The 72,089-nt window shown below is 38.4% G+C and overlaps 2 protein-coding genes across 2 annotated transcripts; one reads left to right on the forward strand and one right to left on the reverse strand.

Moving 5' to 3' along the window:
- Positions 1-555: 555 nt before the first annotated feature.
- Positions 556-7,453, reverse strand: LOC307140160 (uncharacterized protein). Its single transcript, XM_079839420.1, has 6 exons — positions 7,121-7,453; positions 6,104-6,302; positions 5,708-5,872; positions 5,464-5,563; positions 1,939-2,069; positions 556-1,789 (listed from the first exon to the last, which is right to left on the reverse strand). The coding sequence occupies exons 2-6, from the start codon at positions 6,155-6,157 to the stop codon at positions 1,496-1,498; spliced, it is 744 nt and encodes a 247-aa protein (XP_079695546.1). The 5' UTR covers positions 6,158-6,302; positions 7,121-7,453; the 3' UTR covers positions 556-1,495.
- Positions 6,102-11,764, forward strand: smim19 (small integral membrane protein 19). Its single transcript, XM_079839421.1, has 3 exons — positions 6,102-7,167; positions 7,331-7,455; positions 10,038-11,764. Exons 1-3 carry the CDS (start codon positions 7,037-7,039, stop codon positions 10,112-10,114), a joined length of 333 nt encoding a protein of 110 aa, XP_079695547.1. The 5' UTR covers positions 6,102-7,036; the 3' UTR covers positions 10,115-11,764.
- Positions 11,765-72,089: the final 60,325 nt, after the last annotated feature.

The raw sequence follows: 72,089 nt of genomic DNA on the forward strand, positions 1-72,089 counted from the left end.
GGTCCAACAACTCGCCTCCAGTGGAGATCTGTTACACGTATGTGCCTCCACGACGCATGCGCGAGAATATGATGTAGCGCCGGGGTTCGGGAATCCATGAAATGCGCACTTTAACCCCATTTTGAGAACTACACCGAGACCTAAAGCACGATCAATGTAGAATTCAACAGCTTGGACACACGCGTCTTCCTCTGCTTGTAAACAAATCGCTTCTGGGTCATGTGTCCGAACGCCGGATCTGCGTAATATTGTCGTGGAGGCACACACGGAAGACAAGAACAAGTTGGATAAAGGTGTCATTTTGATTTTTTTTTGCGCACAAAAACTATTGTCGTCGCATCGTAAAATTATTGTAGAGTCACTGTGGTGAGATGGACTTTGTAACGACGTTTTAAGTGCCTTTTATGGGTCTTGTAAGTGTAAATGTACTGAATGCCAATGGAGGCCTATCTGAAGCCTTTCTCAGCCATCAGCTTTCAACAAAAATATCTTCATTTGTGTTCCGAATATGAACGGAGGTCTAACGGGTGTCAAACGACATGAGGGTGAGTAATTAATGACAGAATTTTTTTTTTTGGGTGAACTAACCCTTTAAAAACAGAGCGCTTCTTGAGAGAGCCTCAAAACCAGGGCAGAAAATAGCCGTTTACTTATTTATTATGTTTTTGAATATAATAACCACCCAAACATCATAAGTTGACCTCAGACAACAGTAGAAAAAAATAAAAACAGCCAGTTCATGACCCCTTTAACATTTAAAAGCCTATCAAACAGTGTTCAGTGTGTACTCTAGAGAAAAGACTAATGTTCAAGTCTGTAACACTCAAACAAATGGTTTGAGCAATCAAGGCATAAATAATTTTTTTTATTAGAAATGCACCTCTAGATTTCAGATTAACAGGATTCACATTATATAAAAATTTGACTGTCCTGCCACAAAAAAGTGATGTTTCCAGCACAAACATTTCAGAAGACCTATTGCCACCTATTGAAGAAACGTGTAATATTCACATTACACGTTATTTCAATATTCCACTTTAGACTACTAACTATAAGTAACTTTGCAACGACATGTCAACTAAGTCTGTTAACTCTGTCCACTAATATTCTAATTAGTGTTAGCTGACATGTAGTTACAAAGTTATTTATGGTTAGGAGAATGTCTAAAATGGACCATCGTAATAAAGTGTAACCCAGATAATAAAGGCAGTAAAAAAATTTCACAGAAGTTTATTATGAATTAGATGATTATCTGACTTTTTTTTTTTTATATTAACGTGGCGGAAACAAGTTTCCATATCATTGTGAGGACTAACACAGAAACGAATGTAACATCTAAAAATCTACATGTGCATTCATCAGTGAAAGTGTCAGAGAGGCAACTTAGGGTGAGATTTTGCAAAACATATGTTTTCTTTCCTGATTTTAACAATCCGGCTTAATGATTATTTGACAGTTTTGGTGTTATAACTCTGATGTAAAGTCTGATACGAGTCTATTCGTCCTTGACCTGCCCATCGGAGGCTTTTGCTTTGTCTCTCGGCACTCGACCCATGTTGTAAAACTCTGTGTTAGGTCTCATGTCAGTCAGATGGGCCATGCGGTTGGACAGGGCAAAGAAGGCAGCAATGGCAGAAATGTCCCAAATATCCTCTCGGTCAAAACCGTGAGCCTCCAGGGTGCTGAAATGTTCTTCGGTTATTGTTTCACTCCTGCAGACCGTCAGAGCAAAGTCCAGCATGGCTTTCTCGCGGGCGGTCAGATCGGCAACCCTGTAATTAACTGCAACCTGTGGGTCAAGAGAGACAGTAGCAGGAAAATCAACCATCATCAATTATCATTGTAGGACTTTTCAACATTTCCTATTATTTATAGGATTCTTGGGAAAAGGGCACAGAGACAGTTGGACTGCTGAAGTTTTGTTAAAATTTTCAGTACCTGATCAGCCAGCATGGGTTTTTTGGAATAGATGCGGTGCAATGCACTGTGGGATACCACACAATACAAGCAGTGATTGTGAGCACTGGTCGAAACAACGATCAGTTCCCGGTCCGCTTTCGACAGACCACCTGTTGCAAAAGTACAATTAAAACACATCACATCCTGATTTCATCAGGGATGCAAACTCGTCACGTTTTCAATCAAAAATAGCTCATTATTGTGATTCGTCTAGATCTGATGATCTTTTGAAAGTGTTACAGTATAATGGACCCAGGGCCACAGAGAAACCCGGGCAGCACTTAAAGCGACGGCTGTTTAATCTTCCTGCTCTCTGTCATTCATATTAACCACCGGAATGACATCGCAAGTATATACTTAAAATGTGAAATGTCTGTGGATGAGCTCTGACCTCATATATTAGTACCATTTGAAAGCTTAGAACGTCTACTTTCTGGAGATATGCATCACATATGTTTTACACACAGTAACTTTTTACACTAAATTACTCTGGGACCATTTCCACCTGGATTTGGCCTACCCAAATTGAAAAGTTTCCCATACCCACATACAGTGGTCTACACATTTGGTGTAATTTTACAGGAAACCCTTTGAAGTTACATAAAACACAGTTAAAAGTGATAAACATGTAAGTATATGTTGTCTGAACTGTATTAAACCCCCCAAAAAGAGGCGCTTTTTGATTTTTTTTGGTTATAAATTCATTTTTGAAAGTGTATATCTCAGGCCCTGTTTCCAGCATATGTCAGCAAACACTGGGAAAAATTATTTTGTGACACTGGGAAATTGCATTTATACCACATATTGGGGGACTTGTGTATTGGAGAGATATGGGTAGGCAGAAATTACATTTAAAAAAGGTAATATTCCTCCCTTCAGATCCGTTTGAATAAATCTTGCATACAACATGATGCAGACAAAATATTTTTTTCCAGTATTTGCTGCCATCTAGTGGAAACTGTCTGCGTTATACACTTTCAAAAATGAATTTTTGTGTGTGTGTGTGTGTGTGTGTGTGTGTGTTTAGACCATGGGTTTTCAAACTTTATGATGCCAAGCTTAATGAGGGACCCCTAAAATCCATCGATATATTTTTATGTATGAAAAAACAAACAAACATTTAAACTGTTTAAAGTGTGGCATTATAAATACAACATATTGTTTCCAAACTTAAATTGGCTATACTTAATGTTGGATGTATAAACCTGAAGAAGAACATTTTTAATTAGAAATTATATACGTACTGCGTTAAGAATTCTGCCTTACAACCCCAGTGAGCAAGATGAATGGGACTATAGTGAGAAAAACTCACTATAAAAGATACTAAACAAACATATACAATTCTGGAAAGTATGTATTCGGCAAGAAAGGAGAGAAACATTTAGAAATGAAACCGTTAGAGTGTTCGGTAAACTTTGAAACCCCCTGATTTAGACCACTGTGTGTGGGTATGGGAAGCTTTTCAATTAGCGTAGGCCAAATCCAGGAAATCCCCAAAAATTTTCCCAGAGCTAAGGAGGTTAATCAAACAACAAAAAAGAGAGAAAATCTCTCACTGCTCTTGACTTATCCACTTTTTTAACTGTAATCAGAGTATATATATATTCAATTTACACAATAAAGACTATGCAGTGTTATATACATTTGATTAATTTAAACAATGCATATAGCATTTATTATTGTTTTGTTCTCCTGTAGTTTTTTTTGTCCTATTGCTTGTAATTATTATTCTTATTTCATCACTAACTGTTCACTTATCTTCAGTGAGCTTGAGTTTTATTTATTTAGGCTAGTAGTTTTTTGTGATATTTATATGCCATCAAAAATGTTGATATCATAAAATAATGTAAAGTAAAAATAACTATATATCATGACAATATTCTATCATTATCGTTTATTGTGATATAAGATTTTGGTCATATCGCCCACACCTATTAAGGTAAGCATCTGTTAAAGAAATGTTATGATAAACTTTCCATACTTCAGTCATTTGTCAAGCTTAGCCTGACGTGGCCGATTTTTGTTTCGATTTAAAGTTGTTGGTGTTATTTTCACTACTAACCTTGCTATTTTCCAATGAATGTAGCTTTCCTATCATAACCACAACATAACAAAAAGCTTTTTTATGTACTTTTTCAAACACAAGTTATTCTGGTTTGAAATGAACATTCACCAACCTGTCAAATGCGGGTTAGGGGTCTCGTGTTTTTGTCACCTTTTTCACCCCTGATGAGTTCGCATCCCTGTTTTATACTAGTAAATTTCCTATTTTTTGGCCTTTTTAAATAGTCTTGGGATGTGACAAATGTTTTTTTAACATACAATTATTCCATGTGGTTTCCAGTGATGAAAGAACTATCAAAATCTCACCATGATACAGCATGTTAAACTTCAGCACATGATAACTTTCCTGACTTATTTCCCTATATCTAACCCTAATTCCTGAAGCAAATCCTGATCTTGCGCCGGTGTTCTGAGGAATAATGCTACCTATTAGATTGTGCTACCAACACTATTTGTATTGTTTTAAGAGTAAGTTTAGGCAGGGTATGCGTTAATAAAGCCCCAAACCAAATATGATGCTGCTGGTAGCACAATCTGGTAAGGTTTTTAACATTTTTCACAAGCGGCATCCTCACAAGGTCTCTCTTGATTCCAACACGGAAGTGACTTCAAAATCTGTATCTCCCCCATATTAAAATGCCCAACTTTACAGCAGAAAAAAATATGTTTACAGCCTGGTATAAATTTTGGTTTTGGTCTATACAGCTGATTTTGCCCTTCATGACAACTGTGAGGGACAGGGTTGCCAGGTCCCAGAAATATTACCAGCCCAATGACAGCTCAAAACCCACCCAAATGGAATGAAAACTAGCCCAATCAGATTAGACAACGACTGGATACCCACAAAGGGCCTACAAATAAACGTTTTATATATATATATAAAATATTATAAATATATACTGTATATATACTACAGGTCAAAAGTTTGGAAACTGTACTATTTTGATTGTTTTTGAAAGAAGTTTATTCTGCTCACACCAAGGCTTCATTTATTTGATCCTAAATACAGTAAAAGCAGTATTATTGTGAAATATTTTTACAATTTAAAATAACCTTTTTCTTTTTGAATATATAGTAAATTGTAATTTATTCCTGTGATCAAAGCTGCATTTATCACCATTACTCCAGTCTTCAGTGTCACATGATCCTTCATAAATCATTCTCATATGCCGATTTGCTGCTCAAGAAACATTTATGATTATTATCAGTGTTGAAAACAGTTGTGTTAATTTTTTTCTGGATTATTTAATGAATAGAAAGTTAAAAAGAACAGCATTTATCTGAAATATAAAGCTTTTGCAACACTATAGCTACATGTCTATACTGTCACTTGATCAATTAAATGCATCCTTGCTGAATAAATGTATTAATTTCTTTTAAATAAATAAATAAAGGTAGCCCAAAAAAATTCAACTATGAAGCATGAATAAAAGGTCGTACCACTTTCCTTGTTCATGATGGCATTATAATAAGAGAAGAAAGCCCGAAATTCATCAGGACGATGGGCAAGAACCTTGAAGACATTGGGCAAAAACCCTCCCTGTAGGTGAACACAAGAAGCACACATTTCATCATATTTTGTGTTTCATGGAATGCCATATGGGTTTGAAATTACATTAGGACGAGTCAATTATGACAGACTTTTAATTTTGGGATGAGCTTTAGGGTGAATGTGATGCCAAACCTTCTGTTCAACCTCCTCCATCAGTTCCACAATATCAAACGGCAGGTTCTTCTTGGTTGGCACAGGATAGCGACTGATGACCTCTGACCTGCTGCTGCTGCTGCTGTGCCGGGTGTGAGGAGCTGCTGCTTTCACACAGACTCTGCTTCCTGGGGAAACTGAGTACTGCAGAGGACAGGGCTTGGTTAATATTGTTGCTTCTATCACATAATTCATACCAATAAACAACTTGAAGACAACTTTTCAAGTACAGAGTGATAAATGTGTTTTTGATTACAACGCAGTGATTACAAGCAGATACAGGTATGTTTTGCGTGCAGTTACTAACGCTTTAAAATAATAACGTTATAATGTTACGTCACAATTCAGAAAACCAATTCATTTAAAAGACCTTACCGTTATCCCAAAATTAGAGCGGTGAATAAGCTTAAAAGCGACTCGTAACGACATTGTTCGACTTTATCCTGTAGTGGTGCCCTCTGTGTTTATTTTGTGGACGGAATCATATGTTCTAAAGAGCAGCCAATCAGCGAGTCTTGTTCTGACACGCCTCGTGGCCGTTCGACCAATGAAACCATCACTTCCTGTTTACGTGCTGAAAGAAATGAAGCAAAGCATAATAAGAGAAATGAATGAATCTCAGTAAAACAGTGTCAAAGTAAAAGTGTATTTGCGTGCGGCCAAAATAGTTATTATTGTTATTATTACATTATTAATATCACTAGTATAATATTGTGATCCAGGCTCTATCGTAATATGGAGGACGAAACCTGCAAAAACAATACATAAACAAACACATAAATCAAATCACAAAATTCTACACACACATATACAGAAGTGAATATGCCAATAAATACATAAATCCACATATTCCTGTATAAATAAATATATAGATAATTAAATGTGCGAGGAGATAAATAATTAAATAAATAAAACAAATGTTGGGGGGAATAAATAAAAATGCTAAACTGAAAGTTACCCCTTAACCGTTTATTAATTTCAGTTACTTTCAGTTTAGCATTTCCTTTAACATTTTTTTAATTTTATTTAGCATTTACTTTGACATTTTTATTTATAATTTTTAATTGTATTTATAATTTTTTATTTTACTGAAGTCCCAATGACATGTTCTGTGATTTTTTATTAAATATGATCAGTACCAGTGTTTGATTAGCTAGTAATAAAAGTCGAATTCCTGTTGCAAAGGGACTTTTATTTTGAGCTTTGCTCTGTGCTTATCCGGAAATAAATGTTTATTGTTGTATCCGCTGTTTTCTGATAAGATATTTTACATCAGATATATTTTCGCTTTTAAATAAACGCGTGACTATGGCTGGGTACGGGGTGATGGCAGATGACGAATCTCTGGATTATTCGGTTCATGAAGCCTGGAATGAGGCAACTAATGTTTACCTGCTGGTGATCTTGGTCAGTTTCGCCCTGCTTATGTACGCCAGAAAGTAAGTCTCCATTTCATTTGTATATTCATTAACCACACGACGACCAGGCAATTATATTGACCTGCAAACATGACAATGACATAAGCTGTCTCGAGTAAATCTGTTGAATATGATTAAACGTCTCAAAAAGAGAATATCTGCTTTTCCCTCTCCTTTTTTTAAGAAATAAGAGGAAGATTATGCGTATATTCACGCTGCCACCAACAGTTGACAGCGCACCAGAACCCAACTTCTACGACAGTCTGCAGAAAGTCCGGCTGAGACAACAACTGGAAATGTATTCCCTAGGTGGGTTGGGCTCATTTTCTCTGTATAATCATGTCTCATTTTGTCCTTTTGAAAAATTGCCATGGTAACTATAGTTTCTGGCTAAATGCAGTTACCATGCAGTTAGTTACTGTTATACATGTGTGCCTACATATGTGGATATTATGCATTATCCACCACTTTAATAGGCATGAGAAAAAAAGTATATCGCTCTCACTGTTCAGCTAATGCTGCGTTCATTTTCTTGCCCTACCCAACTGTATTGCCACTACATTTATTTGTTTATCATGCACATGTTTTTTTCCCCCTTTATCATTATTTGTATTACATTTTAAAGGCGTAGTATGTAAGTTTCGCTGCTAGAGTTCGCTCTTTTCAAAACAATAACAAAGGCGTAGTTTGATGATGCCATGAATGAGCGTGGAATCATGGGAGTTGTCGTCTTCACTTCCACAGCCAATGGAAAGCAATCTGAAGGGACTAAGGCAGAAATCGTGTTAATTGGTGAGCTAATGTATTAAAGTATTATTAACGTTACTTTGGTAAGAAGAGGCAGGGCGGGGGCGAGAGCCCGGGACATTTTATGTTCCTGTTTTTATTATGCTTATATGCCGCAGTCGGTCGCTCTTTTCGCTTGATTCTTTATGCATATTTTATGATTAAAGTTACAATTAAAGTCGTCTGCCTCCTTCATCCCTGAACTTTTTTACAGTTATGTTTGATGACTTAAACTTATTATATTTCTTTCTAATGAAACAGCCGCAAACGTTGAATTGCCACTCATACAGGTCACTTTATCTGACGAATTAAAATTGTGGGGTAACGCAGCTCTGTTTTACTCAGTCAGAACAATTCAGGTCACATTTATTTGTATAGTGCATTTCACAAAAGATGTCGTTTCAAAGCAGCTTTACAAAACAATCAAAACGTTTCTTGTCACATCACATTCAGTTATGATTTATATAAATAATGACAATTTTTTTCATGAAATTTCACCATTTTGAATTGAAAATAATATGTCAAGTAGTTTGCATCACTTGATATTACTGTTGGTCGCCTTGTTCGTATGTATCGTAAAGCAGTTGTCAAATATTAAATGTTTAGCTACTTACATCTTATGACGCACTCTTTCACTGCTATAACTAAAGTGTCGCGTTGGAATGCGCACTTACAGTAAGCCCCGCCCTCTTTGATTTGATTGGCCATCTCGCTCATTCTGACAGTGATGAGCGCTGTTAGACGGCTGAGGCAGACCAACCTAAAAAATATAACATTGTACTTTTGTTATCCTAGCAACAAACAGCGCAGTGTGTAATGGAGTACAGCAGAGCAGCATCAAGTATATCTAATTTTGGCCATTTCTAATATTCGGGGGGACTTGTCCCCCTCAATGCCAATGGTGGTTACGGCCCTGTTACTGTTGCTACAAAATCAGCTCTTTCTGATTATACTATGTTAGCCACTTGACAAAATAGCATTGTCTCTGAGGCGGTACCAACATGTCAATCGCGGTAAATCAAGAAGACGAGATTCAAACCATAAGTCCTATATAATAATTATACGTTTTCTGTCAATACGTTTGGACACCCCTGGGTTAAAGGGTTACACTGCAAAAAATGCTTTTCTTACTTAGTATTTTTGTCTTTTTTCATTCCAAATGTCTAAAAAATCTTACATTAAGAAGCATTTACTAGACAAGGAAAAGTTTTTGTCTTGTTTTGGGGGAAAATAACTCAAAATTAAGGGAGTTTTTGCTTAAAATAATCTGCCTATGGGGTAAGCAAAATAATCTTGTTTTCTGGTTGAATTAAGATTATTTTGCTTACCCCATTGGGTAAAACTTTAAAAAATTTTTTTTGGTGAACTAACCCTTTAAAATAACTGATTTCTCTGGATTTAAACATCGTTGGAAACATTTGGGATAATGTAAGTACACAAGTCAAAAAAATGTATAACATTGTTTGGTAACACTTTGAACATTCATGTTACATGTACTTACCATAGTAATACCAGTAAATTATACATAATTACATGCAACTAACCCTCAACCTAACCCTAATCCTACCCTAACCCTATAGTAAGTACATGCTCAGTACTTAAATATATAATTACATTGTAACAAAGACACTATAACCCATTGTTTTAGTGGTTTTTGGATATTTTAATCCAAAAATCTTACATATTGTGCATTTAACTGCACACATCTACTTTTAAACGTCCTTGTAGCAACAAAAACACTTCTCATTACATTAATATTCTCTTAGTCTTCTGTTAGCACATCTCAAACTCCACCATGCTTTAAGAACAATTTAAAATGCCCTCATCTCTCCATCTCCATACAAAATCTTATTTAATCCTAAAAAATTATCGTTACTATTGACATATGTTATATTTTAAGCCAATCTACATGTGTTTTAATGGAAAGCATTTCAACACAATTCTGTTCTGATGTAAAAATGTAATTGTGCTAAAATGATCTACATGCTGCATAACAGATTATTGTTGTCGTAATTGTGAAATGTATGAGAATTATGCTAGAAGAAGTAAATTTGCAAAACATTTCCTGAACTGTAGCTAAGTCTTCGCTGTTGTTGTTTTCCCAGCTCGTAAATATGACCAGCAGCAGCAGCAGCAGCAGCAGCAGGTGCAGTCGGACAGTGTGCAGCTGTCAATGGAGTGATGTCTCCAGAGGAGGCGCTCTTCACCCGCCAATCCTGCAGATGTGAAGAAAGGCAGAACGGGCCACCGAGAGAAGTGGATTGCTGAGAGATAAACGTGCTTGGTCATTTGGGGGGGTAATGTTGAATGTTATTTTTTTATTTTGAAGAGCCTTTCTTTTTCTTCACATCCTTCATACCTCTCAAACATTCAGAAGAAGTGACCGCTAGTTTAAGAACTTGCGATTCCTTACAGGGGCATTGGTGGACAATGACACAGACTGCCCTCTGCTGTTGGATGTGAAAATGCTTGTATAATATCTCAACATTTCACATGTTTGACAGACATCATCTCTGTGCCGTAATGTTGATCGCTGTTTGTAATATGCACCCAAACATTAAGATCAACATTTGAACTCACCTCAAAGTCATTGTTACAAAATGCTATTTAATGTTGACCAAGGATGAAGATACTGTACACTGATTTTGTTGTGCATGCTAGGTACCTTTTCTCCAGTGCTGTATTATATTGCCCTCTAGTGCTAGCTTGCATGCATGTCAGTTGTTTTGGGCTGACCTGGCAGGCTGTTTAAAGAATAATCTGCTAAAAAATAAAGATTTTAACAATAAACAAATGCGTCTTCTTTAAAGTGACCGCAATTAATTCCTGGTAAGACAAGCATCACTATTACTATATTACTATTGTGCTTTCTTAAAAAAAGAAAGGTTCTTTACTGGCATCTGTGGTTCCATGATGAACCGTTAACATCCCGGGAATATTGAATAAGTAATTACTTCACGACCGCTAAAAAGTATGATCTATATACAGTGTTTGGGAGTAACTAGTTACATGTTACGGAATTACGTCATTTAATTAACTGTAATCCGTTACAGTTGCTGAAAAAAAATTACAATTACTTTTGAAAATGTTAACGATTACAAAGGGGTTACATCTGAATATTTTCTGTAAAAAGCTAGGATGTGTTGAATAACATTAATTTGTTGCTTTGCCTGTTTTTGATGTGCACATTGCCTCTGAAAGCTTTAGGCTACAACCTGTGCGAGTGATAAAAATGTGTTCCAGTGCTGGGAATTTAGAAATCATTGGTAACACTTTACAATACGGGTGCACTAATATGCATTAATTTATGCTTAAATAATGCACAGATAATCAAGAGTTAATGTGTGACTCATGAAGAACTAAACCATTTATTAATGATTACTGCATCAGTCAAGGCAAGTCAACTTTATTTATATAGCGCTTTTTACAATGCAGATTGTTTCAAAGCAGCTTCACAGTGTTAAACAGGAAAATAATGCAACAGAATTTGATTCGGCTGTACAGCCGCTCTGGAGAAAACGGTAATGTCATCAGCTCATTTCAATTATTATATAGTGACAATGTGGGCAGATCAGTAATTTAGTTGATGTATTTAATTTAGTTTAGTAATTACATTTATTTGGATATTTAGTTGAAAATGTAGTGTCCCCAAATGAGCAAGCCAAGCCAAAGGCATCAGCAACTAATGAACATTCCATAATGTTAATACATTAAGTAATATATGAATTGCAATTAATGAAATGTGTCACAATGCATTAATTCCCTAATAACATATAGTATTAACTAATAGTGTAAATTCATGTGTTAATTACCACAATAGACAATTTTTGGGACGCCTGAATTGCCTCTACTTTTCTTTGTTTTTCTCACTCATTCTAGCAGTTAGCATCAAGTGTCATATATCATTTTAAACATGAAGTTTCCATCTAGCTAATTTGAAGTCCCCATTTTACATTTATTTAGTCTGAGAATGGAGTAAATTAATAGAATTTTAAGAAAAACGGCAGCAAAAATGTTGTGTTTTTACTGTGAACTCAAACAGAACTTCATGAAGTTTGGATTTTTTCCTTTATAAAGTTAGACTTGGTTGTTTTAGACTTCCAGATTAAATTTTGTCTACATGTAACAATCCCTCAGCAAGTTATAGCCATTTATTATAATATTATTCACGTTTTTGAGTGAAAACAGGTGTATTTTATTTACTGACAATGTGGATGTAGTAAAGTAAATAGAAAGATTGTTATATAATAAGAGAACACTGAAATGGTGTAAAACACAAACTACATACAAATAGAGAAATATACTGACTTGTGTGCTGTGCTATGTGAGAGAGTGCTCTGCATGCGTTTATTTCGGTTTATTTTCATACACCCACTTTCACGTTGTGTCAGAGAAACATGTGATTGGTGATTCAAAAGACCAAACACTATGTTTACATGGTGCATACAGATTGGATTAGCGGTTTAAAAGTTATTAAACATTTTAGAACGATAGTTATTTTAGGCGTGGGCGACTGGTCTTTCAGGGTTAATTAATCATTAGCTAATGATAGCAATTGTTGAGGCACATGACTATTAACTATTAGTTATTACTATATGTTATTAGGGAATTAGTACATTGTGGCACATTTTTGGGTGAACTATCCCTTTAAAATCATATAGAATCTTCGTTAGTTGCTGATGCAGTAATTATTAATAAATGGCTTAGTTCTTCATGAGTCATACATTAACTCATGATTATCTGTGCGTTAGTTAAACATGAATCATATCATATCAAGCATATCATTGCACCCATATTGTAAAGTGTTACCAAATAATTTTATCCAGAAATATGTATTTAACCTTAGAACGATCTCAAGGTAAAAAGAGGTGCCAAAGTCTGATTTTGTGGTGGCTGTGCTTTAAAATTACATTATTATAATCTTAATTCAATGAACCCTGCCTGGTTTAAATGTTTGAAAATGATTAACAGTGAAAAACATTCGTTAGAAATTTAGAAAAGTAATCAAAAAGTAATCAGTTACATTACTTTAATAAAGTAACTGAAATAGTTATACTACTTAAATAGGGTAACTTGTAATCTGTAACCTATTACATTTCCAAAGTAACCTTTCCAACACTGTCTATATAGTCTGTGTATATGAATGTGTGTAGAATGAATGCACACTTCAGAATCTCGCCGGAAGTAGTAGGTCATCCAGCCTACTCTTGGCATACTTCTTTTGCCACTGTTTTTCGAATACTATATATTAGTGAAGAATGTGATTTCGCATGTTTATAGACCTTATGTAGCCCCGCCCCTTTTCAACGCTGGTTTGTATTTCCACAGCATGAAGGTAAGATCTTACGGATTTATGAATGAATGCTCTTTTTGAAAATCTTCCCGGTTTAGTGACATTTAGTTAACTTTCATTAACTCTACAACAAGTAAATCCACTTCACCAAGTTATTACTCTTCGATAGCGCTGCCAGGGCTGGACTGGTAATCTGGCATACCGGGCATTTTCCCGGTGGGCCGACACACTTTGGGGCCGATACAAGGTTATTTATTTATTTAATTTTTTGCCACGTACTGGCGCATCATGCAGGGACAGCGGCCCATTGGTTTTTCTTCTTAATTGACAGGCCAAAGCGAGAGAGACCTTCCCTCCTCCATAGACTGTGTCCATATTAGGCGCTGTTTAAAAATTTGGGCGCATGAAACTGCAAAAGGCGAATATCCGCGCAACAGCGCTGCCGAACGTGCGCTGCGTTTCTTCTGCTCTATGAAGTGATGAACCGGCACTTTGACTCCGAATGTTGTTTTATACAATCGTTCGATATGGGAACATTAAAGGTTCTGTGGTGAATCAGCTGAAAACAGCCGCAACGACCATGTAAATACATCACGAGGTAAATTGGAAAACAGCAATACACACAACTACAAACTTGTCACTCTAGCACAACCAAATTCAATAGTTTATTATTATTTATTTATTTATTTTCGAAACCATAAACCTATGGTAATAAGGAGCATGATTTTACCTGTGACTACCATGTCCATACAGTTAAATGAAACTGACCTACAGTTAAACTCAGTTAAAATGTCATTACACTCTAAAAAAAAAAAAGGTTCTATATGGCACCAAAAATGGTTCTTGGCTTGTAATCATAGGGGAACTTTTTTAGTGCTTCAGTGGTTCTTCAGCGGTTCTTCAGAAGTTCTTCACCGGTTCTTTGACTAAGGTGCTATATAGCACCTCTGAAGAACCTCTGAAGAACCACTGAAGCACCAAAATTGGTGCTATATAGCACTAAAAAAGGTTCCCCTATCATTACGAGCCAAGAACCATTTTTGGTGCCATATAGAACCTTTTTTTTTTTTTAGAGTGTAGGGTAATTAAATTATAATTCAACAAAACAGCTTTAAAGCCTGGATCCCATGCATTAAAGGGCTAGTTCACCCAAAAATGAAAATTCTGTCATCATTTACTCACCCTCAAGTTGTTCCAAACCTGTATGAGTTTCTTTGTTCTGCTGAACACAAAAGAAGATATTTTGAAGAATGTTTGTAACCAAGCAGATAGAGCAACTATTGACTACCATAGTAGGAAAAAAATACTATGGTAGTCAATAGTTGCTCTATCTGCTTTGTTACAAACATTCTTCAAAATATCTTCTTTAATGTTTCACGGAAGAGAGAAAGTCATACAGGTTTGGAACGACATGAGAGTGAGTAAATAATGACAGATTTTAAAAGCAGTAAATTCACTTTAATGTATCCTAGCTCAAAATCAGTGGTTTACTGTCAAGTGCATTTCTGTGTGACAAAAGTGCAATATTACGTTTGTTATCTGCATTTGCAGTAAATTCGATAATATCCATCATTAGTTGTCCATGTCCTAGATTTATTTATTTACTCCAATTTAAGGCCCTAACCCCAGTTAAAACATTCAAGAGGAATGGGCTGGATTTGCCAGGGCCGAATTTTAGCCCCAGTCCAGCCCTGAGCGCTGCCATAGAGATATACAGTGCTACTGCGGAAGCTCAAATACACAATTTTAAAGACGGATGTTTGCTTGTTACTCTGGCACATATAAGGGGCCCTATCATACGCCCGGTGCAATGCGACGGCAAGCACAATGCAAGTGTGAAAAAACGCAAATGTGCACAGGACATGAAAATGATAACTAGCAAATAAAATAGCAAAAGTGGATTCGGACACGCCCTAAAATGTACCTGCGCTTCAGACAATGTGCTCAGATCGTTAAAATAGGGCCCAAGGTCTATAGCGGAGAAAGGTTCTTTAGACTTTACACACTAAACTGTTTTTCCGAGCAGAATAGACCGAGAATCACCCAGAACACCTTAGCAATCATATATAAAATGCTGTGACACACACCCACCCAACCATCATGTTGGCAACTCTTGTATGTACCGCTCACATTTTCTTCACAAAGTGTATCGTTTTTCTTGTTTCAAAAAACACTGAGTGAACAAAGTGCAATAAATGAGTCCAAGTGATACAGAAGTGAGAAATGAAAAACATGGAGTGAGAAACAAAAGTTAAAAGGTGTGAGAGAGAATCACAATCTTGGACAGTCTCGCTTTTGTTTTTGCTGCTTTTGTTCTAATCGTTTTTTGTTTTTTTTTCTTTCATGCCGCTCTTCCATCATTCTCTAGCTTCTGATCCGCTGTGGTATCATTTCCCCAGATGAATCACAGAAAGCTAAAGAAATGATGCCTCGCCTTGCCTTAGTCATCTGCCTCCCCCTCCCTCCGCTTCCTCTTGCGCTTTCCCTCAGGTCTCTATGGAAATAAGAAGAACAAACTCTTTTCTTTATCATTTTCCAACCTCCAATAATTCTAATTTTATTCTATATCTGCCTTTGCCTTTTATCCTAAACCCTGAGCGTCTCACAGCAAACAATATGCTGAGAATTTTTGAAGAATCCTCATGCAGCTTTTTCCCCATATCTGTCAAGCTCCAAAAAGCATCGTAACAGCAGTCTATATGAGTCTTCTGAAATCCTGCAACAGCTTTGTGCGAGAAACAGAATGAAAATCTGAAAGTCTTTCCACAAAAGCTCTCAAATCAAATGCTATGTAAGAACCAGTGGTGTTTATTGGTGTTCATTGACGTCAAACGGCACCATATTTGATTTGAATAATTGTCATATGGACTATTTTATGGTGCTTTTTTGAAACTTGACAGACATATAAAAGAGCTGTGGGAAGATTCCTCAAATTCCTCTTTTTATGGAACAACATGAGGCTGAGGAAATAATGGCAGATTGTTCATTTTTGGGTGAACTGTTGCTTTAACACTCAAATAGCACATTATCCTTCCTTCTGTCTCTCTCTTCCCCCCACCCAGTCCCACCCCTTCCATTGTTTAACGAACACACAGAGAACTGAATTCCAGGCATTAACACATGACATGCATCAACACAAATCGTACACATTCGTTCTGCATCCGTTTGCGAGCTCAAACCATAAAAAATAATCAATAAGCCAGAGGAAAAATAAACCAAAGGGTTGAGGAGCAACGTCCATGGCCACTGGATTTCAACACGTTCATCAGCGTATAGTTGATGTTTACAGTCTGGGTGTCGTCCCCTGCCCTGTCTCGATCCACTGTGCTGTTCTGAGACCTGTGGCTGCTTGAAGCCCAGACAGATGTAAACATGGTCTGACCGCACACACTGGCCTCAGGCCAGCAGCTGGCAAAAACAGACAGGAATGTCAGTGCCACGGCCCAACTCCCTCTCTCTGGGTTTTTACACCCAGTTAAACTGGCCCGCTGCCACAAGGCCCACAAACTGGTCAGTGTTAAACAGAATCACTTTATTTAAAGGCATGACACAAGGAGGTTGTGATCTGCTTATACAACATGCTTATGAGTAGTACAAACATTTATAAATGCTGTGAGTCAGCAACATTTGAGTTGAAATAACAGTTTATGAAACCGCAGTGAATGCATTATGCAGCTTTCTCTTTAGGGTTGCTTCCAAACCCGTTACTTGGTACAGTCAGACTTGAGATTATTATTTAATGCAGCTGTCAAGGCTGCTTTTTATAAAGTTCAAAAAGCTACAGACAGCCTTCTGACTGGGAGGTCATGCATTATGTCATATCTAAATTTATATTGCACAAATTATTCGGATACCAAATTGTAAACATAATTGCGAGATTACTTATTGTTCAATAAACAAAAAGTTCACACTGAGAACTTATGTTTAAGACACAATATTTCCAGTTAGTTTCTATAGTTTTGCTCAGCCAATGACAGCAAAATCCACAGCATAATTGCTATACACGGTAGTGGCCATGGAATCCACATGTACCAGATGTGGCCCGGATCTGGGCCGACACTGTAGGTGAGTTCCATTCGACAGGGTTCCTGCGCAGTGTTCACTGCTCCCTACTCCCTGACCACGGTATGTCCGCTGAAGTGGACTTCGCTGACTATAATCACTCATTTGGAATGCCCTGCAACGTCATCAAAGAAAGGCAATAACGGGGTCACGTAGATTATGACATAACACCAACAAATATCTTTCCTGTAGCTCAAACAATAGAACTGACAAAATGTAAAATGTGTACCTTGAATGCAATATAAGTAGCTTAAAAGCGTTGGATAAAAGCGTCTGCCAATTGCATAAATTTCAATGTAAATTTTACGTTCACATTTAAAACCATATAATAGTTTATTACACTACTGTATATTTAATTGACTATTAACAGATTTGACAACAAATTTGCCTCTGTACTGTAACTGTCATTCAATATGAAAATACATTTTGATTTGGTTAACTGTATAAATGTGTTCTTAATAATTGTCTTGATAATTGTAGCAGTCTCATAGCATGCGCAGCTGCATAGTAAACATTCCAGTAAATTCCGGTAAATAAAGTAAAAAAATAAAATAATGGCAGCGCCTTAGCTGCTTCTCAACACTTTTATGAATACTCAAATGCATACGTAAACTCCATCGCAAAGCCGTATAAAAATAAAAACTCGACTAGCGGCTCTGCTCCATCGTTAGTTCAGAGTGGTGGCGCGATGCGCAATGACAGTTGGGTGATTTTCGCTCTCCACTTCCTGTGAATTGATGTATCAATGTACCCTCATTCCCTACGCCGTTCGCAGTGCCATTTGAACTGAACATGTTCGCTCCCTTTGGATTGGAATCTCACTTAAGATGGCGGAATACACTGTGAAGTCCCCTTCACAGTCCACTTTCGGTCGAATGGAACGCACCTTATGTTGCTGTCGGGGAGAATTCTTGAATCAAGCAATGGTTCTGAACAAATCGATTAGGTGAATGATTCAATGATTCGCTCATAAATACTCTAAAAAAAAAAAGGTTCTATATGGCACGAAAAAATGGTTCTTGACTCGTAATCATAGGGGAACCTTTTTAAGTACTATATAGCACCAATTTTGGTGCTTCAGTGGTTCTTCAGTGGTTCTTCAGAGGTTCTTCACCGGTTCTTTGACTAAGGTGCTATATAGCACCTCTGAAGAACCGCTGAAGAACCACTGAAGCACCAAAATTGGTGCTATATAGTACTTAAAAAGGTTCCCCTATGATTACGAGCCAAGAACCATTTTTGGTGCCATAGAACCTTTTTTTTAGAGTGTACTGTCAGCTTTTATGCTTGAATTAATCAGCATTTTTCATTAAAAAGAGTTAATGATTCATTGTGTCATAAAGAAAGTCATCTGTCGCCACTTTCTGGTGTGAAAAATACAACCTGCACTGAAAAAGTTGCGGCCGGGTCACATTTACCATTGTTGGGTGAATTTTTGAGCCTGATCACACGAAAATGCTTATAAATAATATGAGTGTGCAATGTCGTGGAATGTATACGCCAAAATGAGTTTTGGTGTGCATATGATATGCAGTTTTTCGCATGCATATGATATGCACTTTATGGCGCACTTAAATGTATTTGAAATACATTTATTTTATGCTAAGTATACTACAAATAGATTTACATATGTACTTAATATAAATACCATGCAATTGTACGGTTGGTATACCAAACTGATATACTTGCTAAATTGAAACAACTAATTTTACTTTATCCAGAAATAGTGCTCAGGTCTAACTAAAGATATACTGAAGTATATTTGATTGTGTTAAAGTGCAACTATTGCAAGTTTACATTAGGCACACTTTAAATATCTAGCATTTAAAGACTTCTATTACACAGAGATCATACCATCCTTACTAATATTGATATTAAATCACATTTCAGGCTTAATGTTAAGAAATGTGCATTGTGCAATAAAGCGTTTCTAAGGATGCTGGTTTTTAGAAGGCAGACTGAGATGGTGAACGGGAACATTTGTGTAACATTAGCAACACATTATTGGCTGTTTGATAACGTAGTCAAGCAAAAGGATAATTTTTACTACAGTAGGTAAGTTAACCGAGCTGGTGTGAGTGGAGGGGGGGCTAATTTGCATATTCTTGTAACCACATATACTAAATGAAGCAAGGGTGTAGAGTTACATTCAAGCTATTTTAAGGCATGAATACTTTTTTCACAGGAAAAAAAAAGTTTTAATATGTCATTTTGGTGATCAAAGATAAGTTTTAAGGGATAAAAGGATTGACTACTGGGGGACTTTAAATGACGTAGTCGCAAATTACTGAGTTAGTTGACTTGCAGTTGCAAAGTTACTTATAGTTAGTAGAATGTCTAAAGTGAATCAAAGTCAATTATTCAATTATTTGATTCAATTACTTATAATTTACTGCCTAAAATTAAAACAGCATTTGACAACTGGATTTACAAAAATCCTGTCACTTTTAAGAGGACAAATAATAATTCAGTGATTGGACTGCGAGAAGTGCTCTCTATATGACAGGTTGTTGGAGGGAAGCTGTAGAAAAATACAAGGGTTTGGTGGCATCAGCTGGCAATGAAAGGCATTGTAGATTTCACTTTTTCTTGGAATAACACGCAAGAATGAATTGTGCACAGTAACAAAGGAACATTTATTAAGGAAGTAGTAAATTATTTTGATTTTATGTTGACTTTAAAGGTGCAGTGCTTTAAATGTTTCAGATGCCCTCACAGAAATGTGAGACTCATTAGGACACCTCTGTGTTTGAATTACACGTAGGGACAAATATGGGTCACAGTGAAATACCCAACGCTGCACTGAAACCTGTGCTTCTCTCTCCCTCCCCGCTTCATTTCTCCACATCGCTTTCTTCTTTCAAAGGCATCCGCGTCGCACAGAAGCGCAAGCCTGTGTGTGTTTCCATGCTGCGTGTCTCTGGATCCAAGCGCAGATGAGACATGACAAGCTCCTTCATCCTCCCCTCCGCTCTAGTGTTGTGGGGCCAAGCGCTTTGCCTTTCTCATCTTCATTCCTCCATTCTTTTCCCTTTTTTCACACTTTTTCTTTATGTCACAGGTGGAAACAAGACACGACTGGGAATGAAAGAGAACAGGCGCTAATTAGGGAAGAGGGACTGGGACAAAGAGACTGGAATAATAAGACGATTAAAACAGGGAACTCTAATCTGTGAGGATTGGAAACGAGGCTGACTGGTGGCCGCTTTCTTTTCCTTCTCGCAGAGCAGGAGGATCAAAAGAGGAACACAGACCTTTTCAACTGTCTTGTTTCCATGTTTTTCTTTTTTTTTCAAACACAGAGACCCTTTAAACCAACAGAGTTTAACAAAACGGAAGCCGCAGACTTGCGTGTGTCCTTGTGGTATCCACTGCGTTTGATAAGGATTTCAGCGTCAGGTTTGTCAGATAATGGTGAATGAGGCACACTTCGGAGCCCATTCCTCTCCGGGGTCTTGCTTTGGGACAGTCTGATTTTTCTGAAAATAAATGATTGCGAAAGCGTCTACAGCTCTCACCATCTCCCTGAGATCTACTGCTCTTCACACCAAAGTTCCACAGAGCCTCCTAAAGCTCAAAGCTATTAGTCATGTGTGTGGTTTCAGGTCTGTCTTAAGAAGAGCCCCTCGGGGGCTTCTGTGCCAGGGCAGACAGCTCCGGTCACTGGCAGAGAACAGCCCAGGTATGACCCAGGGTTCTGTCTGGCCGCCAGCCTCTGTGGAGCCAAGACCTGAACAACAAACACAAGAGACCCAGACTGAACCTCCTCTCTGGCCCCCACACAGACTGTATCCACAGGGCCCGTCATCACACGTATGGACCTCCGTATGGATGCGAGCCATGGCCCGGCCGCAGGCTCCATTTCACCTCACGCTTTCTGCAATAAACAACAAGAGGAGAATTGAAAACCCACCGTCACTTATGGCAAGCCAAGAGGACAGCTCCGTCAATATTTGCCTCAGTTGTGAAATGGACACAAGAAGGACGAACTCAGGATGGGTTGATCTGATGAAAAGCAAGACATTTTTGTCACCTTAGAGATGACACTATGAAATATTTTACCACTTAAAAGCACAATATGTAAGATATTTTGGATTAAAATGTCAAAAAATCAAAAGAACAATGTTATATAATTTGTTGAGTTGTGTACTTACATATATTGGAATTTTTAAGTCCAGAGAAATAAGCAATTTTAACCAGGACACGGTGTCTGTGCGCTGCTTATCAATGTCATCATACCCGCCTTACCCTTTATTTTATTTTGTAGAAACCATGGAAACACCAAAGATGCTTGAATATATTATGTGTTTTATTAGACAGGTGAGCAATTGTTTGGATACATTAATAGACAGCAAACTAATCATTGTTATACAGCTCAACACAGTTAGTCTTATTGTTTAAAGGGTTAGTTCACCCAAAAATGAAAATTTTGTCATTATACTTACCCTCATGTTGTTCGACACCCGTAAGACCTCCGTTCATCTTCTGAACACAAATGAAGATATTTTAGTTGAAATCCGATGGCTCTGAAAGGCCTCCATTGGCACAATGCACGGTACACTCTCAAGACCCTTAAAAGGTACTAAAGACGTCGTTACAAAGTCCATCTCACTACAGTGGTTCTACAATAACTTTATGAAGCGACGAGAATAGTTTTTGTGCGCAAAAAAACCCTAAATAACGACTTATATAGTGATGACGATTTCAAAACACGCCATCATGAAGCTTCGAAGCGTTATGAATCAGTGAGTCGATTCAGCAGTTTGGCGGTTTGACACGCGATCCGAATCATGATTCGACTCACTGATTCATAACGCTTCGAAGCTTTATGATGCCGTGTTTTGAAATCGTCATCACTATATAAGTCGTTATTTAGGGTTTTTTTTGCGCACAAAAACTATTCTCGTCACTCCATAAAGTTATTGTAGAACCACTGTAGTGAGATGGACTTTGTAACGACGTCTTTAGTACCTTTTAAGGGTCTTGAGAGTGAACCGTGCATTGTGCCAATGGAGGCCTTTCAGAGCCATCAGATTTCAACTAAAATATCTTAATTTGTGTTCCGAAGATGAACGGAGGTCTTACGGGTGTCAAACGACATGAGGGTAAGTAATTAATGACAGAATTTTCATTTTTGGGTGAACTAACCCTTTAAATCTCATTTTCTTGATTTACCGTGAGTACCATGTTTTACCTTGCCTACATCGATCTAGCTCACTGCAGTGTTTGCCAAGCAAATGCACAGAGTAGCATTATAACATAACTTTCAACACACTCAAATGTATCTAATATAATAAAAGTGGAAGAAGCGGAAGCACGCGTCTGCGGCATAATAAAAGCTTTGCGAAATCAAGCCATTATCAAGCTGCACCTTTGTTTTGAATAAATGACATCTAGCGGCAAAAATGACATATTGTGGCTTTAAGCAAATAATTCAGTAAATAACTACTTATAAAATATTTTTTTTTCTGTGGCGTAGTGGTTATTGCTTGCAACATGTTGCTCATTTAGGTAACATGAGTTCAAGTTTTGCTCACGTCATTGACTAATCCCCTTCCTGACTTTCTTTCCTGTCATTTCCTGTAATTTCCATGTTTTACCATGCCTCAGAGACAATTTTGTCAAGTGGCTAACATAGTATAATCAGAGAGAGCCTTCTCCATCATTCAGTATATTTTAAAATTAATTGCATGTGTCATTTAGCAAAACAACTCGATTTTACTCCAACCAGTTTTAATTGATCTAGATTAGAAGTGCAATAAGTCTCTCACATCAGCCACCGAGCGAACGAACAGAGTAACGTTATAATATAACTTTCAACACACTCAAATGTATTTAGCATGATTGTTTTAACCATGTTAAACAGCACTGCGTTACCCCACATACACAATGAAAAGAGCGGAAGCGTCTGACTGCAGCACGAGTAGAATAAAAGCTCAGAACCGGTGTTTCACGCAGGCTGCCCTGCTTCATACCACCGTAACGTTAATAAAACTGTAAAACATTTGCTCATTCATGAACACAATTTCTGCCCGAGTCCATCGGACTCCTTTCCATTGGCTGTGGAGGTGAAGAGCTAAAGACTACAACTCCCATGATTCCACGCTCATTAGTCATCAAGCTACGCCTTTGTTTTGAATAAGCGACCTCTAATGGCGAAAATTACATACTGTGCCTTTAAATTAGTAAATTAAATTAAATGAAACATTGTTTATATATATTATAATAAAATAAATAATTGTATATTTAAGCATTTTCTCTTTTTGCCAGTTAAAAAATGTATATAATGTAACAACTACAAAAATATATACACATGGCAGTGTTATCCCAATGCTTTACCCTAAAACCAAAATTCAACAGATTCTTATAAATCACTTTATCAGTGCTTCTCAGGACTATTTCCCTTCCTTTCGTTGTTTTTCCTTTCATCCCATCTAACCATAGTTTTCATTGTTTGAACTCTCTCTCCTTTACTTTCAGAAGTGTGCTGTCCACCGTATTGACACAGACAGACTGCCTCTTGTCTGTTTGTTGTTAGTGGTATCTGTGCTTACTCTTCTAACCTCAAGTATTTCATTGGACAGTGCTATAAACCTCTCTGAGCTGCAGTCGTATCAAGAAGAGCGAGAGACTTTTCACTCTCTGTGGGCACTGGTGCAGTCGATGAGAGATGGGTGGTTGTGTGGTCATGTGGTGGTCAGTCCCCGAAATCAACCTTCTGGGAGCTCCAGAGGTGTAGCAGGCCAGGGAAACTACATCTGGTTGACATTTTCAAGCTTGTCACAGGAAACTTTCCATCAGTGGCAAGTAGCTTTTTGTAAATTGGTTTTGTGGTTCTGCTGATGGTAAGAAAGGGTAAAGTCCATCTCACATATATTTGGTATACTTAATAGCAGTATATACAGAGTTGCAGGTGAGGAAGAGGTCATAGCACTAGTGTTTATCAAACTGTGTCACTTAAGTAGGTTCTCTACATTATTACAAATGAATGCCACTTTATTACTAACATAGTTTTCCAGACATGCTCAAGTGCAGTGTTTCTTAAAGGGATAGTTCACCCAAAAATTAAGATTAGCCCATGATTTACTCCCCCTTAAGTCATCCGAGGTGTATATGACATTCTTCTTTCAGATGAATAAAATCTGAGTTATATTAAAAATGTTCTGGATAATCCAAGCAGTAATAGTTGCTCGGTTTTTGAAGTCCATAAGAAATGCATCTGTCTGTCAAATAACGTGCTCCACACGGCTCCAAGGTGTTAATAAAGGCCTTCTGAAGCGAATTGATGCGTTTGTGTAAGAAAAATATCCATATTTAAACATTTATTTCATTTTTTTCTATGACTCTGCATCAGCTGTCCCCGCACCTTCACTTCCGGCGAATAAGGTCAAAATAAATGCAAAATACAGGCGCAATCATAGATATATACATAGATTCCTCATTAGTGCCTGCGCGGATCGGTCGAATGAGGCATCTATGTTTATATATCTTTGATCATGCCAGTATTTTGACCTTATTCGCCGGAAGTTATGGCGCTGGGAATACTAGATGACATTCGTCTGATAAGAGGTAAAAAAGTAACATAAATACTGTTCGGTTTCTCGCAGGAACCGATCGTTTCGTGTCTTAAGACACCAGAGTGTCGCCACAAGCTGCATGGTTTAATAAGGATTCGTATGTCTATGTGTTTTTACTCTCATTGCTCTCATACTCTAAAATATCCCCATTGACATGCATTATACAACTATCACACTGCAACGGTTGGAGTTAAAAATCTTCATTTGTGTTCTACTGAAGAAACAAAGACACCTACATCTTGGATGCCCTGGGGGTAAGCAGATAAACATAAAAATTTAGTTTTTGGGTGAACTATCCCTTTAACTCTAGTCCTGGGGACCCACCTCCCATAATGTTTTAGATGTTTCAATATTTAAAACTCATCAGCTTATTAGTGTGCTGAATAGGGAGACATTGGGTGCTTCCCATTTCTAATGTTTGCATCCTCGTTTCATTTCCTTGCTTCCTTTCCTGTAAGATGCGAGGGAAGGAAATTGAGGAATTGAAGGAAAGCTCATTTGTATATTGGAATATTCTTGATCACTTGAGTGTCACTTCACAGAGTCAGCGGTCAAGGGATCAGCCCTTATGTTGTTGAAGTTTGGTTATAAAAGAAATTCATAAATAATAATAATAAAGCAAGCCCTGCTGAAATATGTGTGATACATGTTTTATGTAAATTTATGTAAAGCATAAATTAAAATTATTGTGACATATGTGAAGGGGGAGGATAATGTACAGTATATGTGCGTCAGGGTTCTCGTATCTGTACTTTACTTAAGTAGAATCAATAGTGTATACTTTCGTTACATTTTGCAGCAATTATTATACTTTCTACTCCACTACATTTCTACAACGTTCCGTTACATTTTCGTTACATTTTCTGATCAGTTTCAGGGCTCGACATTAACGCGTGTCCGCTTGTCCGGGAATTTTACTTGCCCGACCAGACAAACTGATTAAAACATCAATAACAAAAATAACTAGGGAATCACCGAAATGCAAGAATGATTCTGCATTAATTTAGTGTAAGTGTAACCAGTAAGAGAGTTGAGCCAGTCACTAGTGAGTCTTTTGATGCCAGGGGTGAGGTTTACCTGTGTAACGAACATAGGCCAGTAAGTGCTGTGTGTGTAAACCTCACTCCCCTGATCCCAAGAGGGGCTCTAGCGACTGACGCTAGAGGTTGCAGTCTTTAGCCTTCTTGTTAGAGCGCCCGCTTCCCACGCTGGAGACCACGGTTTGTATCCCGCTTGGAGCAGGTCAAGTAGGACCCTAAACCTCACTTCCATCCGGGGCACCAAATGTAACCAGTCCCACTCAACCTGCTCCGAGCGGGATTCAACCGTGGTCTCCGGCATGGGCGGCGGGTGTGCTAACAAGGAGGCTAAAGACCACAGCCTCTAGTGTCAGCCGCTAGAACGCCTCTTGAGATCAGGAGATTGAGGTTTACATTCACAGCTCTTACTGGCCTATGTCCGTTAGGTAAACCTCAACCTTGGCATCAAGAGACACACTGGCATTAGAGGCTGCATCCTTGTTAGGGTGTGTAACTGGCTGTACTTGCAGGGGCAGGGTGAATAAGGTTTACCTAGCCTCCGTTACACGTGCATGTGCCTGAAATTGACAGCACTAATTGTTGGGTCCACTAGGTGGCAACACTCACAGTTGGGTCACTGAATTTTTGCACTTGCACCACTCTAAGTGGGTCGACGATCAAAACACAGATGGAGTAGATCGAGTCCATCATCACCCCCAAAGCTTCACAGTCCTATAGCCTGTCCTGGTTCGACATTTCATTCAGTAACATTAGGTTTTGATTAATATGCTGTTTAATGTTGATGATCGCATTGTTTTACATCTGCATATGCTGTCACTTATTTCTGCTTATTCTCCACGTTTTGATCTGAAGATTTAGTACTCTTGTAGAAAATGCACAATAGAGCCCTCTACCGTATAACAGCTAAAACACGGAAAGCCGGAAAATTCCATCAATGGTGGGGAAAGAGTTAAGAACTATTCAAAGAAGATGTACTGTAAAATATAAATGTAGACAACAGAAGGCCAATGGTGGCAACTAAAAAAATGGATATGCAAGGAGGTCAGGTTTGCATTTGTACAATTTGAGTCTAAAAGATTATAAAGCATACATTTGAACAGAGTTCATGACTGATGACTGTTCAAGAGAGGAAAAGGAAAACCCTTATATGGACATGTTTGGGTGTGTGCTATGGTAATTACAAACTGTGTGCACACTGTCATTTAGAATGATCTCGATTTACCAACATTAGGAGAGCAGTAACAAATGTATGTCCATACACTGATATTGTGAATTATGAATGTGCACATAAGACCATTTGTATGAAATTGTTAGTGGAAGTTTGAAGACCCCAGCCATGGCCATGTTTATGTGGTTTTAAGTGTTCTCAGTACCAAGACCACCAGATTGACTGGGGTGGGACAGGCACTTTGCCAACAAAAGACCCATACTATAATGCCATATGTGATGATAATATTTTCTTCCAATAGTTGCAGCATATGTCACATGAATGGCTCAGAGAAGGACCACATCTAAGGGACCCCCCTCCACCACAGCCCCTCATGACAATCAAATCCGGATATCCTGTCGTTATGTTTTACACTTCCATCATTTGTGCTGCACATGTTGCAGTTTCTGATATTCAAGTTTCTTCCATTAAGAAACCTTTACAAGCTCCAGTGGCTCATTAAAAAGTAAACGTTGGTCCACTTCCTGTACAGTTCCACCTGTTTTCTGGAAAGAAGGAAGAAAGGGTCTTTGAGGGTTTTTCCCTCCACTGAATGTGTTGAGGGCAGGTTGAGGATCGGGTGGACAGACGCAGGGCAGTCTTGGCACTTTTCAGTTTGGCCAACACTTTGATTTAGAGCCACTCTGACGGCCATGTTTCTTTGATGAAGCCTGTCGGTACGGTTTAGCTCCAGCCAACTCTTCTTGACAATTGATCCTGTCCTCAAGGCACGTCCCTGGTCCTCAACGTGCTTTCAGTCACACAGCTGTTTACGCTGTGAACTGACTTGATCTGTCGGTGTGGGGGCAGGAATGAGGATGTGAACCACAATCTTTAACGTGGCTGTGATGGAAGGAGTAGGAGATGACCTGAGTCACTTGGTGAAGTTTTGACTTGGACCCACTGATTGCTGTTCTTGGACTTAAATGTTTCTTTCCCAGTAAGCAGACATTCATTGCCAAGACATCCGTGAAAGAATGCATCATCTGGAAAGCATCATGTTCTATTTTGAGAGTCATATTTGTCTACAAACATCTGATAAACATCTTCAAGGTCCCATTTGCACAGATGAATGCAAGTGGTCAGTGCTAAAAATAGGTGAAAACAGTGTCCTAAACCTTTTGTGATTCAGATATTGAGAATCGCATGTGACCAAATGCTAATGCGTCCTGGTGAGTTCCGAACATTATTATTCATGTATTATTCAAACAATTATTGCAGGAAAAGTATTTTAAACTTTAAAAGAATAAATAAGTGTATTCAAAATGTGGAAAAACCCATTGCATATACACTACTGTTCAAAGGTTTGGGGTCTGTAAGATTTTATTTATGTTTTAAAGGGGTGGTTGATTATGATTTAACTTTTTTAACTTTAGTTAGTGTGTAATGTTGCTGTTATATACTTACTTTGAAAAAAAAAACGCTTTTTAAGAACTACAACAAACGGCTGGAAGAGACTACAACAAGCTTATTCACGGGATAGTGACATCACTATCTCTAAAATTTGCATAAACCCCACCCCCGGGAACACACAACAAAGGCCATGTTGAGAAGAGGAAGAGTTGTTGTAGTCGAGCACATTTTGGAGTCTGCTCAAGCTGTCGCATCCGTCTTTTCACATTTATTGCAATACAGTACGTAACGCATATGCAATAGCATGTCATAAAAGCAAGATGACAACGTAAGTTATAAACTGTAATTAAACTAAACTACAGTTCCCACACGAGCGATTTATAAATGATCATGACAGAACATACTAATTAATGACAGTTTCAGACATTTTCAGTGCGTGTCTGCGTGAGGTAATCTGAGCTGCTAACATGAGCTCTTGAAGCTCCGCCCTCTTCCTGAAAGGGGGCTGGGAGCACCAGCTAATTTGCATTTAAAGGGACACACACAAAACGGGGTGTTTTTGCTCACCCTTAAAAAGCGACAATTTAACATGCTATAAAAAAATTATCTGTGGGGTATTTTGAGCTGAAACTTCAATTTTATTGAAAAAAATTAAAAAAATTAAACTTTAATTTTTTATTAAAATGTTAAAGGTCCTGTTCTTCGTGATCCCATTTTTCAAACTTTAGTTAGTGTGTAATGTTGCTGTTAGAGCATTTATAATACCTGTAAAATTATAAAGCTCAAAGTTCAATGCCAAGCGAGATATTTTATTTAACAGAAGTTCCCTTTCAAAGCCTACAGCGAACGGCTGGTTAGGACTACATCCTGGTATTTCCTGCTTTAATTACGTCAGTAGAGCAGTATGTCGACTAACCTCCGCCCACAAGAACGCGCGAAAAAGGGGGCGTGGTCTTGTTGCTCCCGCGTGGAGAATAGGAAGTGTTGCGTTCGGTTGCGTTCGTATAGTTTGTTTGTTGCCATGTCGTCGAGACGCTGTTATTTTCATCCCGGAGTCAAGTCACCTTTGTTTGGCTTTCCCAGGGACGCTGTATTTAGAGATCATTGAGCGCATGCATCCCCGTTATGGTGAGAGGCGTGACCTTTCCGGTAACGTGCGCTCTGCGTGTGCTAAGCTGCTGTCCAATCACAACACGGGAACCGCTGGCACAATCAGAACTCGTTACGTATTTCTGAAGGAGGGACTTCATAGAACAGGGAAATCTTTCAAGCCGTTTTTAGGACAGTGAAAACAGCAGTATACAGATAAGTAAATTGTGTGAAAAATACTGTGTTTTTTTACACGCGAAACATGAACACATGTTATATTGCACACTGTAAACACAATCAAAGCTTCAAAAAAACACGAAAAACGGGACCTTTAATATTGAAACATTTGGGATGCTAGGCTACCTGCTTCAGCCACATATATGCTCATTGAAAATGAACGCATTTTAGTACAATGCAAGATGAGCATTTGTGGTTAAAAAGTATATACAATTTGTTTTTAGAGAATGATCGATTGTTTCGCTAGATAAGACCCTCAATCCTCGGTTGGGATCGTGAAGCTGCATTAAATTTGCAATTTAGACCTTCAACCCGTTGGTCCCCATTGAAGTCGACTATATGGTGAAAAATCCTGGAAGGTTTTCCTCAAAAACCTTAATTTATTTTTGACTGAAGAAAGAAAGACATGAACATCTTGGATGACACAAATTATCAGGAAATTTTAATTCTGGAGTGAACTAATCCTTTAAGAAATTTCTTTAAAAAAAAAACTTGATTCCAAAGAAACAAAGAAACAAAAAAGAACTAGAGTCATTTGAAACATGGCTGCACAATATGTTGGAGCCCACAAGGCAATACATTCTAAAGGATGGAATGTCAGTGAATGATCTGTCGTTTTAACATCTGACATTTGAAAATGACATCTCGCATATGTAAACATATGCATCAAATATTGAATGTGTGCTGTCACGGATCACACACAAAGCCATACCAATGTACTTTTCTCTGACTGTGCTGCCCTAAATACAGAGCGATGGAATCCACCAAACATAGCTTTTGAAATAACTTTTGTTTCGCTTTGAGGAGAAAAACTGAAGGAATCTGGTGAAAATTCCCTTTGCGGTAAAAACAGGGCCGTGCTGATGGCGCTCTATAAATATGAGTGTGAGGGGTGAGTGTGGTTAACCATAATTACCAGCCTCTTAAACTCTGGCTCAGCTAAACTATCTGCCTGCCGCCCCGCACACACACGCGCACACGCCATCGAGGATGTAAACACTCCATTTTCACTACACTTGTCTAGAACAATAAAAGATGTGTTAAAACTTGTTACATAATGCCGTCTCTTTTGAAAACGACTTGTTTTTCGGTTGCATAAGTTTACAGACAGTAACCTTTTTTTGCAAATCACGTTTTTCAGACAGACAGACTTAATAACTCAGATTTGCCAAGCCAAGATTTCCAGAATTGGAACCATTGATTTTGGTTTTCTGCAAGCTGATTATCTCAGTATATTTATGGCGCTCTGAGTGACTTCTTTGACTCTAGCGCTCATTTATTGCTTTTGGATAGCAGAAATGTGTTTTTTATGGTACATCTATCTATTTAAATGTTACATATAAACTTCTGCCCTACTTTGGCACAATGAATTGTGTGTGATTGTAAAGAGAGAGAGATAGAGAGAGAGAAAGAGAGAGAGAGAGAGATATAGAGAGAGAGAGAGAGAGAGAGAGAGAGAGAGAGAGAGAGAGAGAGAGAGAGAGAGAGAGAGAGAGAGAGAGAGAGAGAGAGAGAGAGAGAGAGAGAGAGAGAGAGAGAGAGAGAGAGAGAGAGAGAGAGAGAGAGAGAGAGAGACAGAAGAAAACAAATAAACACATGACCAGTAACTCACACTGGAATATCATATAATCATAATACTGGCAATGCACGATCCTTCTGGAAACATAGGCCTTATTTTTGCCTTGAATTGTTTTGGTACAACATATATTAAATGTTTTGGAAATTGGTTTTCTTAGAAATGTCTGCATTATTATCTCATAAACAAAACATATAATTACCCATTAGTCACAGTTTCGTCTAGTATACTCAGACAAACTCTATCTCCATTTTTGTCATTTTTGAGGGTAAGTATAGTTGCAAAATCAATTTCTGTAGAGGCATTCTTTTGTGACAGTAAGCCAAAAAAAATACTTCTTGATAATATAATATAGTGGACCCATGATTTAACATACTACATTTATTTTATTGTGCTCACTTGTTTTCCTAACAGCTTTTACAAAGATAAGGCAATTTGGATACATTTGTAGGACAGAATTCTCAAAAATTCTAATTTAATTCAGTTTTGAACATGTTGGAAAACCTAAAACTGTGTGTGTAATTGGATGTTTGGATAAAACTTACACCTTTCTGTGTGACAACTTTCCCCACGGTCATGTGAAAAAGTACACTTCAGCAAACTTATATACACTTTAGCCTACTTATTATGAAATAATAAACTTTTAAAGAATACAATTAAGTTAAAACTAAATGTCATGTTGTCGGACGATTGAGTGTTATTGACAATTAAATTATTAAATGTTATAGTTTACATTTACATTAAATGCAATTAGTTGAACTTCAGAGTGCTTTTCTGACCCACTTAAGGTAATTTTTATAATTTCTTATATTCTCTTTGAAATATGGTTAAAGTGTACTGCCGAATGTACTGACAAGCATTTATGATAAACAAAAATTTACTTTAATGTAATTTCTATTGAAACTTGCATGTCATGCATTTATAAATATTTGCAATTACACATTAGTATTGATGACATTGCAATTTAGTACATTAATTAAATGTAATATTGAATAACACACTACAGTTAAAATTATAATCAAGCACTTTAAGTGTGTGTACGTATGTTAGTCAACACGTCAAAATAAGTGTACTCTAAGCACAACAAAAAATAATTAAAACAATTATTTATATTGTACTTTAAAGGAAAACTTGGTAACACTTTTTGGTTACACTTTATTTCAGTGTCATTGTTACAATGTAATTAAATAAGTACTGAGTAATATTAATTAACAACATGTACTTACTATAGGGTTAGGGTAGGATTAGGGTTTGGTTGAGGGTTAGATGCATGTAATTATGCATAATTTACTGTTTTTACAATTGTAAGTACATATAACATACTGTATGTAACAAGGACACAGTGAAATTAGATTAGATTAGATTCAACTTTATTGTCATTACACAAGTACAAGTACAAGGCAACGAAATGCAGTTTAGGTCTAACCAGAAGTGCAATAGCACCAAGTGCAGGATATACAACGTTTGCATAAGTGCAGGACATGGATATGTACTGAATATATATAAATATATCTATAAATAGAGAGATGGTTATTACTATAATTCACAGGTGAATATGTACAGTGAATAAATATACAGATGGCTATTACTATAAACAGAATTTACAGGTGGATATGTACTATGAATATAATATAATATACAGATGGCTATTACTATAAACAGAATTTACAGGTGGATATGTACTATGAATATAATATAATATACAGATGGCTATTACTATAAACAGAATTTATAGGTGGATATGTACTATGAATATAATATAATATACAGATGGCTATTACTATAAACAGAATTTTACAGATAGAGGTATACAATGATATGTTAGGCTAAAATGAGGAATATGGCAGTGGATTAAGGTAGTGCAATAAATTATGGACAGAAGCTATCTGAAAAAAGTGTAAAAGTGCAGTGGAAAGTGGTTGCATATTACAGTTAAAAGTACGGTGCAAAATGCAAATGTAAACAGTAGGTACTGTAAATAACAGTCGGCAGTGCAAATGAGCATAATACAGTTAAGGTATGGTAGTGCAAAATGCATAAGTAAACATTTGTTACTGTAATAAACAGTCGGTACGGCAAATAACAAAGTGAAGGCGGATGTGAGGTAGAAGAGTTAGCAGTATATGAGGGGAGTGGGTTAGAATTCAGTAAAGAGACAGCTCTGGGGAAAAAACTGTTCTTTAGTCTGCTGGTCCTGGTCCGGAGGATCCTGAAACGCCTGCCGGAGGGCATGAAAGAAAACAGTCTGTGGGCTGGGTGAGAGGAGTCCTTGAGGATGCTGCGAGCTCGATGCAGGCAGCGTTTCCTCTGGATGTGCTCGATGGCAGGTAGTGGAGTCCCTGTGATGCGCTGGGCAGTTTTCACCACCCGCTGCAGTGCCTTGCGCTCCGCAACAGAGCAGCTCCCATACCATACTGCCACACAGTTGGTCAGGATGCTTTCTATTGCGCAGCGATAGAAGTTCACCAGGATAGCCGAGGAGAGCTGATTCTTCCTCAGTGTCCTCAGGAAGAAGAGGCGCTGGTGAGCCTTCTTGACCTGGCTGGAGGTGTTGGTCGTCCACGACATGTCCGCCGAGATGTGGATCCACAGGAACTTGAAACTGGAGACACGTTCAACAGCCATTCCATTGATGTGGATGGTGTCATGTGTGCCTCTTGACTCCTTCCTGAAGTCCACGATGAGCTCATTGGTTTTGGTGGTGTTGAGGAACAGGTTATTTTCAGTGCACCATGTGGCCAGGTGCTGGATCTCCTCCCTATAGGCAGTCTCATTGTTGTTGCTGATGAGACCAATCACCGTAGTGTCGTCCGCAAACTTGACGATGGAGTTAGATCCATAAACAGGCTTGCAGTCGGAGGTGAAGAGGGAGTAGAGAAACGGGCTTAGCACACAACCCTGTGGTACACCAGTGTTAAGAGTGATGGATGTGGAGCAGGTGAGTCCTGAACGAACATTCTGGGGTCTGTCAGTTAGGAAGTCCAAAATCCAGTTACACATTGAGGTGTTGATGCCCAGGTCTCCAAGTTTGGCTATTAACTTGGTTGGGATGACAGTGTTGAATGATGAGCTGAAGTCAACAAACAGCATACGTGCATAAGTGTTCTTATTGTCCAGGTGAGTGAGCACAGAGTGCAGTGCCATGGAAACGGCATCCTCTGTGCTCCTATTGCTGCGGTAGGCAAACTGGTGTGAGTCCAATGTGGATGGTAGAGAGTCTTTTAGGTGTTCCAGGACCAGCCGCTCAAAGCACTTCATAACGATGGGTGTGAGTGCTACAGGGCGGTAATCATTAGTGCACCTCGGGCTAGAGTGTTTCTATCTTAAGCTTGTAGCAGTGCTTGGCCTGTTTGATGCCCCTCTTCAGGTTTGCTCTGGACGTACTGTAGGCTTGTGCATCTCCTGATCTGAAGGCAGTATTGCGGGACTTCAGCAGGAGTCGCACTTCCCTGTTCATCCATGGCTTCTGATTTGGGTATGTGGTGATCTGTTTCTGGGTTGTAACACTGTCAATGGTGGTATTGATATGATCCAATACAGAGGAGGTGTAGAAGTCAATGTCCGTGTGAGCGCCACTGGTGGCTTGAGAAGCAAACACACTCCAGTCTGTGTGTAGAAACCTTTTCTGGAGTGTGGAATCAACCCCCGCAGGCCACACCTTGATGGTCTTCACTGATGGCTTCACACAGTTGATGAGGGGTGCATATTTGGGGGTGAGGAACAAAGAGAGGGGATCTGACTGTCCCAGGTGGGGGACGGGTGTCGCAACGTAAGCACCAGCCATGTTTGTGTAAACATGGTCTAATGTTTTATTTCCTCTGGTGTGGCAGGAAACATGCTGGTGAAACTTGGGTAGCACTGACTTTAAGTTTGAATGATTAAAGTCACCTGCAACAATAAAACAGCTTCCGGGTGATCAGTCTGTTGTTTACTGATGGCTGCGTGAAGTTCTTTCATAGCAAGCTTGGCATCAGCATCCGGGGGAATATAGGCTGCAGTTATAATGGTGGAAGTGAACTCCCGCGGTAGATAAAACGGTCTACATTTAACCATGAGAAACTGAAGGTTCGCTGAACAATGACTCCCAACAATAGCAGAGTTTGTGCACCAAGCTTTGTTAATGTAGATGCACAATAAAATAAAGTGTTACCCACTTTTTTTTAAGTGTCCTTGTTACATGTAGTCACTTCATGCAACTAACCCTAAACCAAACCCTAACCCTAACTGTATCTCTATAGTAAGTACATGTAGTTAATTAATATTACTCAGTACTTAAATGTATAACTACACTGTTACATAGACACCTTAAAATAAAGTGTAACCGTAAACATTTAATTTGACATTATAATAAATTGTCCTTATTAAATATGCATTTAAGTGTGTTAAGAAACATAGTAATGAAAGTGTCTCTTTAAGTACACTTACAGTGAGGAAACAAGTATTTGATACACTGCCGAATTTGGGAGACAGAAATTGGCAGGGATGGAATCTAAAATCCAGAAAATCACATTGTATGATTTTTAAATAAATAATTTTCTTTTTATTGCATGACATAAGTATTTGATCACCTACCAACCAGTAAGAATTACGGCTCTATAAAAGACACCTGTCCACACACTCAATCAACCAGACTCCAACCTCTCCACAACGGCCAAGACCAGAGAGCTGTGTAAGGACATCAGGGATAAAATTGTAGACCTGCACAAGGCTGGGATGGGCTACAGGACAATATGCAAACAGCTTGGTGAGAAGGCAACAACTGTTGGCGCAATTATTAGAAAATGGAAGAAGTTCAAGATGACGGTCAATCTCCCTTGGTCTGGGGCACCATGCAAGATCTCACCTCGTGGGGCATCAATGATCATGAGGAAGGTGAGGGATCAGCCCAGAACTACACGGCAGGACCTGGTCAATGACCTGAAGAGAGCTGGGACCACAGTCTCAAAGAAAACCATTAGTAACACACTACGCCGTCATGGATTAAAATCCTGCAGTGCACACACGCCAGCACAAGTCCAGGCCTGTCGGAAGTTTGCCAATGACCATCTGGATGATCCAGAGGAGGAATGGGAGAAGGTCATGTGGTCTGATGAGACAAAAATAGAACTTTTTGGTCTAAACTCCACACGCCGTGTTTGGAGGAAGAAGAAGGATGAGTACAACCCCAAGAACACCATCCCAACCGTGAAGCATGCGGAAACATCAAAGGAAACGTATGCTCTCTGTCATTGCAAACAAAGGTTTCCGTACCAAATATTAAGTTAAAATATTATCATTAATATTATATTATCTGTAAGTACAGTTTCAAAAGAAACGGTTATACTTTTTAGAGTGTCTCTGTTACACACTACATGAGGTTACTATAAAGTAATAACTATAAATAACATGAGTGACAAGGCCATTGTAAAATAAAGTGTTATCAAAAAGTGCAACTTAAGTGTATTAAAGAGACACTTTTATGACTATGTTTCTTATCACATTAAATGTATTTTTAATAAGAACAGTTTATAATAGTCAAATTAAACGTTCTAGGTTACACTTTATTTTAATGTGTCATTGTTACAGTGTAATTATATATCTAAGTACTGAGTAATTTTAAGTAACATGTACTAACTATAGGGTTAGGATTTGGTTTAGGGCTAGTTACATGTAATTATGCATCATTTATAGCAGTATGTAACGTGTAACAAAGGACACTGTAAAATAAACTGTACTTTTAAGATTTTATGTGCACTACAAGTACACATTCGATACAATTAGCACACTTCTTTTTCAGAAGGGACTCTCCTCTAAAATATGCAACCAATTCATGCTGTTCTGGCAAGTTAAAAGTGAAGTATTTCCAAGCTGCCTCTTCTACAAGAAAATAATACCACTTTACTGCTAACCGGCTTAATTTAAATAATACATCTATATATATTCCAAAACTGCGCTGCAGCCTTTGGACCGGGGTCTTTACAAGAGCCTCTTGTTATTTTACACATCCTGTCTCACTTCTCCCTGGAGCCCTCTGGTTTAGGCTGGGCTTAGACTGTGGTCAGATAGACAGGGGCCAGACGTTTCTGTCTGTTTCTCTACACACTTCATTTCTGACGTTCTCAGAAGGCTACTGTTGCTCTGCCTGCACGGCTGCTTCACGGCTTATGTAACACACTCTCATTGACAGGTTTATAATAGCACACAACACACTCGCCCAGTGCTGCTTTTTAAACGCTGTTACCTTCTGTACTATCAGCTTGTGTTTTAAAACCGTCCATTTCTGAGGCCGGAGCGTTCATAACATTTGCTATCGTGATAGTGGTCTTTTGAGCATGTACTTTGTACCGAGTGTGTGTTAAGAGGCTGCATTGGGTGTGAGTACAGCAATACTTTTCAAAGTTCATTTCTCCAACTGTTCAACTGTATAGTGATTTTTGGATCAAAGTGCAAACCCATTGACTGCTCTGTGTCGCTGTCGCCCTCCTCAGAATTAGCTCTTCAGCACAGTCATCGCTTTCCTTCCTGACAAATGATTCACATAGTTCTTGATGTTTTCTGACAAAAATCAAGATTCAGTCTCAATAAGGATAGACGTTGTGCTCAGAGTTTGTCTTTTAAATTTCAGCGAGGCGTTTGACACTTTGAATGTGTTATTATTAAAGTGCCATGAAGGGTGAGAACATTCGAAATTGCTCACATTTTTTTCTGTTAATCAAACGTCATTTCAGGCAACATTTCACTTTGTCAAATCTAGGTTATTATGGAAGTGGTGTGGTGTTGTAGGTTGTTTTCAGGGTGTTGTTTTGTGGTTATTAAAATATTTTGAACAATAATACTGAGTATTATTATTATTTATAATACTTTATATATTATTCCTACTAATTTCAAATATATTAATTTAATTATTCCCATGAAGTGGAATTGCTTTGGATTTTCCCTTTCTTTGGGTTGTGCCAAACTCAGGTGGAGCCAGACCTCATTTTGTAATGTGTCAAAGTTTATGTAAGGAATGATTGACTTGTTATTTGAACTATTAGAAAAATTATGCACACCTGAGGTGGTAATCCATTACACTTTGTGTGTGTATTGTTTTTCAATAATTCAACTGCCCGCCCGGAGTCAATTATTCTACTTATACTACGCTTACCACACCTCAAAACATTGTTCAGATTATTTATTTCTAGACATTTGTCAGGTTTTGTCCTTAAAACGCTCTTGTGTGTAGGACTAATTTCTTACGCATCTAAACCCAAGCCTATGTTGCTAATTACAAAACGTCATTTTAGAGCTAACAGAGAATCTGGCCACTGATAGCAGACTAATGCAGTTATTAATAAGCAGTTATTAGAGAGAGAGAGAGAGAGAGAGAGAGAGAGAGAGAGAGAGAGAGAGAGAGAGAGAGAGAGCGTATGTGAATCACCTCAGTCTGTGCGTCTCTCAACAGTGTTCGGCAGCAGCGTCTCTACTATATTGAAACTATACGTTTATCTGCTTCAAGAACAGCGCCGTTATTACCTCGCCAGTGAGAATTGTCATGTAGCTTTTAAGTTGTTAGTGTCTGTGCGAGTGTGTGTCTGTACTGTATGTTTGTGCGTTTGAGTGGGAGAGAGCAGGAGAAAAAGAGTATGTGCTTTCCGTACATAATAAGTCATAATTTTGTGGCAAAAAACATGGAAATAATTGTTGTTTTTATCCTTTTGTTTACTATATTTCTTTGCTTGGTCATTGTCATTGTGAGGTTTGGTTCTTTTGCTGTCGTCGGCTGTAGGGACCTTTGAAATAACTGAAATCATTTGGCGAAGTGATATGCGGTCAAGACCTGCCTGGAACTACTTTAAGCTGGGGCCACACTAAAAGATTCAAAATGTGAGAGACCACAAACATGATGATAAGAAATAGATTTAAAGGGATAGTTCACCCAAAAATGAAAATGTGGCTCGTGACGACACATTGATGTCTTAAGACACGAAACGATCGGTTTGTGCGAGAAACCGAAACATAACAGCCTTGATCGCGCTCTCAAGGCTGTTGGACATAGTGGTGTATTAGAGGTAAAAATTTATATAAATACTGTTCGGTTTCTCGCACAAACCAATTGTTTCGTGTCTTAAGACATCAATGTGTCGACACAAGCCATAGGGTTTAATTTGGATTTGTCAGTGCATGTCTTTTTACTCTCATAGATTTTGTTACCATTCACATGCATTATACGACTGACAGACTGCAACGGTTTGAGTTAAAAATCTTAATTTGTGTTTTACTGAAGAAACAAAGTCACATATATCTTGGATGCCCTGGGCAGATGAACATAAAATTTTCATTTTGGGGTGAACTATCCCTTTAACCGTTTTGTTCCTCTAGTCTAGTGTGTAGTGCTGCGATGTGACCAGGCAAACACACCCCACACGAGCAGATTCCATTCATAAATAATAGTCCCGTCTGTGAACAAGGGAAATCTTGCAAAATCTCTCTCATTAAACGTAAACAAACATTGCGGACAACCGGCAAGAAGAAACGGGGCTTATAGTGTATGGAAGGTTTTTTACAGAAAATTTGCGGGGGGAAAAGTAAAATGTTTAGATGAAGTCGGTGTGAACATGAACTTTACATGTTACAGCGCCAGCTGGAGGTGAGTCTTCCCAATTCTGATTGGGTATTGTTTTTTGTTCCCCCCACACAAAAGGATTTCAGATCGTAAATATTTAACATGTTGGATGTGATTTGAGATCAGGGCAGCTCCAAAGTTCTTCTGAGGAGATTCGGTCACTCTTAACACACCTCACACCACAGGAACATCATCAAGATAATCAAGACTTTACCTAGGATTGTTGGAAGGCCCAAAATCGCCCCAATTATCTTGTATACCCAGAATTAGACGTGCGTTTCCCTGAAAATAATTGCACACCTTAAAGTGTTAGTTCACCAAAAAATTTAAATTAGCCCATGATTTACTCACCCTCAAATCATCCTGTATATGACATTCTTCTTTCAGACGAATACAATCAGAGTTATATTAAAAAAACTCCTGGCTCTTCCATGGCAATGAATTGTTGTTTAGTTTTTGAAGTCCATAAAAGTGCATCCATCCATCATATAACTGCTCCACATGGCTCCAGGGAATTAATAAAGGCCTTTCGAAGCGAAGCGATGCGTTTTTGTTAGAAAAATATCCATATTTAAAACTTTATAAAGTAAATTATCTAGCCTTCTGTATTCAACTTACGGAAAAAGTGTAGTGCCTCTCGCAGTTCAAAATGCTTACGACATTGCACACCAGTTATGTTTTTTTCAGATCAGGCAGAAGCTAGATATTTAACTTTATAAAGTTTTAAATATGGATATTTTTCTTACACAAACACGTCACTTCACTTCAGAAGGCCTTTATTAACCCCCGGAGACGTGTGGAGCAGTTATATGATGGATAGATTCGTCTGAGAAAAGAATGTCATATACACTTAGGATGACTTGAGGGTTAGTAATCATGGGCTAATTTTCATTTTTGGGTGAACTAACCCTTTAAGCCGGGCTCAGACTACAGGAGTCTTAGGCCAATGTATGCCAGATTTGCCCCTCCCGACAATCTGAGAAAATGTTTTGTCCATGACATTGGTCGGTTCGGAAGTTCGGCGGAGATTATCTGGTTATGTGAGGTGTGTGGAGTGTTGCAACAACAGGTCTATTTGTATAACTTATCTTCAAAAACATGACATAACCGCACTGACAAAGAGAAGAGCTGGGGAGAAATCGCCCTGGTTTTGGAGATACAGGGTGAGTAAGCTGCTAGCAAATGTAAACATTACCTGTTGAGACATCAATGACAATCTGCTATGTACATGTTTACATCCGCTTGACCATGAGATCACGTGAGGTGCTCGTCCTGGCATGAAAATCTTAATACTATCTTGTAGTGTGTGATGTGCTGCAATTTTCAAATCTTGTAGTGTGTGCATGTGTGAGATTTGAGAGGGAAAAAAAATCTGTGGAGATATGTGCGTAATGCAGCCAGATTTCATAATCGGTTAGGATTTAAAAACGCCTGTAGTCTGAGCCCGGCATTAGAACGTTCATCAACCAATCAGATTCAAGCATTCTGTAGTATAATGAAATGTAACAAATCTTTAGAAACATCTTCAAATTTAAACATGTAACATGTGACTTTTCTTTTTAAAATGATGGTTCGGTACAAACTGACCAGATTTTGTTATGCGCCAAAGTTTAATGCTCATGGGTTTGTTCACTCATTTTCAGTATGAACAACAGGGATTCTAATTCTTGCCCTTGCAAACAGCACTAATAATGTGGTTTTTTGAAGACCAAATTAATCTCACAATCCAGCTCAGTTTTCTACACCAGTTCAAGCTTGCACATTATTTTTCAAGCAGGACTGCAGCATCTCACTGAATGAAGAATTGAAGGTTCACCCTAACATTTACTGTAGGTGTCAGCAGAGCCGTGTGTTACCATGTGGTCTGTCGGGATGGTGCTGCGATGCTTTGAGCCAGATGCGGTCATGACAGCCGGGTCGTTTTCTGGGGCCATCATCAGCTGTCAGTCATTTGGACATCTGTGGATGTACTGTGGATGTTTGTTCAGTGTAGAATATCAGGGCACAGATGATATGTTGCGCAACTATTACGCAGAACTATCAGTCTTATACCTGCTGAAAGCTTCATATGAGTTGCTGTGGTGACTTTTGTGCTTCTGTCTGTGATGATTCATTGTGTTTGTAGCAATACACAAACACTGCTCAACAAACATCATCTTTGTTTAACCTTCAGCTGTGCCATTTTGAACCTGTACAAATGGGATGAAGGCAGAAAGGTTTTCTTGAATGTTTCAGCTTTTATAAAGAACCTTGAAGTTCTTTTTAAAGCGTTCTTCTCATAGTGTTCACTATTCACTCCTTGAATAAAGCTAAACTGTCAGTTGGACAACCTAGACTTGAAAGCATACAAAACCTGCACACAAACTCCAATATCTAATAAACAATATCCAATATCTATTTAATTTTGTTAAATGGTTATTTTGTTTATGGAAGATGATGCATTACATTTTTAAAGTACTTTCAACTGACACTATTTCTGCCTTTATGGTAAAGGGGGAGGTGTTCAGTTGGTTCTGTCAGTAAATAAATTAACTAAATAGAAAAGTAACATGCATCGCATTTTTGAAGTAACAAAAGAAAATAGACTAGTGTACATTTAGCACATGACTAACAGACTCCCTATACTCAAAAAGATTTTACAATACTGTTCGTTTTTTTTTCATTTAACACCATTGTAGTAGGTTTCTCATTCAAACACAATTGCATTGTGTTAAACTGACTTGAAACAGTTGCGTTGTGAAACAGCTGAACTCAATATTTTCATTTTTAAAGAACGTGTTTCAAGTAGGCCAAAAATAACATTTGATGCTTGTTCAGTTTACTTAAGTAAATAGTTAGGAGATCGTTTTGAACACTGGCTGGTTATGTTCTTGCTCAAAAATGGATTTTGGATCATTTTTAACCCAAAAAAGTTACGGACTGCAGCTTTAAATGCAACATAACGTGGATTACGTGGAACCTGTTGACATAAAAAGTTAAGTAAATCAATGGTACACTCCCATTTTTGCACTATTTTGTCCGCTTGCATTCAGGAAGAGCCTTTATGTGAAATGGAAATAGAGCTACTTGCATGAATTCCTAATATTTCCAGATAAGAATATAACAGTAAGATAAATTATACGTTGAGGAAAACAAGTTTCAAATTCATTAACCCTTAAATGCATGACTGATTCGCCAACAATTATTACATGTTCGGGTCTTTAGCGACCTGGATCTATATCTAACGCGATAATATAAAACTCGCCTGATATTAGAGTAACAATTATAGAAGGATAAAATAAAGCATATTTTGTTTCCTTTTGGAGCTTGGAAGGGTTCAGTTTGAGCAGATGTTTTATACTATCATCATCACTGTCCTCGTCAGAGCTCATTTCCCAGTTCCTTCAGCGTCTGACTCATATTCACCATCTCAAACATATTCTCTAAACTATATTTTCAACATCTTCAAAATCAATATTTTGATCGCTGATAGCTTCTTCCCCAGATCCAATATCAAGTGACAGTGACAGGAATATTTGACTGCGTTCAGTTCTTGCTCTGCTGTAAATCGCTGAGCCATTTAAAGTTTTCTTGATTATTCTTCCTATTCGTTTGTTTTCTTCCTGCAGTAACTGAAGTGAAACTTCACTTCATCATTGTGTATCTGACATTGTCACCTTTTGGAATAAAAGTAAAAATGAATTGATTGAGGAATACTGAGAAGGTTGATGTCTAACTTTAAAAAATGAATGAGGAGGGTTGTGAATGACATCCCGGGTCACTAAAGACCTGTGGTATGCGTTTAAGGGTTAAACAGCACACACACACACACACACACACACACACACACACACACACACACACACACACACACACACACACACACACACACACACACACACACACACACACACACACACACACACACACACACACACACACACACACACACACACACACACACACACACACACACACACACACACACACACACACACACACACACACACACACACACACACACACACACACACACAAACATCTGACAGGAGGGCAAGCTGCTTTAAACTATGTTACATGTGAGTTGGAAGCGCTTAAAATAAAGCTGGTCTCATCTTTAAGACAACTTGGAGATTCTGCATGCGCAGTGGTGCATTTTGTAACATACAATTTTACATGTAACGTACATGTAATGTGTTTCCCCCAACAATGCATGCTAGCTCAGTTCAGAAAAGATAAAGTTTAGATGATTTCAGCTGTGCCTGACCAGGATGTTGTCACCGGCACTGCAGGAGCGCAGGTGTCCCCCTGCAGACCGTGAGTGCGTATTGAGAGGGGAGATGGAGAACAATGGGATCGTTGCGGCGGCCGCGCTGCTTCTCTGGGGCTTGCGCTGTGCTCGCTAATTGCGGCTCTGGATGTGTTCAGATCTCTTTGAAGTATGTCTGAAGAGGATGCATGAAAGACCGGCAATTACAGCACATCATGTAATTGCTGTGAGACAGGCAGCCGTATGAGAGAACTCGCTGCTTTCTCTGCGAGAGCGAGTGTGTGTGTGTATACACTTTCTTGAATTAATGGAGTAATACTTCACAATATCTGTGTAAGAAAACATCAAATCAAAGGGATTGGAAGCCGAGCACCAGAGCTGTTTGAGCTTGTTTGATGCACAATTTGTAAATAGTTTCATAAAATGGCTAAACTAAAGCTTAATTTTGGTTACATAAAATTAATATTGTTTACATTCAAAGTGTGGTTTAAGTTTCATCAACTTAATGGATGATATTGATCAGCATTAAAGTTACTATGAAAACAAAACGGACTATTCAATTTTTTTTAATGGAATATAGCAGTGTTAATTATAAATGAAGGATCCATTTTTTTATAAAGCCTATAGAAACAGAACAGTGAAGGAACTTCTTGGTCTAATCAATTTTTTTTTCATTCTAAATATCAATTTGGCCATTTCTAATTATTGGAGGGTACTTGCCTCAATTATTGGGGTCACGGCCTTGCTTACCAAAACAAGTACCTGCTCAACAAGAGAGTATTTCGGACGCAGCCCATCTCTTCTCTGATTACGTGTGCACTGGTCGGGACAATAATCACAAAATTAAGGTAATCACAATGACCTTTTCATGTCTTTAAAGGAAAAATTTACCTATAAATGAAAAATATTATATAACTTACTCAACAACAACAACAAAAAATCTAACCACTGCACTATATTATATTATACTGTCATTTGAAATCAGTGTTAGGAAGTTACTTTTAAAAGTAATGCTTTACAATATTGTATTACTCCCTAAAAAAAGTAACTAATTGTCTTTCTTAGTTCCTTTTTATGGAAAGTAATGCGCTATGTTACTTTTGCGTTACTTGTTTCTCACCTGGGTGGGGCTTGCTTGTTTATTTTTTAACAAAAAGAATAAACGTTCTATTTTTGGCAAATGTAAAGGCCCTTTCCTGTGATGGCCGAGAGAGCCCAACGCGCTGCAACTGAAGAAAAACACATGCAAATAGAAAAAAAAACACCAGCAAATTAAGAAAACATCTTAATCGGTTTGACAACACGTGCTGCAAAGGTTCACAATGCTACCAAATACAGAAACGCGCTGCAAATATTCACAACGCACATGCAATCATGTTAAAATAAACAAAAAAACTCACCTTTCAAGTCATCTTCAACACCAATGACAAGTAGTAATTGGATAATAAGCAGTCCCAGGTTTGTCACTTGAAACATTTCCGTTGTGGTCTGTACTATTTGCTGCATGTTTTTTTGTATTTGTTTGCGTTGCGAACTTTTGCAGCACATGTTTTGTCAAACTGAAAAAGATTTAATTTGCTGGTGTATTTTTCTTTGTGCATGTGTTTCAAAAAAGTGTTTTTCTTCAGTTGCAGCGTGTTGATTTAAGGCCTGTTCACACCGGGACGATTTTCGCATGCGTTTATCGCCGACGTTTAACGCCTCGTGACTAAACAAAGAGCGCCAATGTGAGTGTGCACACCGACGCGCAAAACGGCAGGTCATTTTTAAAAAACGCCTCGGTTAGTTTTTTATTTTGACGCGGCGCGTTAAAAACTGGCCAACCAATGAGATCGCCGCTTTTGTTCACGTGCCTGTAGCTGCTGAAGTTACAGTAAAACACGACTTGGTGGTGCTCATGCACAAAACGGTCTTGCTGCGCATATTGATACGATGAAGAAGTAGTAAGTAGACAAAGAAGAAGATGAGCTGCTAATGCTGCTTGCCTTTTAGCAATAAGTGTGTGAATGGTTTTGGCCATAGACGTAATATGTCTATGGTTTTGGCAAGCACGTAAATACTGTCTCTCTTCTTCTTCTGTGTGACAAGCGAGTGTCAGAAGCGGTAAGTGCCGCAGCACCACCTAGTGTACCGGGAGCGTTATCTACTGAATGTGCACGTTCGCTCTGCGCATCACCAGTGAAAATCGCTTGGGTGTGAACACTCAAGACGCGCCGAAAAACATCACGAAAAATGCTGGCGATAAGCGCGCACGATATTCGTCCCGGTGTGTACAGGCCACTATTCTATTTGCTGCGTGTTTCTGTATTTGGTTGCGCTGTGAGTATTTGCAACACGTGTTTTCTTCAGTTGCAGCGTGTTGAGCTCCCTCTGGCCACCGTACCTTTCACACCAAAAGTGACTTGAATAATCATCAGGCTGAAGGAAATGCAAAATCACGCATGTACAGTAGAGGGCGCAGCTCAAACAAACCTTTCAGCTTTGCAGACTTCAGCAATAAAAACAAAAAATTTACTCAAATGTAATGTTTATTAATATGGTTGAGCTGGATCATTGGAGGTCAGTAGTAAAGCCATTGGTTAATATAGTGACATTAAATACATAAAGGCCTGGTTTCACAGACAGGCCTTAGATTAAAATTTCTCTTTTTGAGGAAGTGAGATGAGTAAATGGATGCTCACATTTAGTCTAAAACTACAATAACCATCATGTTCACACAGCGCCACACAACGCATTTACTCATGATTCCTCTCAACATGACGACAGGAGAGTTGTCAGTCAATACATGGGAAAACACAGTAGCTTGCGTAAAAAAGTAACTCAGATATTTTGTTGTAAATGTAAAAGATACTGTAGTGTTACTTTACTAGTAATTTAACCAAAAGTAATCTGATTACGTATCTTGCGTTACTTGTAATGCGTGTCCCCCAAAACTGTTTAAAATAAAAGGACAGCATATTTTTTATGTTTGGGTGAAGTGTCCAGATCTTCTCTTTGGTCTGGGTGTAACAACTAGATGTTCTGGATGTGCATTTTAGCAGATCTGGTAAGGTTCACACAACAAATTGCACATTGGATATATTATTTATGTGGCCACATCTGCTCTTTGCTTGTATGTGGATTTTCATGTTTGTGTGTGTGTGTGTGTGTGTTTTAGAGAGAGAAAGAGAGAGAGGAAAAGGCAGAGGAGTGGTGTGGATGACTGCCAGACTCCTATGGAAGTGCTGGCATGGACAGCCGCGGTGTTTACCTGAAGGTCACACTGCATATCAGCAGTAGCCCCAAGCACATCCCATCACAAACAGACACTGAAACATCGCATATAGACTACACTCAGTTAACCACCACAAACCTACAAGATGAGTGTTAAAACTTCTCTTTATTTTTTAGTATAAAGTATGGGAGCCCAGTCCTGATGCTGGAGATATAGTACCTTGTACCTTCCTGCAGAGATCAGCTGGGGGGTATTCCAGAAAGCAAGGTGAACTTACCATCAAACATACCCTGAACTCTCAGGTTGATTACCCCAACCTTGCTTACTCAAGGTATGCTGGTTCCAAAAACGCATCCGGGAGTAAGTTCAGTCAACCCAGAGGATGTTCATGGTTAACACACAAGACATTCTCAACAGAGCGACAAATCAGTCACCGTGGAAACGGAACGCTAAGAAAAAGCGCACCATACTACCAAAGCCACTGGAAGGCAAGCCGGCAACCTTTAGCCAAAAAAGTGTACGCAGGCAAGGAGAACAGAGGCCGTTTTTTGAATGGATGTCAATGGAGGAGAGGCTTCACTGCACTGAATAAACCGCTTTTGTGAGGAAATAGCTGATCAATTAAAGGTCGGGTAAGTGCTTTCTGGTAACCGATGTTGATTTCAAATCACCAAAACAAACACGCCCCTATTTTGATAGCTCCGCCGCACACATACGTAACCCAGGCAACGACTATGGTGGAATCTGCTGTGCCAGGCGGCCGAGGGTATGATGTCTTCAATAAGTGAAAGCAATGTGCGTTACTATGGTAATCCAGGGCGAATGTTCAGTGAAAACGTCATCCCTTACATCCCAAAAACACAAACAGTTTTCATGAACAACTCGATAGCACGAGCACGACAGTCCAACTAACGAACATATTACAATTATGACAAGATTAGAGGGTCATATCGATCACGAAAAGAGGAACCAAAGGAAACAGACATATACTAGGAGCATGTTATCTTACTTTTCGGACACACTCTGGGAGCTGAAGCTTGAAACAGACAGTGAGGAGGTTTAGACACTCCAGGCTTATACAGTGTGGAAATGCATGGGTCTTTATCATCGCTGAAGTGAACGACAATACGATCGCAAATGGACAAGCAAGCGAACATGACACATGAGCATATTCAAGAAAAAGCCAGCATATATTAGTTCTGTTAAACAAAACAAAATCATTGTGACTCGCCTATCGAGAAGAAATAAAGCAACCTCGGCCTTCGCTCGAGTTCTCTCCAGCACTGGAAAGCTTCTCCTTCTTTTGTTCCACAGACATCTTCCACATTTGTTTTTTATTTGCCACCTCTCTCTTTCTGTCGTCGCTCGGCTAATGCCCGTCCTGTGTGTCGTGTCTTTTGAAAAATGTTGTACACTGAGCGCTCTCTTCTCCCTGTCATTATTAGACACGCCCCTTCCTGCTTATTGGCTATAAGTTTGTTTTGGTACTTGGCCCGAGACACTTTTCTAAAGCATTTTTGAAATAACATTTACCCCACCTTTAATGAATCGACCGCCTGTCCACTAATCTTCAAAATATTTTACGCTAAACGATACGTTTGTTGAGAACGATATGTATATTTTACTATGATAAAAAGGTTATTTTATAAGCGAAGACAGATAAGGTAATGTCATGACAGATAGGACTCATTTACGGCATTACTATAGTATTTTACATTAATATTGAGTGATATAGTATACTGAAAGAAAGTAAAAAAATACAGATCTTTTCTTTCTTTGGCTTTCAGATTTTACCAGTTATTATAAGACTTGAATCATAATGACTATTATAAATGCATGTATGCACATGATGCTGATATTATGCATTTTAATGAATAAAGAGAAAATGAATCATTTAATTTTTGTGTCATATTGTATGTTGTTTAATGAAATAAAATAGGTTAGGTAAACAGGTTAATCTTGTACTATAATGATATGACTGCCTTGTGCCTTATGATGATGATATAATGCTTTTTAAAGAATGAAGGTAAAAAAAAATACATATTTTATTGAATTAAATCTTCGACCGGTCTCACTCCCAACTCGTCACATATTGACGCTTGGTCAGGACCCTTCGGGCGTCACTTTTCAACGCACACGGTACCCCTTTAGTGTCATCTTTCAATGCGCACGGTGCTCCATTTATTTATTTAATTTATTTTGTATTTACGCTATACCAAACCCTATCCCTAAACATACCCATTTGTGTATTATATGATATAAAACACAGGATATAACAGGTAGATCCGACTGCAGGCTCGTTTTATTCACAAAGTATAAATATCCCAAGTGTTCTGAGGCCAAACGATTAATTTGTGTGAAGAAAATCCCCAAAAGCAATCAGTGTCTCCATCGGCCAAAGATCATGCACAGATTCAAAAAAATGCCGTCCGAAGAAACATACGTCAGCTTTGATAGTGAAATTGCATTGGCTCTTGTATGTCTCGTGACCAACTGCGTCAACTGAAATCAATGGACTTCCCTGTGCGCTAAAAAGTGATGCCGAAGAGTCCTGACCAAGCGTCAATATGTGATGAATAGGAGTGAGACTGTATAGTTATTACTTAAGTGTAAGTACAATGAAGTTTTTAGTGTACTCTTAAATGTAGTTAATGCGCCCTGCATTAGTTATTCATGCTCTTTTTTTCCGCAGAAAAGCGCAAACAATGCAGTCCTACTGTATGTTTACTATATATAACACCAAATATAGAACATTTATTCACAAAACCAGTGCGTTAATCCACAATAAACTGATGAACGTAAACTGTCACTGATGTCACTGCTATTACACGATAGACTGCGGTGCCTCACATGATCAAAGTAAGCCGTTACACTTTCTCCAACGGTAAGAGATACGGTAAAACTCTCTCATCTACCTATAATAAGACAATCTCTGGTACTACTTCTTTCTTCTTCTTTTGTTCAATGGCGATTTACATAGTGTATATTGCCACCTATTTGGTGGTTGTGCAATCATTTTGCCTCTGTTTTTGGAAACAAAACGTTGAGGTTATCTAAAAGTTGAGGAAAAAAATAAAGTTGAGGTTATCCACTTACACAATGTATAGATTTTTTTTTAAATTACTATTCATTACTTCAAATCTTCTCTGTGTTCTCTCTCTCAGGGTGTTCCTTGGACCACTTTTGTTCAATATTTATCTGTTACCTCTTAGTCACATTATCCATAGTCTCAGCTATCATTGTTATGCTGATGACTTACACATTTACATATCAGCCCGCTCAGTCTCTGGTCTTCCCCTGGACTCATTGAATACCTGTATTGCTGACATTAAAATCTGGTTACATAGAACCTTCCTTAAATTTAATAATGATAAAATTGACCTGATTTTGGTCCACCATCCCTTTTGAAAAAGTCTGAATTGAGTCTATTGATGGGGCCACATTAATTCCATCTCACACTGTTAAAAATCTGGGTGACTCTACACTTACATTTCAAGCTCATATAAGTTCTATCACCAAGACTGCATTCTACCACTTTCGTAATATTGCCCGACTGTGACCTGCTCTCAGCACTAAAGATACAGAAACTCTAATTAACGCTTTAATAACCTCTCGTCTCGACTGCTGTAATTCACTTTGTATTGGGCTGCTCGCTAGAACAATCACTAGACTACAATATGTACAAAAATCTGCAGCTAGAGTCATCAGTCAAGTCAAGAAATCTGAGCACATTACCCATTTTCTCTATAATCTACATTGGCTACCTGTTTCTGTCTAGCCTGGCTCCGCCCTCCTATGTACTTCCACTCAATTTTAATTTCCTTCAGTACGTCGTCTGGGTTTGCGGTATATTCAATGGTTTTCTCCTGCCAAATTTTAACCGGTCCAATCAGAGAACAGAGGGAGTGGCTGAGAACGATGACATTGATGTCGTGCGCTAGTTTGAGTTGTAGTTCAGTAATGGTGGCGAAGAAAGATGCGAGCGAAGCCATTTGGTCCATTGTGGCAACGCTGCCAAATATCCAGAAGTTAAAGCCGGAGCAAGAACAATCTTTGCTGAGTTTTGTTGGTGGCCATGATGTTGTGGCCCTCCTCCCGCATGGGGTTTAAGAAAAGTTTGATTTTCCACCTCGCTCCGTAAGTGGTGAAGGAGTTGGCTAAGGCGAACGCTAGCAATGCTAAGCAGATAGTTGTTGTCGTGTCCCCTCATACATCACGACAAAACGTTAGCGATTGATTATGGCAGATCCAGAGTGTACCCGCCTTCAAGGAACACTTGTCAATGGAGAGTGGCCAGAGTCTCTGTACAAAGGAAATGTATGAGAATCTGGTAATACCAGGATAGTTTCTGTCCGCATTCAGTATACAAATCTATTGTTAACTTTTAAATGTATTCATTAACTTATGAATGGGCTCCCTGTTATTTATCTGAACTTCTGCAACTATTATTCTCCTCCTCGTTCTCTCCAGTAATCCGACTTAAAACTGCTTACTGTACTTTGTTTCCATCTTTCAACTATGGGTGGTAGATCATTCAGGGCTGTGGCTCCGAAACTCTGGAATTCTCTCCCTCTTACTCTGCGCGACACTGCTACTATATCCTCATTCAAATCTCAACTAAAAACATATCTTTTCTTACAGTATTCCCAGCCCTCCTCTGTTTAGTCTTTTTTTTTTCACTGTATATTTGTGTGTATATGTATATCTATGTTCTATATTGATGCTGTGTATGTGTTATTTTCTTGTACAGCATCCTTGAGCTTGGGAAAGGCGCTCTATAAATAAAACGTATTATTATTATTATTACTTAAACATACCCAGGTATGTCACATAACCTGATTTCTGGAATACACCCCAGGTGTCAAACACACATGAACCAGCTAATTAAGATTTTGATAATTACAGACAACTGAGCTGGAGAAGGGTTGGAAGTAAATGTCAGGATCTCTATCTATATATCAAGACCTCGGTATATGGTGACCAGAGACCGTCAAGCTCCCACAAGGAAAAAAGCACAATAAAAAGGCCATGAAAGTGTTTCTGAAAGTGCTGTATTTCAAGTCTTCTAAAGCTAATAATAGCTTTGGTGAGCAAATTATGACTGAATGTTATTAGTGCCGTCAAACGATTAATCGCATCCAAAATAAAGGTTTGTGTTTACGTAATATATGTGTGTGTACTGTGTATAATTATTATGTATACATAAATACCAAGCAGCAACCTCCTGCAGTTTCTCTTGAAGCCAATACGGAAGTGACATATACTGCAATTCATCGACTGGCCGCTAGGGACAGGCTCCAGAAGGGAGCAGAATCTCATTGAGCCCCATGTCAAAATGCCCAACTTTACAGCAGATTAAAACATGTTTACAGCCTGGTACAAATTGTGGTTTTGGTCTATACGGCTAATTTTGCAAATTTATATAAAGCATTAAAGTTCTGCATAATTAAGGGCGTGGCCACTTCGAGTGACAGGATAGCCATTTATCTGCTGTCTGTTAGTCATCGCGCCACGTCCCGCCTTTTTGTCCATTTTCTGTTATCCGGGAGTGACGCGCGATGACGCAAGATGGCAACTGCATCTCATCAATACTTTGCGCTTCAAAACTGCTCATCAGAATCCTATGGGTGACGTCACGGACACTACGTCCATATTTTATATACATATTTATATACATATATACATATTACCGTCTATGATAAATACTCACACATACATGAATGTATTTAAGAAATTTATGTGCATACTGTATATATATTTATATAATTTATATTATATATAAATATTTTATATATAAATATAACATATTTTTCTTAAATATATACATGCATGTGTGTGTATTCATATATACATAATAATTATACACAGTACACACACATATGTTACGTAAACACAAACCTTTATTTTGGATCCGATTAATCGCGATTAAGCGATTGGACAGCGCTAATAATCCTTTAAATACATTTTTGTGCATATTCGATTGAAATCTGATCCATGGTCGCAAGTTCCATCGTTATCAGCATAGTTCAACGAGTCGGTGTTCCCCGAAATCATAGTTCGCAAACAGCATCGCAAAGTTGCGTGGTTGGAGCGACAGCTCTCGACCTGTGGTTAGAAGCATAGTTTCATGTTTGCATGACATGTGGACTTAATAAATCCTTATCTTGAGCAAAATAAGCAAGCTGACATTCAGCACAATCTACTGTATATCTTTTATTTAGAATACATACTGTAATTTACGTCTTGTAGTTTGTCAAGAGATTTAAAGCAGTGTTTTCAAAAAGAGTGCACATGTGCGTACGTAAGGACGAGCCAGGAAATGAAGCAAAATAACGGGGAAAAATACCATGTTCATAATTTATAGCAAATATTCTAGCATTAATTCAACCTTGAACGGATTCATTAAAATAAGTTATTACTCCACCACCTGCGTGACATCATTAACCAACGTGGTTGAACGACACATTTGCGACAATACGGTTTCGGGAATCAGTCGTCAGTAGCTAGTTGATTTCTTCAACGATGCATCGTACTATGGTAGTTAAGCAGTGAGTTACATCGTTGTATGGGAAACGCACCCCAAATCAAGTACACAGTAAAAAAATTATAATAATCACACGGCAAAAAAATAATCACTTGAAATGTGATGTTTAAAAGCTACAAATTGCATTTCTGGAACTCCATATCGGTCTGAACGCTCTGATCGGATTTCCCGTGGTTGATGTGACTTTCTCACACCATGTAAAAAGTCAAAATCAGACATTGTTATAGGAAACAAGGTTGTGTTGTTGCAAGAGCAGAAAATGACAATATAGGCGACTTGTTTTGAGACCAGCGGAGATACACAGTGTGGGCATTCAATAATTTAGATCAGATTCCAATGTGGGACTAGTGTAAACGATTTGCAATTTTCAACATGTCTTTAACATTTGAAATCTGAAATTAACTGTAGTTTTAAGGGGCCTTATTGTTAGACTGAAAAGAAGCTTGAGTTGCTAGGTGATTTCCTTGACGGCCTCCATGTGTTTAGCTATTCGGCAGATAATGTTTTGATATGAGTCGAACAAACAAAAAATAACCTTGAGGCAAACTTCACATTTACAGTTATGCCAGGTATGCAGCCGTACCACGTCTGTCACATTTCGAGCGCGGCAGAGAAATTTAGGGAGAAGGCATACGGCATGTAACCTTAAAAAATACTTTAAACACAAAAAAAATATAGTCTTTATTTTGATAATAGTGTGTCATTGAAGCATGCCTATTCAGTTTTCTGTTTTTCAGGACATGATCGGAAGTCATTGCAGTTTGAATGTCATGTGCATTATGGTTCTGTGAATATATTTATATTACGCTGCAGGTGGCCACATAGCAGTGGAAAGCATTGCCAAATGAAGAAAAATCACAATGTGATCTCCTTAATATCTCAGTTGTTTTTCCTAGACAGCAATGAGATTAAATGGAGATCATGGAGAGTTAGATTAGCTATAACAATAGCTCCACACCTTATTTGTATGCACTTTAGGACAATATCTGAGACAAAGTTGACTCTTAAATGAATTTAATAATTATAAAATAATAATGGTTACACTTTATTTTACAGTATGTGCATTTGCAGTGTACTTACCAAAGAAAGTACTGGTTAATATAAGGTAACTTGGGTTAAGGTTTAGGGTTAGTATCTAGTTATTACCCAGTAATTGTACAGCAATAACTACAATAAGTACACATTATGTAAAATAAAGTGCTAAAGTGCTAAGAAGAAAAGGATGAATAACTCAAGAATTGTATTTTGTTGCACTTAAGCTTTCCACACAAGGCCAAAGGATTCAGTTTCATCCTGTCTGTGATGTCAGTGTTAAATCTCAGAACGCCATTGGTCCAGAGCTCAGCAGGCCATGATGTCAGTCGCTCAGATGGGGGTTGTGGTAGTAATGGATTAGTACAGCCATTGGTGCAGGGAAGTGCACGTTAGGACATATGATGTAATTGTGTGTGTGTCTTCTAGGCCTTTGTGAGGATAGTCCTGTCAGAAGGAAATTGTGACATTGTTTTAAAGTGTTTAAAAATCATACTAGTTTATTGTACTGCATTTATGCAGAGTTAAATAAAAATATACAAATACTGTAATGCAATACAAAAACAATACTGTAATAATCAGCTCAGCCCTATAAAATATGCATCGTATTTGATATACATACAGACCTATTCTAAGGCCTCTAAATTATCAATATAATTAAAATTTTGCTGTAAAACCTGTTGCACACAATCTTCAACATGTCATCTGATTTATTGTTTATATGTTTTTGTGGCAAGTAAAATGCTTTTTAGTTTAATTGTAAAAATGTCCCACTTCAGGTCGTGGTTCATGTCTTTTTGCTGTGAAATCTTTTTATATAGAATAACTTTTGTATTGTTAGTAATATAATATTTGTTGGACTAAAGTGACTTATCTATAATCTTATATATATATAATTAATTTAAAAATGTGAGTATCAAATATGATCCAACAGGCATTTGAGGAACATTTATTTGTTCATCCCTCAATCATCATTGTATGGCATTAAATTATATACTTTGTCTTCACAAAAAATTATAAATGCTTTGAGCATAAAACTAAGCATTCAAATATTATTGAGAGATATAGAGTGACAATTGATATTTATATGCATTGTATTTAAATAGTCTGCTATACTGTTCTCATGGATTAACATTACAAACTATTAGAATTTTATCTTTTTGGCCATTTAATAACATCTGCACCAAATTGCATATTTTTGGGCATAAGAATAAAATAAAGCTTTTTTTGCTCCTTGAGTATGAGCTTTATATTCTCACTATACCATGCTGTATGAGCCATACGATCCTGATGTATCAAATATGATACTCAAACACATTATATATATATATATATATATATATATATATATATATATATATATATATATATATATATATATATATATATATATATACACACTCACCTAAAGGATTATTAGGAACACCATACTAATACTGTGTTTGACCCCCTTTCGCCTTCAGAACTGCCTTAATTCTACGTGGCATTGATTCAACAAGGTGCTGAAAGCATTCTTTAGAAATGTTGGCCCATATTGATAGGATAGCATCTTGCAGTTGATGGAGATTTGTGGGATGCACATCCAGGGCACGAAGCTCCCTTTCCACCACATCGCAAAGATGCTCTATTGGGTTGAGATCTGGTGACTGTGGGGGCCATTTTAGGACAGTGAACTCATTGTCATGTTCCGGAAACTAATTTGAAATAATTCGAGCTTTGTGACATGGTGCATTATCCTGCTGGAAGTAGCCGTCAGAGGATGGATACATGGTGGTCATAAAGGGATGGACATGGTCAGAACCAATGCTCAGGTAGGCCGTGGCATTTAAACGATGCCCAATTGGCACTAAGGGGCCTAAAGTGTGCCAAGAAAACATCCCCCACACCATTACACCACCACCACCAGCCTGCACAGTGGTAACAAGGCATGATGGATCCATGTTCTCGTTCTGTTTACGCCAAATTCGGACTCTACCATCTGAATGTCTCAACAGAAATCGAGACTCATCAGACCAGGCAACATTTTTCCAGTCTTCAACTGTCCAATTTTGGTGAGCTTGTGCAAATTGTAGCCTCTTTTTCCTATTTGTAGTGGAGATGAGTGGTACCCGGTGGGGTCTTCTGCTGTTGTAGCCCATCCGCCTCAAGGTTGTGCGTGTTGTGGCTTCACAAATGCTTTGCTGCATACCTCGGTTGTAACGATTGGTTATTTCAGTCAAAGTTGCTCTTCTATCAGCTTGAATCAGTCGGCCCATTCTCCTCTGACCTCTAGCATCAACAAGGCATTTTCGCCCACAGGACTGTTTTTCCCTTTTCACACCATTCTTTCTAAACCCTAGAAATGGTTGTGCGTGAAAATCCCAGTAACTGAGCAGATTGTGAAATACTCAATTTCGTCTGGCACCAACAACCATGCCACGCTCAAAATTGCTTAAATCACCTTTCTTTCCCATTCTGACATTCAGTTTGGAGTTCAGGAGATTGTCTTGACCAGGACCACACCCCTAAATGCATTGAAGCAACTGCCATGTGAGATGTTTTGCATTATGGTAAGATCAATATGAGGGGAGTCTTTTTATATGTTGGATTTTTTCCAACTTTTACAATTTCTTAAACTTTTAAGACTGTTCTGGGTTCAGTCCCTAACATATAGTGTACATCAACAAATGTCTAATAGCCTAAACACCCACAGCCTGTTCTCACATGGCGTTAAGATAACATGTCACATACACACACACACACACACACGCATGCGCGCACACACACACATTGTGTTTTTATGTTTTATGCGGACTTAAATTAGTTTTATACAGTACAAACTGTATATTCTCTTTCCGTACGCTAACCCTGCCCCTAAACCTACCAATCACACAAAACTTTCAGAATTTTTACTTAATCAAAAAACTTCACATAGTATGATTTATAAACTGTTTTCTTCATGGGGACCAAAAAATATACTCACAAAGTCAAGGATATTGCCGTCTTTGTGGGGCTTTTTTGTCCCCATAACTTAGGGTTTACCTGAGCCACACACACACACACACACACACACACACACACACACACACACACACACACACACACACACACACACACACACACACACACACACACACACACACACACACACACACACACACACACACACACACACACACACACACACACACACACACACACACACACACACACACACACACACACACACACACACACACACACACACACACACACACACACACACACACACACACACACACACACACACACACACACACACACACACACACACACACATGGCTGCCATTCCTTCACACAGCAGCAATCAGTAATCAGAAACCTCTGGCCTGCTTTCCACACACAGAAAAAAGGCAACTGCCAGAGAGAGAGAGAAAAAAAGATTTCACCCAGCCAGTTTACCAGGGCAGACAGCCAATACTGAGAAAGAGAAAAAGAGAGTGAAAGGGAGGGAGTGAAAGGGCAGGAAACTCCATACATAGCCAACAGGAAGACGAGAGTTGGGGAAGGAAGTGCCTTGTATGGTCACAAAGGTTTCCTGGCTAGCCTCGAGAGACCACATTTCTTTAGCTGGTTGGCTCCCTGAGCCCGGATCACATGACACGCAGCGGGAGAGGAGAGATTTCAGGGCTTGGGCCACAGCGTGTGTTTATGTGTGTGTTCGACGCTGAAGCCACTCCCTGCTCTCCTGCACTCGCAGCTCGCGGTGACTGGGCTAAGCTAATCCTTCCAGCTCAGACTGTGGTTATGTATGCAGTGAAAAAAATAAAATAACTCAAACAACCACTAAGGCATAGTGCGTAATCAAACATTCCTGTCGTCTTCTTTATGTCATGAACGACACAAGTGTTTAAACTTGTTTTATTAAATGAGGAAAGTTTAACAAAATAAAGAGCAATTGCCACAGTCATAGAGAACAGCTAGCTAGATGTGTTCGAGTGGCATTTTGGCCTGCATTTCTGATAAAATACTCGTTTGTCTTATCTTAGAATAATATTTAATTTATGTCTGGCTAGATAGATAGAAGGATTAGCAAAAGATTCAGGCTGTTTTTAACACTTGGTTTGATTGTTCGATCCGAACTTGAGAAACTTAAGCATATAAATAGCATAATTAAGCATAATCTATGCATATTTTCTTCCATCGCTAAAAATCTATTAAATTCATCTTAAACTGTGGGATCATCATTATATCACAAAGTTTTTTGCCATGAAATATTGGATCTCCCGTATCAGAAAAATCGAACAAAAGGTAAATGGGTCCATGCAAGAAAGAAACAACACGCATAGAAAAATCTGAAAAATAAATACACTTTTCTCTCGATTACTTTTTTTTTTTAACCAGACTGGCCTCTTTTTTCTAGTTTTAAACATAAAACTTTATTTATTTATTTATTTATTTTAGATTTTTCTAAAATAAGACTTATCAGTCATTTTGATTTTCAAGTAGCCCCTTTCGCCGCGAGTTTGATTGACAGGCGATCTGATCATAATGGCGAATCCGCCGTTTTTTCCCCGACAAAGCAGTCAGGAGAGTTAGTAGATCAATGTCAGTGGACTTGAACTTGACATTTCGCAGTTGAAACAACATTCTTTCTGATGTTCATTCATGTTTATTTGGTGCTATAAATGAACAAGTATATGATCGGTTCATGGCTTGTCAGACTTGGCAAAAGTAACTAAGGGGGGTGGGTCTTTGCGAAGGGTCAAATTGTATAGAGTGGTGCAGGTATAACATCACTTTGTAGGCCAAAACGCGGAATTGAGTTAGCATTTTAGCACTTCCGGTTCCATCGTCCCGAAGTCAACGGGTTTTTTGAATGGGGTTTTGGTTAAATGGCTGAAATAAGGTCTGTGGTGATCACAAGCTCAAAACACTTTTACGTTTTATTCTATGACATAAAATACATCAGTATTACCCCACTCATGATTTTTTGAAGCTGTTACATGTCTTGAAAAAGGCAGTTGCTAACAAGTGGCTAAATGGGACTACAGAGGCTGTTGAGGAGATTAAACGTCTTTTACAGCCTCATTATGCTCATAATTGTGCTCTTATAAACTATACTAACTCAAACGTTCTGGGGAAATGTTTTAGATAAAAACTGAAAGAGTTGTGGGAAGCTTAGTGATGGTGACGTTGAAAATGCGGGACCGTGGTGTAGTCCGTTCATAGCAGCTTTTTTAATTCTGGCGACTGCATTTAGACTTCAAAATTAATGAAAGTTGTGTTCATCTGTGATTATTATCTTGATGGACAAAAATGGTAAGTATCATAAACTTTTGTTGATCACAGAGCTTGTTTTTTGTGATAATCCAAAAGTCTATGGGAAAATCCTATTGGGTTTTGTTGAGGGAACCAGTGTGATGCTACTGTTGATTGGCCTACAAAGTGACATCATACCTGCACCACTATATTGAATGTGCACTTGTAGTGCACAAATTAAATTACTGGGCCAGAACTAATGATATACATTATAACATAATGTCGCTGTCAGGCAGAAACTCGAATCTTGAAAACACTACTTTTCAAAAAAAAAAAAAAAATTGTTTTTTAAAAAAACTTGTTTTAAAAAAATACTTAAACACTGCATTGTCAAAGTTGATATTGTGGCTTTATATATGGTCAGACACTTGCATGAGTCATTATATTATTAACATTTTAATAAGCTTAAATGGATTTACAAGGTTTTTGACCAGCAAATTTCAGAGAATATCAGAATATGTTTGTCCATCATTAGAATGGCCGCATCTGAGGCAGCAAGTGCATTGCATTACGTTTTCATAAATCTACAGATTAGTTTATTAGCTATGTGTGTGCTCAGTATATTCTGTCATTTGGCCAAAATCATGTTATCTCATGCCACGCACAGATTATTTAAGACGGTTTTGGCAATGACTTGATGGTTACCTCCTCAAATACATAAAACATTAGCCTTTATATATAATATATGTTGAGTAAACAAAACGCTGTACTTATTCAAAGAACCAAGTATTAATTTACACTTCAAAACATTCAGAAACGGTCCAAACTGCATGCGTCACAGAGTCGGGGTGGAATTAAACAGTTTGACTGACAATTTGAGGATCCAATGGAGATTCGAGGTTTAGTCACAAGCTCTTTTTAATATTTTCCATTAGTCAAATATTTGCGAAACCTACAGACAGACGAAAAGGGTGACCGATAGTAATGATTTATGGAAAATAAATTCATAAATAAATAGGGTAAACATACCTATTAAGCTCAAGTACCATTAATTAAGCACACTACTATTTGAGCTCAGATTATAAAAAGAAAATGTCTTAAATTTATAATTTTAAGCTAATCACACCATTGCACACTGAGATATGGGTATTCATGTGTTCACACTGTCTGGCGGCCATTTTGAACGCTGTCTGAAAACTTTCACCATATTTAAACTTTCACCTTAAATATGCAGTTGTTAGATGTTAAAGCGTTTATTTTGGATAAGTATAACTTCTTACTGCAAAATTAAGAGATTAATGTTTAGACTTTTGCATATTATACCTGGAACCTGTATGTGGGAAATAATTACAGTTAGATCCAAAAGATAGTTTTATAGCGCAGATGCTACAGAACATTGTTAGCTTACTAGCTGTATAAGATTGTGTGCTACACTAATATATTACTTCACAGGCATTACTGGCTTGTACTTTTAAATTCATTATATTACACATTACAGTTTATTGATGTTCTGTGGTTTTACACTGCTGTATTTTTAAAGACTTCATATTATTGTAAGGATACTATGAAAATCACAGCTTCAGTGTGACATCAATAAGAAAAAGTATAATTTCATACATATTTTCAATAATAGCTGTAAGTATTAAAATATTTATGAACTTAATGCATGACCTAGATTATTTATTTAGCAAAATTGTCCCTTTTAAATTTAAATTAATAATATGTAAAAAAATGTTTTTGCTGTTCCAATAAAGCTCAGTGTGCTCCCTTTAAGCTCATCCACATTAAACGTCTATGTAAATACTTCATAAACAGACTTTAAATATTAACTAATGGTTGTCACTTCAAGTTAATCTTTATAAAATGATTCTTTAAAAATGTTGTTTAAAATAAAAAAAACATGTTGTGAGCTTAATGGCAACAGGGGTGTGCTTAAAGGGTACAAACATGTACCCATTAAGCACAGCCAGACTTTTTGCATTTAGTGATGAACTGAAACCAATACCCTGTTAACTAAAATGTAGACTTTGGTGAGCTTAATAGGTACGTTTACCTATGAAATACTTCATGAATAACAAAAATAGTGTTAATGTATTTAAAAATGTATCTAACAAAATAAATATTAAGCAATTTCTAAGCTATAAAATGCTTTGGTAAACCAAGCCCTCTGACAGCCCCGACTGTGCAGGCTGTTGGTTCTCATTCAGGATTTCTACATGAAGCTGTTTTACCTTATCAGCTCATGTGCAGGGCAGCATCTGACCTTTTAAACTGCACTGAGAACATAATAGTCGATTTCCTAGCCTTTGTGGCGGTGAACGCTTGAAAGAGAGAATCTGAAAAAGAGGGTGAGAAGACGTGAAACAGAACCACAGAGATTTGAGTATTTAAGCCATGTCGATGTATCGATAGCAAGTCCTACGAGATGATTGACATGTTGATGAGCGGAAATCTATTGACACTCATTCAATTATCATCAATTGCTGCTGTCTGAAAGGATTCATTGTAACTGCATGTTTATTTTGGTGCATCACAAATCATCATTGATTGAGAAAATAAATGGTAGGCTAATATAATTTTATTAGCAGAGATGTTTGTAGGAAATGAATGTTAGTGTTTGTGAAAGCATGCAAATCTGGTGTGAATATTATAACAGCCATTGTTAAATTTCAAATAAAGTTTAGAAGCTCCATAATTCCTGGATAATTTACACATATAAAGATAAACATACCATGTGCATGTTTGCTGAATAGACCTAATAAAAAAGTATTGCTTTTTAACACTTACAGAGGCTCAGATGCTGCGACTTCAGGATCTTTTTAATACAGACCCAGAGGAAGAGAGAGTTGTGTGTGCGTTATTAAATGTTCTCTGCATGTGACATGTCTAAGTCCGTACATATCTGCTCTAGTTGCGTATTGAAAGAGACGATGATAGATAGGATAGATAGATGGATGTGTGTGTCTTTGAAGGGATGGGCTGGGCAGCAGACGAGGGTAATGAAGCAGACATCCATATTCTGTAAATTCATAAGATACGTTCACACACCGCATTGTGTGAATTCACAGAACAAGTTCTCACAGGTGATGGACAATATAATGCAAATACAGAACAACATATTAATGGCACTATAGAGCAGCAGGGCCACCTTTCACCTTCAGTCCCTCCAGGAATGCTGCCATACCTGAAAGTGCATCATTGCTTATTGCACCACTCTGTAAGAAAAAAAAAAAAATCTTCTAGTTTTTCACAGCAATGCCATATACTATTTTGGGTTCCCCAAAGAACCTTTAAGTGCACAGTTTTTAAAAGAATCATTTTTCTTAGTGTTAAGAAGATGTTAATAATCTAAATAACCTTTTTTTTCACTATAAAGAACCTTTTGTGCAATGGAAAGATGCCATTGATGTTAAAGGCCATGGACTATAGAAGCCGGTAAAGAACCTTCATAATATATTTTATTTATAAAAAAAACCTATTCCTATCAACCAATTGTCACAGTTGAGGTGGCTACAATAAGCACATGACGTTGGAGAATACCACTTCCACTTCCAACATAACGTAGACGAGACTAAAGCAGCGTTTCCACCGAAATTACCCAGGAAACTTTTTTTCCCAGACCTGTTGTCTGCGTTTCCATCACGGTATAATGTAACGTGAAGATTCGGTGACGTAGAACTATGCGCAACATTTCGTCCTCCACATATAAGCTTAATAAACCTGAACCTCGTCGTCTGTCCATTGGTCGTATTTTTTAAACTCCAATGTTGATTCGAATAGCAAACAACTCTTACTGCACACACAGCAACAGACTTTTAAAAATAGTGGTTGAAATAAAATGCTGCGTGGAGTAAACCAATCAAAATGCTGCGTGAACTCAACCAATCAGCATGTTTAGCACCTAAGTCTCACCCCCGAAAGTTCCTGAACTTTGAAGAGGTATTACCTCGCGAGCAGGGACTTTCTGAGGGGGGAATTTTTACCCGGAACTTCATTTAGACCCTGCGGTCGAGTACCACCCAAAAGTCCCTAGCTCCAGGGGAAAGTTCGGTGGAAACACGGCTTGAAGATTTTAAGATTTTAAGCCCGATTTTCAGCCCGATTTGCAACCCCCAACGATCTGGGGGTGTGGCCTGATTCAAGACTTCTCGCAACTGACTTTCTCAATTACGTGGTGTCATTACGATTATTTTACTGCTCCCGATCGCATCAGAGCCCGCACAATCCCAGATTATAAATATCAAACATGTTTGATATTCCCGATTTAAGGCCCTTTCACACCGGACGCGTAACGAAAAAGCGAAGCGGAAAAAGCGAATATTCACTTATTATTATAAGAATGTTATAATCAAAACCTTTCACATCAGCCACGATGCGAGTTTGCGACGTCTGTGACGTTTCAGAGCTCCAACATTCCAAAACATTCGCGGTGACAGCTGAGAAAACACGGACACTTCATCATTCAGTGGAGACGAGCTTTTCATTTTCTTTACAAGACCGAAAAGAAGGTTTTGGGTGCACCCAGTCTTAAAGATCTGAGAGTCTAAACATGGAGTATGCTAATCTTGTACAGGAGCTAAAACTTTATCATGGCCGGTTCCGCACTTACTTTCAAATGTCCGTGGGATAATTTGAGGAGCTCCTCAGAGACAGTAGCAGCGCATCTGACGAGACAAACACACACTTCAGGAACCAATTGATCCGGAGCAGCTCTGTTTCCAGCTATGTTTCCAGTTGAGTCACAATGTAAACATTTAAGTGCCAAAGTCGTACTGATGGAAACACATTCACTTTCTATAGTCGCAGACACAATTAGGTAAGAAAAAAAATCAACGAGTTTTAACTCAAAGTTATAATATCGTAATCTGTAGCCTACAGCTGCATCTGTACAGCTGAAAACACAACTGCAGCTGTAATCTCGTGAGAAATGCCATACCTGGCAAAGGTTAATGTTGATTGAATGGCTAGTGACATCAACTGGACATTTTGTCACCTTTGTTTCCTTTTATGTGATTGGTTTAAGCCTTTTCTATCGCTGCGAGTGTTAAAAAAAAACGACATCGAAACGGAAAAAATAAACATAGTTTTTTTGCCACAGCACATCCGCATTCAGTGTGGATACACAAACACAAACAGCTGATCAAAAAATAAAACCGTCGCGCGAATAAAATCGCGTCCAGTGTGAAAGGACCTTACCCCGCAACAGCCAAATGAGCTTAACCAATCAGATGCTGTGTGCTTCTATCACTGAAACTTGGCTGCCACAAACACGAAAGTGGAGTATTGTGAAAGGAGATCACACATAATCTTTTTTTTTTCTTTCAGTAAAACAAAACTCACGCCAGGAGAACCAGTTGACGACCTTGATCGTCCTCCATCTGTCTTTCTTCTCAAGTTACGTTTGATCTTGCGAGTCTCTGTGAGATCTCGTCTCACTGTGGAAATGTTCCTACAATCATCAGGTGTGTAGTCTCGCGGTCCGGACGAATCTTCTAGTTTATGCATTCGGAGGATTATAATACTAAATATAATTTGAAACTGCCCTTATGTCTGTGGCAGAGTCCTGCACGGGTCCGATTTTGAAAACCCGCATCCGCCCGTACCCACAGTGCTTAAAACCGCATCCGACCCGTTTTCCGACAACAGCACTAAATAAAATCCGCACCCGACCCGACCCGCTTAAAATAGAACCGACACCCGACCTGCACCCGCAATAAAATCAGTTTAGCAGATTACATTATAGACACACTTACAAAAATGTTTATTGCCAGCATACATAAATTATTACATGACCATTAACTTAAGGACAACTTCGGGACATTCTAAAACGCTTAACGTGGCTTAATGTAGGTAAGACACTGTTATTAAGAGACCAAACTCAGTAAACATAATACTAATAACGTATACTATGTACAAAAAAATCAGATGAGCCCAAAATTTTAACGCAACGTGTTTAATTACACGTTAAGCGTTTTCCTCCCATAGAAAACCATTATAAGAAAACGCTTAACCTGGCTTAATGTACTAAGACAGTGTTATTAAGAGACTAAACTCAGGAACCATAACAAAAATACTGTTCGATTGAACTGCGTGTGCTTGGTTTTGTATCACAGTTAGCTGCGTGCTTCCTCAGCGATGAACTTCCACATTTGCTGCTATCTTTTCTTCAACTCCTCATGATCCATCTCGACGAGTGCAGGCAGAGCGCGCACGCGGTTGTGATTCTCCTGGGAGGGTGCGCGCCGCGCGGCCACAAATAAACTGATATGGATTTGAAATTATTTTATCAACTTGAAATACAGGCAAGGCATATTTTTGTATATGCATATTTTTAGGAACACATCTACAATATACATGAATATATTTTTATATATAGGCCTATATTCGTTTGCACGTGACAGTTTAAAACCCGTGTTTAGACCCGTGTTCTCCCTTGTCCGACTCGACCCGCACCCGTATCCGACACAGTAGGATGTTTTTCACCCGTTTCAGCAATATTCGCGGGTCACCCATCGGGTACCCGCGGGTACAAGCACCCGTGCAGGACTCTGGTCTGTGGTCTCCCAAAGTTTTAAAATCGGTTAAGATTTGAAAATCGTCTAGTGTGTCCCAGGCCTAACTAGGGAACTAAGGCAAATGGGAACGCAGAAACAAAACAAAACAGAGTATAGATATGACACCAATAAGGATAAGGAACATGTCCAACTTGGCAAAAATGATGAAAACCATATGAAATAAGGGGAACAATTTTTATGAGACCATGTTACCTTTCTCTGGGTTCTGGTATTCATCAAACATTAGGTTATATATATATGTGTATGTTGTTCTTGGATACAAGCAGTTTCTGAGTGGCACTTGTCCCATTAATTCCAGCTTTCTGTTCAGAATCTACAGTTTTGGTCTCTGACATGCTGATTCAATGCTGTTGCAATTTTTGAGGCTGTATTGTTACAGCTATCTGTGATGTGTCCATCTGTCTCTGTCACTGAGCTGTGGCTTGTGCTGTCATTATTTTGAGACTGTTGGTCTTGACTCATTAGACATTTTTGCACCTGCAGTACGGTCTCTTTGGAAATCTGTTAGCTGCTTAAAAGGAAAATTTTTGAAAACCTGAAGTAAGCTGCTGAAGTAAGTAAGCAAGCAATAGCCGTCATTTCACTGTCTCGGTTAACTATAGACCTGATATAGTCCGGCTATGAGTAACCCACTTCTAGCCAAAAGAACCTTGAATTTGGTTACATGTCATTTTTGCCAAAATAACTTGCTAGATGTATGATATTCCATCAAGTAAGCAAAGTCAACAGTGATTACAAGATGTTTGGCTTCATTTCTTTGACATGTTCATGTTCTAGATGACTCTATTCTTGGGCTATGGTTAGATGTGTATTTTATTTTCACTGCAGCCCAAATTTGGCCTTGTTTTAGCTTAGACGCCAGGGCTGTGTTTGGACGGCTGTTAGACGTCTTTTAAACGCAAAATTACTTGCTGGGTATTGACAACAAGATTTTTAAATTTTCTGAAGAAAATGAGCTTGGTGAGCAAAAGTCAACTCCACATTATTACAGTGTTGCCAGGTGATTACTAGGGTTTTGCTATGTGGTTTCTATGACGTTTTAAATGGTTTTCAGTGTGTTATTGATTGTTGATAGGGTGTTACTATATAATTTTTGAATTTCTGAGTTGTTTTTATGTTCCTATATGTGATTTGTAGGGTGTTCTTAGTGGTTGGTGGGATGTTTTAAAAATTGGTTTCTATGTTGTTGCTTTGTTTCTAAGGTGTTAACACATTTCTATGTAGTTGTCAGGGTGTTTTTTGGTTGCTAGGGTGTTGCTATGTTTCTAAGGTGCTTTGTGTGTTATAATTTCTATGTTGTCAGGGGTGTTTTTTATGGTTGATAGGTAAGGCGTTTTGTGTGTTATCATTTCTATGTTTTCAGGGGTGTGTTATGGTTGCTAGGGTGTTGCTATGTTTCTAAGGTGTTTTGTGTGTTATCATTTCTATGTTGTCAGGGGTGTTTTTATGGTTGGTAGGGTGTTGCTATGTTTCTAAGGTGTTTTGTGTGTTAACACATTTCTATGTAGTTGGCAGGGTGTTTATGGTTGCTAGGGTCTTGCTATGTTTCTAAGGTGTACTGGGTGTTAACACATTTCTATGTAGTTGTCAGGGTGTTTTATGGTTGCTAGGGTGTTGCTATGTTTCTAAGGTGTTTTGTGTGCTATCATTTCTATGTTGTCAGGGGTGTTTTTATGGTTGCTAGGGTGTTGCTATGTTTCTACGGTGTTTTGTGTGTTAACACATTTCTATGTAGTTGTCAGGGTGTTTTATGGTTGCTAGGGTCTTGCTATGTTTCTTAGGTGTTTTGTGTGTTATCATTTCTATGTTGTCTGGGGTGTTTTATGGTTGCTAGGGTGTCACTATGTTTCTAAGGTGCTTTGTGTGTTATAATTTCTATGTTGTCAGGGGTGTTTTTTATGGTTGATAGGTAAGGTGTTTTGTGTGTTATCATTTCTATGTTGTCAGGGGTGTTTTTTATGGTTGCTAGGGTGTTGCTATGTTTCTAAGGTGTTTTTTGTGTTAACACATTTCTATGTAGTTGTCAGGGTGTTTATGATTGCTAGGGTCTTGCTATGTTTCTAAGGTGTTTTGTGTGTTATCATTTCTATGTTGTCAGGGGTGTTTTTATGGTTGTTAGGGTGTTGCTATGTTTCTAAAGTGTTTTGTGTGTGTGGGATTACAAATTTAAGAATCTGCTTAAAACGAAGGGAAGTAAATTGTATTTAGCATTTAAGGTAAAGAGGATGACATCTGTTAAGCAAAGTTTCCAGCAAGAGTTTTCTGCCAGTTCATGTTCTATTTATTTTAAGTCAAATGAGCCAGATTACTGAGATTCTCACCTTTTGTCCCATTTTTGAACCATTATATTGCTTGGATTAGGACTGGTGACACTCTAGAATCTGGGGCAGGTCTCTTTACCTGGATACTTCATTTGCATGCTTTGTTTAAGGTCGTCACCCATTTGCTTTGTCTCCCCTGCACCCTCAAATCTATACAAACTACAATGTACTGCTTTAGTAGACTTGATGACTGCAGCTACCGACAGCATGGGTTCTCAATAAAGAATCCTGCTGAAGATACATCCAAGTCTCCTGGTCTTCGCTTCTGAGTTTCTAACATTTCTATGTAGTTGTCAGGGTTTTAGGGTTTTAAGTTTTAGTGTCATGTCGCGTTGTTCAAGATGCCATTTCATGTTGCAGCTTTATTGGTTGTAGGTTGTAGCAGCAAACACACTGTGAGATGACACTGTCAGAAAATTGTCGTAGGCTATCTTTGATCGCAAGACCGTGACAATGGCCGTCTTTGAACCTCTCTCACTGTACGACGTAGGACAACCATTTAGGAGCCATAACCACATCACCGCGATTGGTCATTTTTCATGGGACAGCCCAAAATCGCACAGTGTGTACCAGGAATTGGGTTTGTTTAAATCCATTAGAAATAATTAGCATTTTGTTGTTTACACTGAGACGATAATGGTATTATAGTCAAAAACTTGCACTTTAAAACCTATTTCCAATGTTTGTGTTTTCAGGACCCCAAAACACAGTTATCGTGTAAATTACCGGCCAAAGCGCATTAAAAGTTTTCAGTTTTTAAACTCTTTCTTCATGGTATTTTTTAAATCATTTTATCCATCCACCATGCATGTGTGACTTCCTGACTCATGCCTTGATGAACTCCGGCACATGCACACACAAACATGGCTTGGCTCAGTGTCAGACAGTAAATAATGGGCATCCCATAGGAGGTTACTTCACTCAGCAAGATTGTCAGGGTCATGGCAAGAGCCTTTACAGTGTGGGACACATGTGTGGCATTGCTAGCGTTCCTCTGGCTGGAGGAATGTGTGTTCCCTGCATTAATTTTGTTATAAGATTTCCCCAGTGGAAGTGCAGAGGCAGTTCATCTGAAGAACTGGACACTAGTGGATGTGCTTTTGGACCTGGCAGACGTCAGTGACTAAGAAAAGTACTGCTGGAAAAAATAAAAACACCTTCCTCCTATTCCAGTTCAATATGCCACAACTTCTAGGTTGATTTAAAATTAATTTCATGCTTTTAGTGTCTGGTAACACAGGTAACACATCTGCTACACCACGACAGTATCTCTCCAGAAAGCTCTCCAGTCTCACTAGAGTATACTGTTATCCTTTCAGCCAGAGCAACAGAGGGCGCTCACGAGTAGAAAACAGGAGTTATGAGTTATACGAGTTAACCGGAGTGTGTGACATATATGCGGATGCTTTAGTCCGGTATCAACAAAGGCACAGGGAAGAGACAAAAAAAAGAAAAAGAAAAAAACTCACAATAAATAAATGATTATAAACATGTGATTTGTCTACGTTCTTCAATACACACCGATCAGACATAACATTATGACCACCTTACTAATAGCGTGTTGGTCCCCCTTTTGCATAGGTATGCTTAGGTAGTTGGTACATGTCAAAGTAACATCCACATGGATGGCAGGACCCAAGATTTCCCAGCAGAACATTGCCCAAAGCATCACACTGCCTCCGCCGGCTTGCCTTCTTCCCATAGTGCATCCTGGTGCCATGTGTTCCCAAGGTAAGCAATGCACATGCACCGGGCCATCCACGTGATGTAAAAGAAAACGTGATTCATCAGACCAGGCCACCTTCTTCCATTGCTCCGTGGTCCAGTTCTGATGCTCACGTGTCCACTGTTGGTGCTTTCGGCGGTGGACAGGGGTCAGCACGGGCACCCTGACTGGTCTGAGGCTATGCAGCCCCATACACAACAAACTGCCATTCACTGTGTATTCTGACACCTTTCTATCAGAACCAGCATTAACTTCTTGAGCAATTTGAGCTAGAGTAGCTCGTCTGTTTGATCGGACCACACCGGCCAGCCTTGTGCATCAATGAGCCTTGGCCGCCCATGACCCTGTCGCCGGTTCACCATTGTTCCTTCCTTGGATCACTTTTGATAGAGACTGACCACTGCAGGCTGGGTGACGGATGCCCGCTTTTGGCCCAACAGTTGAAACGCAGCTAGTGACATTGACTCAACCAATGGTGTAATTGTTTGTCCAACCAATGACAGACAGGTGGTGTTTGTGAAAAAAAAAGAAAGAAAAAAAAACCTGTTTGAAACTAATGTCATTATTCTTGCAATTACTTTTGGTGCCACTAATGGCACAGAAATTACACAGTCCACTGAAAAAAGTGTGTGGGAATATGTATATGTGTATGTGTGTGTGTGTCTAAAAATGCATTTATCACTTACCTCTTCAACCTCAACATACGCTGATAATTGCTTTCTGACATCCATTAATGTCAGTAAGCGTTTGATGAGAGCTTGAGAGGAAAGTTCTCCACTTCTCCATTAAAGTAAACAGAATTTCGATTTTCATGTGCAGGAGTGCTACGCCTGATCATAGAAAACTGCCTTCTGACAATATAAACCACATTTCAAGCTTCAGATCTGATATTTTTAAATGGTGTGCGCTGTAATTCAGCATCTTTCACACTTGTGTAGATTCTTTCTCAGCGCCATGCAAACATCTGACCTTCTATAAACCGAACGCCTCTCAGTTACATAAATTTTGTCACTGCAATGGACTCTGTGACACATCACCGAGACTCTTTTGAAATCAGGCCTTTCAACAAATTCCCGAGGATGTTATGAACGAGCGATAAGTTACATCTGCTTTAAAGGCCAATATCAAGCAGAGGAGAATGGCTGGCGAACTGAATCCGACGGGTAAAAGCGTAGCGCTCATTTCCATTCTTATGCGAGCTTTTACCCTGTTGAACCAGATGGAATAACAGCACGGATCGGAGGGTCATTATTCACAA

The sequence above is a fragment of the Gobio gobio genome (genome assembly GCF_949357685.1).
Source record: "Gobio gobio genome assembly, chromosome: 16".
NCBI lineage: Eukaryota > Metazoa > Chordata > Actinopteri > Cypriniformes > Gobionidae > Gobio > Gobio gobio.

Bases quoted from the DNA above. Each gene is read 5' to 3' on its own strand.
- LOC307140160 (XM_079839420.1), bottom strand. From the start codon at position 6,157: ATGTCGTTACGAGTCGCTTTTAAGCTTATTCACCGCTCTAATTTTGGG. The intron at 5,873-6,103 runs GTAAGGTCTTTT...TGTCCTCTGCAG, and splicing joins GCTCTAATTTTGGGATAACG to TACTCAGTTTCCCCAGGAAG. The intron at 5,564-5,707 runs GTTTGGCATCAC...GTTCACCTACAG, and splicing joins TGGAGGAGGTTGAACAGAAG to GGAGGGTTTTTGCCCAATGT.
- smim19 (XM_079839421.1), top strand. From the start codon at position 7,037: ATGGCTGGGTACGGGGTGATGGCAGATGACGAATCTCTGGATTATTCG. The intron at 7,168-7,330 runs GTAAGTCTCCAT...CCTTTTTTTAAG, and splicing joins CTGCTTATGTACGCCAGAAA to AAATAAGAGGAAGATTATGC. The intron at 7,456-10,037 runs GTGGGTTGGGCT...TTGTTTTCCCAG, and splicing joins ACTGGAAATGTATTCCCTAG to CTCGTAAATATGACCAGCAG.